The 65,694-nt window shown below is 18.6% G+C and overlaps 13 protein-coding genes across 13 annotated transcripts in view; 5 read left to right on the forward strand and 8 right to left on the reverse strand.

Moving 5' to 3' along the window:
• Positions 1-395, reverse strand: part of MKS88_000379 (uncharacterized protein) — a gene marked incomplete at both ends in the record, with an annotated part of 825 nt that extends 430 nt beyond the window's left edge. Inside the window, 2 exons of the mRNA XM_067214789.1 lie at positions 1-182; positions 309-395. The exon at positions 1-182 is cut by the window's left edge and continues 430 nt beyond it. Of these exons, the coding sequence (XP_067075619.1) occupies positions 1-182; positions 309-395 (269 nt within the window). The remainder of the gene's footprint in view (positions 183-308) is intronic.
• Positions 396-4,499: 4,104 nt separating this feature from the next.
• On the reverse strand, positions 4,500-5,092 carry MKS88_000380 (uncharacterized protein; the record flags this gene model as incomplete). Its single annotated transcript, XM_067214799.1, has 2 exons — positions 4,500-4,518; positions 4,713-5,092. 2 exons carry the CDS (start codon positions 5,090-5,092, stop codon positions 4,500-4,502), a joined length of 399 nt encoding a protein of 132 aa, XP_067075620.1.
• Positions 5,093-9,045: 3,953 nt separating this feature from the next.
• MKS88_000381 (uncharacterized protein) lies at positions 9,046-9,399 on the reverse strand (the record flags this gene model as incomplete). Its single annotated transcript, XM_067214809.1, has 1 exon — positions 9,046-9,399. One exon carries the CDS (start codon positions 9,397-9,399, stop codon positions 9,046-9,048), a length of 354 nt encoding a protein of 117 aa, XP_067075621.1.
• Positions 9,400-16,244: 6,845 nt separating this feature from the next.
• MKS88_000382 (uncharacterized protein) lies at positions 16,245-17,630 on the forward strand (the record flags this gene model as incomplete). Its single annotated transcript, XM_067214820.1, has 3 exons — positions 16,245-16,265; positions 16,396-17,446; positions 17,608-17,630. The coding sequence occupies 3 exons, from the start codon at positions 16,245-16,247 to the stop codon at positions 17,628-17,630; spliced, it is 1,095 nt and encodes a 364-aa protein (XP_067075622.1).
• A 76-nt stretch (positions 17,631-17,706) lies between these two features.
• On the forward strand, positions 17,707-18,843 carry MKS88_000383 (uncharacterized protein; the record flags this gene model as incomplete). The annotated part of the gene is made up of 1 exon (XM_067214831.1): positions 17,707-18,843. The coding sequence occupies one exon, from the start codon at positions 17,707-17,709 to the stop codon at positions 18,841-18,843; it is 1,137 nt and encodes a 378-aa protein (XP_067075623.1).
• Positions 18,844-22,833: 3,990 nt separating this feature from the next.
• On the forward strand, positions 22,834-24,013 carry MKS88_000384 (uncharacterized protein; the record flags this gene model as incomplete). The annotated part of the gene is made up of 3 exons (XM_067214842.1): positions 22,834-22,860; positions 23,004-23,717; positions 23,840-24,013. The coding sequence occupies 3 exons, from the start codon at positions 22,834-22,836 to the stop codon at positions 24,011-24,013; spliced, it is 915 nt and encodes a 304-aa protein (XP_067075624.1).
• A 2,687-nt stretch (positions 24,014-26,700) lies between these two features.
• MKS88_000385 (uncharacterized protein) lies at positions 26,701-27,600 on the reverse strand (the record flags this gene model as incomplete). Its single annotated transcript, XM_067214853.1, has 2 exons — positions 26,701-27,378; positions 27,514-27,600. 2 exons carry the CDS (start codon positions 27,598-27,600, stop codon positions 26,701-26,703), a joined length of 765 nt encoding a protein of 254 aa, XP_067075625.1.
• A 2,716-nt stretch (positions 27,601-30,316) lies between these two features.
• Positions 30,317-31,338, reverse strand: MKS88_000386 (uncharacterized protein; the record flags this gene model as incomplete). The annotated part of the gene is made up of 2 exons (XM_067214864.1): positions 30,317-31,123; positions 31,252-31,338. 2 exons carry the CDS (start codon positions 31,336-31,338, stop codon positions 30,317-30,319), a joined length of 894 nt encoding a protein of 297 aa, XP_067075626.1.
• Positions 31,339-37,318: 5,980 nt separating this feature from the next.
• MKS88_000387 (uncharacterized protein) lies at positions 37,319-38,214 on the reverse strand (the record flags this gene model as incomplete). Its single annotated transcript, XM_067214874.1, has 2 exons — positions 37,319-37,984; positions 38,119-38,214. The coding sequence occupies 2 exons, from the start codon at positions 38,212-38,214 to the stop codon at positions 37,319-37,321; spliced, it is 762 nt and encodes a 253-aa protein (XP_067075627.1).
• Positions 38,215-44,512: 6,298 nt separating this feature from the next.
• On the forward strand, positions 44,513-47,071 carry MKS88_000388 (uncharacterized protein; the record flags this gene model as incomplete). Its single annotated transcript, XM_067214886.1, has 3 exons — positions 44,513-44,533; positions 44,664-45,672; positions 45,930-47,071. 3 exons carry the CDS (start codon positions 44,513-44,515, stop codon positions 47,069-47,071), a joined length of 2,172 nt encoding a protein of 723 aa, XP_067075628.1.
• A 2,916-nt stretch (positions 47,072-49,987) lies between these two features.
• MKS88_000389 (uncharacterized protein) lies at positions 49,988-50,969 on the forward strand (the record flags this gene model as incomplete). Its single annotated transcript, XM_067214896.1, has 2 exons — positions 49,988-50,077; positions 50,181-50,969. 2 exons carry the CDS (start codon positions 49,988-49,990, stop codon positions 50,967-50,969), a joined length of 879 nt encoding a protein of 292 aa, XP_067075629.1.
• Positions 50,970-54,928: 3,959 nt separating this feature from the next.
• On the reverse strand, positions 54,929-55,603 carry MKS88_000390 (uncharacterized protein; the record flags this gene model as incomplete). Its single annotated transcript, XM_067214907.1, has 1 exon — positions 54,929-55,603. One exon carries the CDS (start codon positions 55,601-55,603, stop codon positions 54,929-54,931), a length of 675 nt encoding a protein of 224 aa, XP_067075630.1.
• Positions 55,604-58,519: 2,916 nt separating this feature from the next.
• On the reverse strand, positions 58,520-59,539 carry MKS88_000391 (uncharacterized protein; the record flags this gene model as incomplete). The annotated part of the gene is made up of 2 exons (XM_067214918.1): positions 58,520-59,320; positions 59,453-59,539. The coding sequence occupies 2 exons, from the start codon at positions 59,537-59,539 to the stop codon at positions 58,520-58,522; spliced, it is 888 nt and encodes a 295-aa protein (XP_067075631.1).
• Between the last annotated feature and the right edge of the window lie 6,155 nt (positions 59,540-65,694).

Consider the following 65,694-nt stretch of genomic DNA (forward strand, 5'->3'; position numbering starts at 1 on the left):
TTGTCCAATTTATCATAGTTTGTTATAATTTTTTCTTCGTTCTCATTGTTTTCATGTATCATTTCTTTTACGTTTGCAGTATTTAAGTCCTTATATTGACTACATTCTTCTAGCAATCTACCACTGCTTAAATCTAATTTTCTCATAAGATTGTACACTCCTACAAACTTACATAACGTACTCTAAAAAAAAAAATAAATATTTACTACTTAAAAAAATAAATAATTTCATTATAAGATATAATATTAATAAAAATTGAATGAGGACAAAATAAAAAATACATATTTCCTTAAAAAATACTGTTATACCAAGTCACTGCAAAAATAACATATCCAAGATAAAACGATAAAAATAGAAGTTTTTATAACAAAGAATGATTTATTTTTTTGTTCCATCATATAGATCAATAAAAGTGCAATATATTCAACAAGAAAATTGTATATAACAATATAATTTCCTGATAATTATAAAAGATACTAAAAATATTTGCTTAATTTTCTAATTATTTTTTCATTATTTTCTCATAAAAATCCAATAAAATTCAAAAATATAATGCGTTTTACGATAGAAACAAAGAAATATAATAATTAAAAAGTATTATAAATTTTTTATCTTAATTTTATTTATAAAAGCACAATTTTATCTACAGTAATATAATTATATAATATTCATGAAAAATCAAAATATATAAATTATTTCTTAGTGGTGTAATTATTAATACTAAATGAATCATTTAAGAAAAACAAAATTGTAATTAAATTTTTCAAAATATGGAGATTTATCTAAAATATACAAAGTATAAAATGTAGGTAGTATATAGTCTATCATTTATTATCACTATAATTACTTATTTAATTTATTTATTCTTATTATCAATATTCCAAGAAATACAGAATATATTTTAAAAAATTTAATTTTTATAATTATTTTTTTTATTTATAAAGTAATTTATAAAATGAATACTTCAAAGAATAATATTTCCATCACATAAATTATACAGTATTTATTATAACTAAAAAAAAATTAAAACAAAAATATATTGAACCTCAAAATATTATAATTTTAGTTTATATTATAATTTATAATAATTTTTATATTTTAAAATTATGATCCACATGAACGTTTTATATTTTTGTATCATAAATATACAATAATATACAAATCGTATATTTTTAAATATATATTATAATTCCTAAATAATAAATTCATAAGTTCATATTTTTTCATATTATTTTTTATGTGAAAAAATTAATATTCATGAAAACCAAAACAAACAATAAATAAAATTGTTAAATATATACTGTATAAAATAGTAATAATTACAGGAAGAGTTGTATTGAAATATATTTAAAAATAAATATTATGGATCATATATTTCTTATATAATGTATTAGAATAAATATAAATGTTGTGAAAATTGTGCATTCATTAATTTTGAGTATGAATTTTTTACAACGTACATATATATATTTTTTTTTTATTTACAAGCATATATTATATATGGCATATGTTTAAAAAATAAAATGGAATATAAAATAAACCCAAATAAGGTACTTTATATAAAAATTATAATTAGCATCAAATATAATATATACTTTAATATCTTAATTATGTTTTGTTTACAACACAGTATTTAACAATGATAAAATTATTATATATACAAAATGTTATTCTAATCATATAAAACACATTTCGTGTTATTTTTTGCAAAATAAAAAAAATATTAATAATAAATTAAAAAAATAAATAAGATTATTAAATATAACACAATTTTTGAATTAAAAGAAATAATTTCACAAAAATTAGCATAATTATATTTTTATTCCATTACTTTATATATAAAGTTATTGTTTCATTTTAAAGGATGCCTATTTAATAATTTTTGATATCCATATTTTTAATAGACTCATATGTCAATAATTTTAACTATTTCTCTCTGAATATTTTATATTTTCATAAAATGAATTAGGCATATATGTAACATTTTATTTTTAAGTATGTTTAATATTTTTCATGTTACTCACCTAAATCATATGTTAATTTGATTTATTATATATATACAAATATTAATCCAATAACATTTATATATTTACCTGTAAATATATTATAATATTAAGTGCAAATATTTTGTTAGTAATATCTTTATATTTTTATGATATTTTTTTTAATTTGTTATATGATCAAAACCATATTAAACTATAGTAATAATTTTTTTCACAGAAACCTTTTTTTAAGTGATAATATAAATCTATTAAATATACTCCACATAAATTCTATTACTTAAATTATTGAGTTTTTAGTATCATTTTAAAATATCTGATACAGCTTATTATATATTTTAACTAAACTGTTACTAATATTTCTAGAAATCCATACATGCAAAATTATGTAAGGTAATTAATCATTTAATTGTATGTCCTTATTGATATGTATTCCTATTTTATTAATAATTTATTTTTCATTTATATATAACCCGTTATCATTTATATATTTTTCAATGATAATTATTACATACATATATCATTGACAATATTCACCATTTATATATGTTTATTTGCACTTATGTGACATAATGCTTAAATATTAATAATATTATAATAATTAAATTCTATTCATTTAATTTACATCAAGTAACCGTAAAATTGTTAATTCCTTACAAAATGTCATTTATTAAAATTTTATTATTAAATTATATTATACTTTTTTATACAGTTCTTTTATATAAGTATTGATACTATATTTATCTACAATAAAACATCCATTTAGTAATATATATATTATGAGTCTCATTGAATGTCAATATGTATTATGTACAACATAACTTTCCCCTCTATAAATAAAATTATTCTAATGCCTCACGTAACATTCTTTATATAAACATATATCTTTAAATAAATTAAAAATGGAAAATTTATACAACTACTTAGTTTATAAAATAAGATATGATTTCCTTTCCATAAAAATTAAGGTACATATTGGATATGTTCTAAAATCAACTCGTATTAAACCACAATTCAGTAATTTTATGCAGTTAATTTTCTCAAATTTTTTTTGCATATATAATATTCCCAAAGTTACAAGTTAAAATACAAAATTTAATACACTGCCATTTCTCAAATATAAATTAATGTCATTAAATTGATTTGTTATAAAAATTCTGTTTACCTTAGTATTAATATACTAATTCATATGTTTTTTTTTTTTATTATTTTTTCATTTTTTATTTTATTTACAAATATTTTTTTTTTGTCTTTATTATATAAACTATTTTTTAAAGTACATAATGTAACACTACTATAAATCGGAAAAGCATTTTAAATTAATGTAGAACTATTATGGATTATTTCAGTGCACTTTAGATAATAAAAAAGCGTGCATACCTCATATATATTATTTTTATTGTTTTCATTATATAATAATAAATGTATTTTAAATCATATGGGAGCAGACGTTAAATTATTCATAAACGTTACCATCATTAACATTTTTATATTACTTAAATTATGTTTAATACACTTAAAAATATTTCAATAAACTTGAAATAACATATATTCAATATTTCCACCGTGCAAAATATATATATATATAACAGTACTTTATAATAAATATTTAGGTTATTTTTATAAAATTAAATTAAGAATACATTTCTTGTAAGAACAACAATAAAAGGACCTAGTACAACTTATTTACAAGTATATGTATTCCTCTAAGACAATAATGAACAAATGGTTCATTTTGTAAACAATTTTTTATTATTACTTATTTATATTTTCACACTTAAAACATTCAAAAATTTTAAAATATATTTAATATATGTTTGTGGTAAAAACATATTGTAATACATTTATCATGCTATCTACAATAAAATTTATTTAAAATTATTTTTTACGAAAAGCAAAAAATATATGCACTATTTTTATTATATAGAATACATCAAAAAACGTTTACCATTAATTTAAAGAAAGTAATACTTCTTTTTAATTAAGTCACCGATTAATCATTTTGGACTAAAAAGGTAAGAGAGATGAAAACAAATTACATTCATGTTTTGCTATTAACAACACGAAATATCCTATTAATTTAATGAGACAATGCTATATGCGCACTTATAAATGAATTTTATACAACATATATTATATATATATATATATATATATATATATATATATCATTGAACAAAAATATACATATACATAAATATATTATTCCAAAATATCAAATAACATTAAATCAATTCTCTATATAGCAGATTTTAAAAATACAACAATGAAAATCACTAAGGATTAAAAAAAGTATTTTTATATTTAATATCAAATAGTTATATATATGTATGTGTTAATATAAAAATTTTGTATGCACATCTCTTATTTATATATTATTTTTAAGGATACTATCATCATTTTATTCCATATAGAATGTCTTTCTTATTAGTAGAATTAAAAATATTATTATATATTTTTAAACTACCTCCATGTTTTATTTTAAAATTTTCAGTCTTATTAGAAGTATAATGAATACCTGATAAAATTGAAAGATTCATAAATACTAAAAGCACATAAATTGCTGATAATGTTGGAATTAATATAAAAGTGTTCCTTTATGAGCTACCTTCATACCCTTAAATCAATTTGCCACAACATAAACAAACAAAAACATATGACAAACACAAAAATATGAAAATTATCAAAAGAATTAAAAAAATCCGAATATACCCAAAAGATGTCTTCCTTCGATTCATTAATCTTGCAGTCTGTATATCAATTTTCTTATTATTATTAATTTTATATACGGAATCTAATTCGTTGAATATATCCTTTTCAAGAAATAAATCTAATATATTAAACGAAGAATATTTCCTTTTCTTAAATAAGTTATTCCTTTCCTCTGCTTTTAATAAAATTTCTTTTATTATATTCTTTCGTGACTTAGAGTCCTTGTCAATTTTATATGTATCCGCCTTTTCATCCATTAATTTGTAATAACCTTTGTGACCTGATCGATATCCGGTAGATATAACATCCAATGAACTCTCTGATAGTAGTCTATTAGTTCTTAAACTTGAATAGCTATCTAGTTTATTCTTTTTATCCATAGATTTTCCACATATACACTAAAAAAAACAATGTTAACATTTATTATTTACAAGTATTTATATATCTATACCAAGATAATAAAATTTTTAAAAATAAAAGGTAGAACACAAAAAAAAGTAAAATAAGAAATATTATTATAATATTACATTATTTTTATAAAGATATATCCAAATTAAAAGGGTAAATACGAATATTTTAATAAAAAAAAAGGGCTTAAAATTTTCATTCATTGTACTGTTCATTAATGCTAATATATATTAACTAATAAATATGTTAGTTATATTTTAGTTCCTGCATATAATAAAACATACTTATATTGTTTTGGATTTATTTTATTTTAAGAGTAATTAATTGAATTTATATAGGCATAACTTATATTAAATTTTTCTAACGTAATATAACATACAATTTGATTTGGTATAATATATATATATAGAGATATTTTACGTACTACTAATAATAAAATAAAATAATATGAAAAAGAATAATATTAGATAAGATGAAAAAAATATGAAAATTATTCATTCGGCGATAAAAATTTTTTTTTAACACAAAATAATGTATAACATGTAGAAAATATATACTTGCTATATTCAGAGGGTACTTGTGAACTTTTGCATGCTTCCTAAGAAAAAATTATAATTTTATATATTTTTATGCAGAATTATCTTCTACAATTAAACAATATTAATTATTTTGATAGTAAAACTAACAGAAAAAGTAAATGAAATTATGAAAAATATTTTTAATTATATAAAGTATAGATTAGTATTTGTCCAAAAAAAATACATGTTCTTTTATAAGCCATTCTATATTAATAAAGTAAAATATATTTTACATGGAAATCTAAGTAAATATGTATATTTATTAAAGTAATAAATAACGATATTTATATTTCTGTATATTGAATTTACAAATTTATAAATTATTTGTAAATCTTAATACGATTCATTATTATTCAATAGATTATTAATAAATTATTTACTTCTACACCTGTTCTTTTGAAAATTGTAAATAAACATATATAGAGAAAAATATTAAAATAATAAAAAAAAAAAATGGTAAAAATGTATTTAGTGTAAAAGTATTCTTTGCAGTAAAATAATATCAATGTCATTTATACCAATATGATTTTTCATATAATAGAAACAAAAATAATATATATATATATATATATACATACTATATATAACAGTATGATAAAATATATGTAGTAATGTAAATAAATTATTAAATTTTTTTATTAAATAATTAAGTAAAAATTAAAATATTGTTTAATACATACTATAAAAAACATTTTTTTAGGAGGAAATATAAATAATTATTATTTTCATAAATACAGTTACTACATATAACAAGGATATTATTATATAAATTAGTAATTTTTCTCATTGTATATTTACAATACAGATTATAATTATAATAAATTTATATATTCGAAAATATATTATTAGTGATCAAAAAAACAAAATAAATTATTTCAAGTTTAATCAGTTTTGAATTAAAAAAAACAAATTAATATATTTAAAAAGAGGAAAAAATAATAATTATAGTTAAAATATATTTTTTTATTAATAAATCAAGTTGAAAATATTGACATAATAATAATTTATTTTACTATATTATATGTAAATTCTGTAATATTAATAAAGATGCAATTTTAGTATATTTTATACAATTTTATAATTTCGAAAACATATATATTAAATAACTAGACAAAAATTATTACATAAAAATTGGTAAAAACATAAGCTTTTAATATTTATATTAAAAAATAAGTTTCAAAAATATATAAAATATATATAATACAAAGATATTAATAAAATAATTTCTTCATCTTCTCAATAATTCTATGCCATATGCTTTTTTCTTAAATCTTTTTTCATTTTCTCTTTTATATTTATAAAAATATATAATTATTTATTTTTTTAATTATATAAAAAATAAAAATAAAAGTTCTTATTTGTCATTAGATTATTTTATTATAAATATTAAAATATATTTTTATAAAATAAAGTTAAATTAAAATTATATATGTATAATAATAAAATAAAGAACATAATAAACCCCTTATTCATTTGAACAACCTCCAAATTCATCAAAATAATAATAATCCTCCACAAAAAATTTCGTCTAAAAATTAAATAACACAAAAAATTTTCATTATTTCATAGAAGTAAACTGAACCATAAACTTTGAAATATTTAATTTATTCTTGATTAAATGTATAATACACAAATTAGTAGAATTATTAAATATACACATATATTAAAATTTTTTTACTTCAACTAGATATAATATCACGTATATTACTCATTAATCATTAATACGTTTTCTAAAATAATTGGTTATACTTCTTCCGAACAGTAATGTTATTAATTTTATATAATTTTAGGAAATAAAACTATTTTTGTTTCAGTGTATTTTTTTAAAATATATGATAGTAAATTACATATATTTTCAGATAAAGTTTCATTTTCCTATTGTTTCATTAATTAATCTTTTTACAATAATGAATACTATAGAGCTACTATATCTTTTCAATGGTACTATTACAACTAATAGAATAGCAAAAATATATCACCAGAAACATATACAAATTAATTAAACACGAAATTAAAGAAATTTATATTTTTATGAAATGTTTATTTACAGTATCAATTTTTTTTATCTCACCATAATAATTTATTAATGTTAATTCTTTTTAATTAATCTAGTACATTCAAAATTTATTTAACATATTCTTATAGTATATAGGTCTACTTAAATTTCATTAATATTATTTTAACCATAATAAAAAAAAAATAAGGTATAATTAATTAATGCACCTATTATAAAACGTATAATTCAAAAAATTACAGAGAACAAAGAATAGAACAAACATAAACAAAATAACGAATTTTATTCATTAAATGCTTATTCCTTTTCTTATATATAAATATTAATAAGAAAACCCACGCATATATAACTAAAAATAAAATAAAACTGACATTCTATGTTAAATTAAACAGTGGAAACTAATATCAACCATAATTGTAAAGTATAATACTACGTAAATATAATAATCTTTATAATTTAATAAGAGAATATATTGTAATAAAATTATTAAAATAAACGAAAATTTTCTTTATCTTTCATCTTCTATTATTTGAAATGTCATGTATATTCTACTCCTTCTTCCGACTTATAAAAAAATAACATTATTGATTAAACAAAATATTATATAATAATAAAAAGACAAAAAGGAAAAGTAAATGAAAATTAATTATTATATATTTTATATGAAATTATATATGTGATCTACTTCATTATGTTTCATTAGTTTACTTTTTTTTAAATTTAATCTCAGAACTTATAAAACAAATTTATCTTTTAAGTATACAAAAAAAATGTATTGTGATGCGAATGATTCAACTCATAGTTTGTTTGTTATTTATGTGCAAAAAAACAATTTTTTAAAAAGGAAAAATATATAAACATAAAATTATATTAATTCACTACATTTCTTCATAATAAATAAAGATACATTTATTCATAATTAAAAGGATTAATCATACATTTTTTAATTACTTCATAAAATAGTAAATAAGACTAAAATAACATAAAAAAGAGTCTAGACTATTTTTTTTGAAATTAAAAATATACGTTGATACATATATCATTAAAATTATATATGATGGGCTTTTATATGCTTGTATCAAGTTACATATATTTTTCAAAAATTGCTGTTATATATAGAAATATATATATTACAATATATCATTAAACTAAAAAAATATTTTTAAATAAAATATGAATAACATTAAAACATTCAAATTTAGAAAAAATATAAAAGTCTAACTTTTTACTCTTCAGAATCAAAAAAGCCTGACAGATGTATATTTACCCATTAAATATATGGTATTAGAGATATGCTTGTTATTTTGATTTACAAATTATGAAATGATAAATATTAGTTCTTATAATGGACTACTTTGCCAACAAAAGGATATGCTGTATTATGTAAATCACTTTTTATATGTATTAACTTTTCATATTTTGCTGTTTTTCTTTCGATACGAAAAAGCCATACTAAAACTATAAGCCATAATATAAATAATGGTGCAAGTGCTTTAAATAAAAATGCATCAGTTACAGTTAACTTCTTAAGAATAACATATAACGCAGCTCCTGCTACTCCAACTATTACATGGAAGATAACTAAAGCAAAAAATATATCACCTTTTCTTTGTATACATTTTCTTAAATACTTAAAATCTGCATTTGCAGCTTTCCTAACTTCCTTTACATAATTATTTTTTCTCATTATACTTTTATGAAAATATGTGTTTTCTGCACTGTTTTCATGCTATTTATTCTTCTTAGGTTTCCCATAACCTAAGATAATATTTAATGAACTTTTAATTGGTTTTTTATTTTTTTCTATGGTCTCCTTTTTATTATTAGACGTATCTGTTTTTTCATATGTTCTAATATTTGATTTATCTCCTTTCATGCATACAATATTAGAACGCCTCTTGTTTTTACGTTCTAATAGTAATCGATAAATTCTAGTATCTAATGTTCTATAAACTTTGCGATTATGATCCAAATAATTATAAAAGGTTCACTAAAAAAACAAATATTCATGATTTAAAGAAATAAATAATTCCTTTATAATAAAAAATATTAATAAAAATAATAAAAAAAAAAACTGAATAATAAAGTTATCTTTAATTAATAATATAATACCTCTTCATTTTTAAAATGATATATCCAAGTTAAAAGGATAAAAGTCACAATATTGATAAAAAAGAATAATATAGTCTTTTGTTTCATGATGTAGATTTTTGATATAGTAATATAACTTGATAAAACAAAATTAATAATAATATAATATTCTTTTAATTACAAGGATACTGTATCTTTTATTTTTATTTTTTCCTAAAAATTTAATAATATATATATAAGAATAATGTGTTTTACAAAATATAAAATGTTAGAAAACTCTAATATTTTATTATTAAATTTTAACCTTAATGTAACTTTTAAAAAATTGTTATTCATCAGAATTACTTTATTTGAATTCATTTATAAATATATAAAATATATAATTTAATAATTTCATATTATACAATAATTAAATAATTATTTTATTAACCCTTTTCAAAAATAAAATAAAAAAAATATACATATGGTTTCTTCATATTTGAAAATATTCAGATAAAATTAATATGTAATGTACAAAATGTAGATAATACTATTATTATATATAGTGAGAAAACGATTTCCAATTTAAAATGAGTGTTCCTACTAATAACTCCTTTTTGATAAATATTGTGTTTCCGAACAAATAATTACTATTGTTAAAAAAATATAAATTATCATAACAACAAAATAATAGTAATAAAAAGCAAAAGAAAAATCATTTTTTCGAATTTTGTGTTATATTAATTATACAAATTGCACATTTAATTATTTATTATCTATATAAGAAATCATATTTAAAGGATAATGCATGACATTAAAAAAAAATAAATATTTTGAAGGAAAATAAAATATAGCTTTTTTATTTGTGTTGTAAATTTTAATATTACAATTTCTAATTAATTTTTATTTACATCATTATTGCTAAGCGAGAAATGCTAAAATTCATCTATTATATATATTGTTTTTAATAAAATTTATTTAGTAGAGTTAACAAAATAAAAAAAAATGATATATAAAATTAAAATTCGCATAAAAACCTTGCATAACATAGTATCATATTATAGTTATTTCGAATTAAATATATTTATATTGTATACATGCTATTATATGTACATAACATATAAAAAAAATAACAATATTACTCTATAAAATATATGATTTAGTAATTTTAATACTAATAAATTTTGAAAACAAAAGTCATATTTTGTTTTTTTATTTACGAATACATTGTATTATTGATATGTTTTAGAAATTGTAGCTTAATAAATTTTAAATAATATTTTGATAAAAATATCTTTAAGGGTAATATTATTCTCCGTATACATATTTATATTACCTATAATTATATAAGAGACAAAAAATAATAAGTTAAAAAAATATTAAGTCCAACGTTAATACTATAATTTAACGTTGAATACTCTGGTTTTTTCCCCCTTAAAATATTATATTTCTAAAGAAAAATCTTAAAAATAAAAAAAAGGCAGAATTTTGAAGAAAATAACATTATTGTATTTTTATTGATTTAAGAAAATATCAATGTCAGCCTGATATTTCTAATATTGCTTGTTTAGTTAATTTTAATTTTTCGTACATTTTTTTCATATCACTTTTTTTCGCTCATTTAATACTTCTGTATATGTTATAGTTTAATGTATTTAAAATTTTATAAAAATCAACGCATATAAATTATTATATAAATTATGAAAAATAAATATACTATGTGATAAAATAATACTGACTATTTTCTTATAAATAGAATTTTTTGTTTCAGCAACATTCACTGTTTGTAAACATTTTTTTGTTCTACTTTTTCAAAAAATTATTATTTATTTCTCAAGATTATTAATGTTTTTTCTAAATTAAGACATCTTACACAAATAGTATAATTTCCTTGGAATATGTTTAATTATTTTCTCATTAATTATATATATAAGTGCGTTATGTTCTTATATAAATATATATTAATAAACTTTACATTATTCTCTTGTTATATAGTAAATATGTTTAATTAATTATGTTATTCATACTTAATACTTAAAAATAAAAAATGTTAAATATAAAATAATATTATATTTCAATTTTTTTATATATTTTCATATTTATACTAGCAGTATATTATTTTATGTAAAAAATATAAAATATTCATTCAAATGTTGAACATTTTTTGGAATATAAAACATTGTTTCTATGTTATCAATATAATTTACATAAAGAAATTTATGTTTTTTCTCCTTTGAATAAGAACAAAAAAGTTTAAAATTTTTTCCTTTCTACAAGTTAACTTATAAATGTTTTTTTTTTTGCTATATTTAGAAAATCTACACTATTGAATTAATATATAATACCTTTTTATATATACATAAATATGTAACTAATTGTATAAGAGACGTATAAATAATGTTTTGTACAAAATGGCAATAATTCTTGTTCGAAGTTGTAAAATATGAAAAAAGTATATGGTACTTATAAATTTTATAAACATGTACAAAAGTGTAAAGTTCTTACGTATGTTATGGTGTCATGTAAAACTAATAAATCTCAGTGTAATTTTCTTCATAAAAAAACATCAGTATATTATTTACTAATACAAATAGAAAAGGCTTCGAATTCCTCTATATATACCTTTATCTCTTTATTTCCAATATTAATTTTACTATTTAGTGCATTACTTTATATATTTTTTCTATTTAACACTATAAATTATTATACCCAAGAACATAAATGATCTTATAAAATTTCTGTAATCTATCATAATAATGAATTTCTATAGTAATGCCGTTTCATTTATAAACAGTTAATATTTTTTATACTAGTTTATTTCATTTAAACATATACTTTTGTTCCCAACAAAAAAATATAAAAAGATGATAAAAAATTATATAAAATATCAGTTATTTTGATGGTAGCAGACTCTATACAACATATAATACTTTACAAAATTCCAATTCAAAAAAGTTCTAAAAAAAATATGTTTGAACATATAATAAACATTCATAAGCAACTTAATTTTAGTATATTTTAAAAAAATATAAAAAAATAAAAATTATAGAATAATTTTATTTAATAATAATATTGTAATTATAATAGAATATAAGTGACTATGATTCTTAAAGAACTGTTAAAAGTTTAAATATAAAGACTTGAGTTAACTAGTTTAATAAAGTAAAAAAAAATTATAAAATTAAAACACAAGAATTTTATGCAAAATTATTAATTGAAAAGTTGACACACAGAAAATATAAGAAGAGTTAATTTTAATTTGATGTCCAACTTTAATATTATTGTTAAACACACATATATTTGGAATACGTAGAAATTCTTATGAAAGGAAAACTAATATAATATCTATAAATGGAAATGTAAAAGAAAGGAACACTCAATAATTGAATAATGGTAATGATATCAGCAGATGTAAAGGATAAACAGAATTACCATTAGATTAACAAAAACTTTGTAATAATAAAAATATTTTATCACTTAATATATGCATAAACTTACATAATAGAAAACGTAGTTTTATGAATAATAAGTATGATATGGAAAAACTTATGGAACACGTATTTTGAAACATTAATGCTATAATCATAGAATTTGGTATTAAATGAATTAAAGACTCATCCATTATTTTAGTATAACGATTAAATTATATTAATTAAAAATGAAAAATATTGTCACGTTATGCAATAAGTTAATGTAAATAAATACAATTTAATTCATTAATAGTGAAATCAAATATAATGTCAAATTCCCATTATACTATTATGATACTATATATTTATTAGCATAACTAATAAAATACTCATAAAATTAAAACATATTTATAAGATAAAATATTTATTTATTAGTTTTCTAATATAGGACATTACTTTAAGCTTTCCTCCGCTCTTGTAAATGAGGATTATTATAAACATTAGTAATAAATATTATGAACTATAAATTTAAATACGTAAGTTCCTTTTTATAATAACATATATCACAAATACTAAATTGTTCCTTTGTGCTTATTAAAAAAGATAAAATTATAATTTCCTTCTTAAAGAAATTAAATAAGTTAATTAGAATTAATAATACACATTTTTTTTGTTGCATCATGTAGTATTTTTTAAATATATATATTTCAGTTCTATTTGGTTCATTTAGTATGAAATATTCATATATTCATCATATCTATATAAATAATAAATATTATTTTTTAAAATCAAAAATTTAATAGTATTTTCATAGTACTATGAACTAATATTCAATTACCCATATGATTATTTATTAATTTTTTACTACTTTTAATCGCATTAATAAATTTCAGTAACGCACGTAAATTTCATTATATATTAAAACAAAATAATGAGAAATGCAACAACAGAAAAAACAAAAAGAAAATATTCATATATTTAATAAACAGTTAAAAAAATAATATTCATATATATATTATACAATATAAAAACAAAAATATTCATATATTTATAAAACAATAAAAAAAAAGGGAAAGAAAATAAATGTATGATCATATAAATATTTTAATGTAATTAAAGTTAAGTTATTTTAATATTGTTTTAAATATTTAAAAAGATCATTTTTTGTTTTATGCTAATGCGTACGTACCCACTATTATATGGTATTTATATTGTATTCTTATAATATATATAACATATTTGAATACAAGAATTTAAATATATAATATATCAAAAAAGGATAAATTATTTTTATGTACGTTTTACGCATATATAATTATTTATCAAAATATATTTTAAAAATATAGTATACAATATAACGGATTAAAGGGAAAAGAAATGAGAGATTAAAAAACCAAAAAATTATACTAAAATAAATTAAAAAGTTACAAATAAATAAAAACAATATCTTCCTAATACAATAGATATATTAAGTATAAATTTAAGAACACAATTACTTAGGTGAATTAATTATGTACAACAATTTATTATTAATATATATATATATATATATATATTTTTTTAGTTTATTCATTATTCCCCAACTCTTAACTACTTATTTCAAATAAACAATTAATATTAGTAATAATATATTTAAATTATAATAGAATTACATATTCTATTGGTGGACCGTTTAAAATGTTCTGTAATATTATTTACTGATTCTTGTATCATAAATCATTTAAAATAATACATTAACTTTTTTATTTTTAACTGCAAAATGACATTTATTAATATTTTCAAAAAGGCATATTAATATAGTTATTAAATTCATAATTATTTAATAAAATACATAACATATATTTAATCTATATATTAGAATATATCTCTGAATAATTAAGGAAAAATTTTTATGAAGCTTCAATAATTCTTGTATAATTTAATGAACTACTTTATTAAATATACTTCAAGTTATAATAATGATATGTCTTATAACAAAATTATAATTTATTTTCCTTTTTCTTAAACTTATAGTATAATTAAATTTTATTTAAGTATATCTTCTTATTCTTTCATTTTTTCAATGATTGGACAAACATATATATATTTATTAATATAACAATAGTAAATTTTATTAATTGAAATTTAGTCTAAAAAAAATGATTAACATAAAAAATTTATAATAGGCATATACGAAATTATATTTACATATATAAAATAAATTAAGTTAATTAAAAAGTAAACCATGACGTTAATTATAAAATAATTAGTTAACTATTAGAATATTCATATATATATATATATATTATATATATATATATATATCTTTAGGTCTCATAGTTATATTTAATACCAAGTACATTACATAAGTATGGAATAAATTATTATACTATATATATTTCTAATTGTGCTCTATACTACAGCGTACTAACTATAAAAAACTATTGCAACATATTCCGTAAAGCTATAGTCGTTTATAGAAAAAGAAATTTAATGAAAGTAACAAAATAAAAAGGCAAAATATTAGCCTTAATAATAATGACATATTTTATAGATTATCTATTTTCCTAAAAACAAAAGAATAACAAGAGTAACTTATATTAGTATTGGTCATTTTAATTACATATTTACGTCTTTATAAATAGAAAAAAAAAAGAAAAAATGCAATACATTATTTAATGATATATTTTCAGATTAACTTTAACATCACTTGTTGATATAACATATATGTAACTTTTTATTGTTAGTTATTTGGCTTTTTCTTTATAAATAGTATAGTAATTCTATACACTAGTATGTAATTAGTCGCGATTTAGTATAACTAAAGGGTTCATATATATTTCTAGTTCTGATATATTTAAGTTAAAAAAATATAAGAAGCATATGATATAAATAGTAACGTATTCAATAATTTTTTAGTTCACAGAAAAATTTTTATATACTTGATAAATGTATAATTCTTTTTTAATAATATACATTAATTTAAAATGACCCTATTCATAAAAGCTACAATTGAATAATTTCCTTTTATATTGTTATTTACAGCAAATTAAAGTATTAATATAAAGTTACCATGGAAGAATGTTTATCACTGGTAATATTGTTCGTTTTTTAATATGATTAAATTTATTCATAAATTATTGATTTATGACAGAAAATATGGTAATAAAATTAACATAAATAATTAATGCTTAAATTATTTTTGATAATTCTTTTGAATGTAGCCACTGAATATCCTAGGTATAAGTTTTTTCAGGTACAAAAGCGACCCTGATTTTAGAAGGATTACGCGACATATAATAAGTAAAACGAGTTCTTTAGTTGATCAGAAAGTAAAAAGCAAATTTAGAGAAGGATGCAAAGATTTGGCTAATTATCTAATTCAGAATAAAACTGCACCACGATATCATGATAAAGTAATTTGGGAAAGAGCATTATTCAGTTGGGCAAAACCTCACTATTCAAAGCTAAATAAGCATGGAGGATGCCCTGTGATTATCGAAAAAAAAGATTTAGAACTTCTAAATTTAAAATATGAAGTAGAAGATTTCTGTGAAGAACAAAAAATTAAAGAGCAAAAAATACCGTGCTTAAAAAAAGGACGTATCAATGGAAATAATTGCAATGAAGAATGTGCAAGTAAAATTAAAGAATATAATTCATGGATTAATAACAAAAAGATGCATTTTAATGATAAAAGAAATCTTATCTTGAAAAATTGCAAAAATCAACCAACTTATTTTCCAACAAAACAATGCAACATACTAGACACTACTATATTTAAAACACTTCCTGAATGCAAAATTATGCATTTAATCGCACCGTTAGAATCAGAATCTAAAGAAAAAACAAATGATATACAAGAAGAAAATCAAAATACAGTTAGTGTTCCATCTACTGAGGAAAATACAATAAAAGAAATTGTACAAAATGCTCCAGTAGATCAACCTCAATCTGAACAAAGAACTACAGTAGATCAGGATGTTCAGCGGGTATCACACTCTGAACTTCAAGAACCGTTATCAACAGGACTTTCACATACACAACAAAACACTAGAGAAGCACATGACGTACAAACTGAACAAGATGCAAATTCAAAAACACCATCACAACCTGAATCTAAAAGTCCAATATCACCAGGTTCTGATACATTGCAACATCTAATTCCTCAAGTGTCAGGAGCAACTGATTCTGTCAAAACTGGTCCTTTATATTCTGAAGCATTAGTTCCTTCCTCATCTTCTGTTAAATATAATGGACACCCTAAACTTCGAGGTACCGTTAATGCTACTTATTCTTCTATTTTTCAAATAACTACGTGTAACATATATATTTAAAATACAATTACAGATCCAGAAGGACATATAATAATCTCATATATAACTCCTGTTCTAATAAGCATTCTATGCATTATTGTATTTTCCCTTTTTATTAAGGCAAAATTAAAAATAAACACTAAAAACAATATAAACATTTTATTACTTTAGTAATTTATTAAATAAAAAAATTTTTTTTTACAGTATGCTTTAATAAAAATGTTTAAAAAAAAAAAAAAGATAAGAAGGAGGCATATAAAATTTCTAAGACTACAAGTACCTTCATTTTCTAGCAATAAAAGTGAACTTTTTACAGATGATCGTTTAGAACACCCAATATATGATGATGAAGAAATCATAAAAAAAATTAAAATAAATGAACTTACAAAAAATGTATACTTATCAAAACGAAAAAAAGACAGATCCAGAACCATAATAGAAGTACATATGGAAGTACTCGAAGAATGCAGAAATGAAGAATGGGAAAAAAACAAAGAAGAATTCTTAAAAATATGCATAGATGTGTTCACAAAAAAGGAATATAAAGCATATACTAATTTAACCGATGATGATTTAATAATAGAAAATATTAAAAGTAGCTATGATATTACAAAACAAAACATTCTATGGAATAAATGGGTAGAAAGACATAGATATCTTTTTGCAAAATTGAAAAAAGAAGACTGGTATAATAATTTGAAAAATGAATGGAAAAAAGAACTAGCTTATATGCATGAAATGGAAGTATTAAATATAAAATCTTCTAATGAAAATCACAAAGTTCGATTTTTAAAAAGAGAAAAAGATATATGGAAGCAATGGATATCAAAAAAGGGTCCTACTATAGAACAGTATTTGGAACAGGACTTGTATAAAGAATTGGAAGCTGATTTGAATAAAAAGTCAGAATGTGTAAATGAAGATACCAAAAATTATGTATCACTAATAAATGTAGAAGAATTACAGTATAATGAAAATTATGAAAAATTATGTGAATATATAAAAAAAAAATTATTAACAAAGCTTTGCATCCTTGCGCTTATGACAGTATTAGAAGAATGTAAAAAAGAAGTGAACTTTGAAAATAGGGAATCATATTTGGATAGTTCCATAAATGAATCGAAGATGGAAGAATATTCAGATAAAAAACAAGAAATTATAGAAAATACAATAGAATATAACAGACATAATTTAGAAAATACACGAAATGAAGAATTCCATAGTAATATAGGGAATGACAGTTTCAGGAATGAGATAATAGACTGGATAAGAGAAGATGACATATATGCAAATTCTATAGTTTATGATGGGACAGTGGAAAAATCCGATGAAATAGCAGAAAAACAGTTTTTATAAATTAACACGTATGCATGCATAATTTATTTAAGAGAAAAATATTTTTGCCAAGAAAATATATTATTTAAATTTTGTAAGGTCTGAAGGAAAAAAAGAGTAATAATGTAAATTAATGAATAATATAACAGAGAAAATCAAGAGGAAAATATGAAATTAGAAATCCAGGTGTTTAAAATATATTATATCTATATATTTTTTTTTTATTTCTGCAATAATATCCATTAGAGTTTTATATTAATACTCTATTAAGCAAAACTAGTCATATTTTATTATATATTAAAAAAAAGGAAATTAAAAAAATAAAGTTAAAATTTCCAGAAATATTAAACTTGTAAGAATGAAAAATTCTCAATAATAAAAAACACTAAATAAAATAAATTCCGATACCGTCTTTGAATTAATATACTATTAACACATAAATTTATATAATTATATTTTATTCTATTAAAAATTATTGTACAATTTTTTTCACATTTCAAAAGATACTTATTTGTATTTTTTTAAACATTTACATTATTTGATATATTCAAGTTGTAATTAATATAAAAGATTGCATAATAAGATAAACATAATACTTTGAAAGATAGAAACCATAATGAAAATGTATACATAATTTATATAATTATATATACTATAGAACAAATATACTTTATACCTAGTGAAATTATGCTGGACTGTTATGAGTTAATAGATTCTCTCACATTAAGAGTGTTTGTTTATTATGTATTTGTAACTATTTATCTCCTATATAGATCAGTAATTCTTTTTAATAATTTATGTCTACTTAAAATGAAATTTATTTTTAAAAATTCTCTCTCTTAATAAAGAATTTAAATTTCTTTTAAACCAAATATTGTAACGTAAATGAAATATCCTCACACATATTTATATATACTGATAACAATATGTAGTTTTTCTTGGTTTATAAAAATTTTATTAAAATAAATTTAAAAAATCAATGAAATTATTAAAATAACCAAAACAGGATAATAATGAAATTATGCTGAATATATCCATTTTTACATTAATCTGTATTTATTAATCACTTTTAAAAAAAGATATAAACCTATAAATAAAAAAAATTCTTATAGTTTTTCTATTTATTTTTTTTTTCTATATTACAATTTATTAATATTTTCATGAAATCAAAGAAATAATGCATATATAGAGAAAAATATATAAATTAAAGAGTTCTGAATCCATATGTTTCAATATTACCTTAAAATAAGGTGCAAATGAAACAGAATAAAATTATTTTATAGGAATTACAAAAGATATCATAAATTTTTATTTTTTTCCTTTCAATTAAATATCTATTTTTATTATGTTATATTAATAAAAAATTGTTTAACCCTTTCTTTTTGAGTATTCAATAGAATTTACAAATTTTGACCTTGAATTCTTTTTTTTTTTAGTTTTTTTGTACTTACAGAATAATATATTTTTTTAATAGTTAGTTAATAAGATTATTATTTTTTTTTATTTTTTGTATTATTTTACAAATTATATGTATTATATATATATTTATAAAATAAACCAATAATATATCTATTTGTTTATATATTAAATCCACTTTAATACATAACTATTTTTTATTTCTTCCATGTGTGATGAAAATAGATAAATTCCAAAATTTTACTTACTGTTTTGTATTAAGTAAAAATTAAAATAACTACACTCTTTGTATTGTTTGGATAATAACTTTAATGAGTAATAATATAAATTAATAAAATAAAAAATATCTTTTTTCTGATTTAATTATATTAAGTACAAGTAAGTAATACAATGCTAAAAGAAATATAAATTTATCTTTGTAATATAATATCCTTATGACATATAAAACAAATATATTATGATATATTAATAATATTTTATTAAGAAAATAATTATTTTTATTTACTATCAATACTAACATTATCCATGTTTTAATAATTCTTAATGAATTCAATGGAAATTAAATATTCTTATTTTATATTACAAATAATAAAGATATAGTTCTCCTAAGTATATCAGTTTAATATAATTAAGGCGCTTTTCAAAAAATACTTTTATGTTTTATGATACGAGATATTTATCACTTATTTAAATAATGTTGAATATACATTACAGGAATATTAATATGTACGTTGTCTTTTATTTTATTTATTTGTTATGTAAACTTAATTTTTTAACTATAATATTATAAACATGTTCTAAGATTATAAAATATATATTAAATATGAGATATTATAAAAGCATATTAATATACATAAACTCATGAACATATTTATAATTTAATATAAAACTTAAATAAGAAAAATTTAATGTAGTAAAATATGCAACGCTTATTAATAACTATTTTACTTTATTAAGTGTATCATTTATGTAAAAATAGAAAAAAAGTATATTAATATAATAAATAAAAAAAATAAAACAAGAACCAAAGAATATCCTTCGTAAAATAATTTTAATATATAATTATTTTAACGATTATAATAATTGTGCCCCTATATTAACTGTACATTGTTCATGAAGAATAAGACAATTAATTCCATATATTAAATGATAATAAAAAAAAAAAATTGTTTTTTTTCATTTTTTAATTTTTTTAAAACACATTTGATTATATGTTAAATATATTAATAAAATTAATAAATAAATTATAATTAATATATTATAATAAATATATATAATAGTAAACTTTTTAGAACAATAAATTATATAAAAAAAAGAATAAATAATTTAATAATATTTTCTAAGTACCTTGAATTAAATGTTATTGTGATGTTGAACACATCTCATTTATAATATTGATAAATAAAATAGCAGTGGCATATACATAACTGGAAAATATTACTATATTAAACTTCAAAACTATTTAATTATATATTGAAATAAAAACTCGTGTCGTAAAAAAGATTACTAATATTATGTATACTCTATAGATTATAATAATAAATTTTGATTGACATATTTATCTATATTTTTGTTATGCTACATGTACAAATGAATTCAATAATAAATTTTACTAAAGCAATTAAGATAAATATTATATTATTTTGCTTTTTATTTTTAATACATAATAATAATTATTCTATAGTATAAACATATTTACTTTTTCTGCATACATTTATATATCGAATATAAATATATATATTATCCCATTATGATAGTTCTAAAGAAGAAAGTAAAACTTTAACTTCTGTATATAATACAATGAAGAGAATTAGAAGATTATTTTAAAATTATACGATATATTGCATTCATAGTATATTATATTTATAATTAAAATAAATTTTTTGAGGATGTATATTTTTCATTTAACAAATAAATGCCTATTTTCATATACTATACTTCTTTTTAGCTAAATTTCTTCTTTTATTTAGTTAAATTTAAATTTTAGTAATATTCGTGAAGTTCAGTTTATTGACTAATATATATATTATTAAATCCTATTACAAATATTAATTTAAATAATATGAAAGGTATTAACTTAACAATAAAAAAAAAAATAATAAAATAAATGAGAAAATACTATATCTTATAAATAGTTAATATTTATCTATTTATAATATTTTAAAAGGCAAAAAAGAATTTCTGAAAAAATATTCAATTATAATAGGAAATTTATTTGAGAATATACTAAAATTAATTTATTTTTTTGTATAATATATCAGTACAATTATATAAGTCTCATATGAATAAAAAAATGGAAAAGCGAATTTTTCTCTATATTTGTTTTTATTTACAATAAAATAACCCTGTTTTTACAATGATTATTTTATCAATTAAAAGCGTTTATCTTATATTTTACTAACTATTCTATTTATTTTAATGTTAATAAAAAGTAAAGAGGAAATTTTTCCTAAGTAATTCTTGTTTTTAAAATTTATATATGCAAAAAAGGAAAATACTACATATTAACATATTATATATATTTTTTCATTTATATAAATATTAAAATGATACTAATTTAATTTTTGTTCCCTAATTCACGTATATCTATGTACAATGACAAGTGACACTACAGAAGAAAACGTAAAATTTATTTTTCTTTTTTAATTATTATATATATTATTTTATCCAAGGTTTTGTTGTTCGATAAATGATAGATAAATCTATTTAATGAAAATTTTTTTTTGTGCATTTATATATTATTATTTTATATTTTTTATTTTTAGGAGAATACCGTGGCATTATATGTTAAATATAAAAGTGAATTTGAAAATGTTATCCTTGATACTCAGAATATAGGGGGTGGAGAAAATCCTGGAATGACATGTGGTCGAATGTTTAAAACATATTCTGATTTTACTACACCATGCCAAGAGGTTGGTAGATATTTAATTGAAATAAAGGAAAAGTATAAATCCGATAGCTTGAAACGTTGTAAATACGTAAATTACCTAATCAATTCAGATGAAAGATACAACAATAATTCAAATTGGTTTCAGGGATATAGAGAATTTTCGTCCAAAACAGAAAATATATGCATTAACGAAATTAAAATTATTCATCAAGATGTTTTAAATAAACTTAAACAATTATACAGTTATTATGAGAATTTTAATGAATATAAAGGTAAAGAAAGTGATTCTGATGGTAGAATTTGCAATAATATTAAAAAATGTTATACCTTTTATAATGCTAATTACAAAGCATGTCAAGGAAATAATGAAAGTCTATTTTGTGAGGAGCTAAACAATTTTAAGGAAGCATATGATGATAAAATGGATAAATTATCTCCATGCAGTGGTTTACCAAAAACATTACCACAAATAGAACAAACTTCAACAATAATATTACCAACTACAAAAGAAGATGACGTATTTGTTCCCATTTTAACAACAGCTATCGTATTACTAATGTCTTTCACTATATTTTTTTTATATAAGGTTAATAAGAATTATATTTAAAATTAATAATAATTTACCACATATAGAATAATTTATTTTCACAAAAATTATAACAATATAAAAATTATAATTTAACTAAATATACATATATTTTGATGCAGTTTAGTCCACTGAAATCGTGGATATATAATCGTTTACAAAGGAAAAAATTTATTGAACTTAACAAATTTCAAGAAAAATCCAGTGAATCCTTAGAAAACCTTAATAAAGAAGTAAATAGAAGTTATGAAAAAAGTTATCATAATATAACCTATCAACCTCAAGGAGACACTTGATGTAAAATTAACCTTTTATATTATTTTCAATAGAAAATAGAATACATAGTGATATATATGTTACACTTACGTACAAATTCATTCAAAAGCAATGTAAACAACAAATAAAGAAATGAATATATGTCTATAAAAATTATTCAAAAATAAAGATAAAATAAATACGTTGCTATTCTTAAAATTAGTAGTAGAAAATTCCATTTAAACGAGATTCCCCTTAGAATGAAATATAAATAATTTTAAAACTTAAGCATATAACACAAGATGATAAAGCAAAAGTGGATATGTTTATATAACAATATGAGGTAGCGTTTATTTTCTTAGTATTAAAGAAGAAAAAACAACACCAATAATAATATTATATAAATAAAAAATGTAAAATCTTAGAATAAAATCATTAATCAAAATATATAGTATATATCTACTTTTTCTTTATAACTTTATTCAAAATTTTTATTATTTGTCTACTTTCAATTTAATATAACTAAAAATGTTACACATTATGTAACAGTTTTAACGTTTTTTTTCTTCTATTGATATATATTATATGTCATATTGTTGACAGGGTATTTATGATTGGCGCTAAAGTAGATGAATTCTAATTTTAATTGAATTCAAATGGGAAAAATCCTAACCATTATTTTATAATTCATAAATATGTCTGCTCTAGCATTATTCTTATTGTTTTTTTACTTCATTAATACCTTATTCTATACATAACATACATATGATTAAAAAAATTGATATTTGATAAATAATAAAAATAGTGTAACTACATTATAAATTTTTTGATAAAGTAAATTTTAATAATAACAAATAGTATTTAAATGCCTATGTTTCGTTTTTATTTTCTCCTTATAAAAAGAAAAATACAACAAATATTCCCATAAATATAATAGCAAGTAACATGTTTATGTTTATAGAATGTGAGAAATAGAAATGTAATTCTTATTTTATTGAGTTTCCAGATAGAATCCATTTCTATATTAGCTACACAACTTATTATCTATACATTCAAGTAAGAATAATAATTTATAAAAGGAGGATTTCATTTATCATTACATGAACTTTTTAGGCACCACGGTAATTTGTTAATTGTAAACTTCATATACGCACTCATTTTTTTTATTGTACATAGTTACATATGTCTTTGGATTTTATTATAAATGTGAATTTTAGTTATTAACAATATGTAATATATTTTGCTCTATACTTAATATTGCGTTCAAAATAATAAACAAAAAGATATGTAATATTGAATTTATAGAAAATTAATCAAACACTGAAATATTCATTTAGAAAGGATAAATGAAATAATTTTAATGATAATGATGTTCCAAATTTTATTTTTAATTATCATTTCTTTACAGTAAGCATAAATTTAGTAAAAACGAAGTTCGGAGAACATGATGCACAAATACAATTAAAATAAAAGCAAAATTTAGTCTGTTATAATTGTTAATTATTGTTTTTATTTAAACAGTAATTATTTATTAAAATATATATTTACATACATTGTCAACCACATACTGTGACACATAACAAAAATAAAATATAAAAGTAATAAAGTAATATTATCTTACAACTTCATTTATTTACTATCGAATTAATATATTTTAACCAGAATTAATCTATAAAAATTATTTGCTTAGTTCTAAAAATTCAATATATACTTAATTTTATTTTTATAAAGAAATAATTTTAGTACTGCAAAGGTTCCTTTCATTTATATATTAAATATATAAGATTTAAACAGGAAAACATTAACAATTATAAAAATGTTTTTAAAATTCGAAATGTATTTCTTTTAACTTTTTTTTAATTTTATATGTAAAAAAATATTTTATTTTCTTAAAACTATGAAGTATATTTTTTTCTTTTTAAATAATAATTGATTGCATATTTAATAATATTTATAAACTTAGAAAATAAAATAAGAATATAAATGAAATTAAAATATAATCCATACGTTCTTAACTAAGAACCCTATATAAATGGATACTACTTAATTATGTGTTTATAATTTTACTTTTATTCGATGTAAGGAAAATTAAAATTCTAATAAAAGGATTTTTACAATTGATATAATTTATAACACATTTCACTTAAAACATATTATATATAATAAATATTAAGTTCTTTCTTAAGTAAAATAACTTATATATATACATCAATACATCGAAATATATTTACTATCGTACTTTTATTATAATCCAAGATATACTTATTGTTAATTTTAAAATAATACACTTTCTTATTTACCCGAACAAATAATAATTTTAGATTACAATTCACAATATAGAAAGAAAAATATTTTATTACAAACATTAACTTCTAGAGTTCTAAATAATTATCTGTATCGTACTATAATACTTAAACTTTTGAGAATAAACCCGTATTTTTTATAGAAATGTATTTAAAAATATAAATAAATACTTTATGCAATAGTATTTATTAAGATACAATAATAATGTCTATTCAAATTCAAAAGCATTAAAATATTTAAATTCAAAAATAGCAATGAAAATATATTTATGTTGTGCTTTAAAAACACCAGTTATACACATATGCATTTATAATATTTTAGAAATTATATATATTCTCATTAATCAAATCATAAAATATATTACGCTTATTACGTTATATTAAAATTTTCATTACATAAACATATGAATTTTTTATTATTCATTTTACTCCTTTATTACCTTAATTTTGTTATATTTTTCATTATTTCTTAAAATCTTGTAGAACCCTACTATAAGCATAATAGCTAACATAACCATAAGTACGCTAAATAATGCTATAATAAGATAGGAAAGTACGTTTTCTCCCCATCGTTCTACAATTTCTTTCAATGTTTTCAATATTCCATCGTTTGTAATGCTTTCCCATGCCTCTTTCAAGGACGGTAAACTTGATAATATGGGTATTCCTATTCCCAGCAAGAGAAAAATAAAAAACATAGCAACTCCATATCTGTACTTTCTAAGTTTTATTTTTCTTAAAGATATATCACAAACTCTCCTGTTTCTTTCAAGAAAATTATCGTAATCTTTTTTTTTAATCCATTTTTTTTCAAAATGGAAATGTTTTCCATCAAACATTCCATTATTATAATCTATAACTTCGGTATAGTATTGTGCCTTATGTAATGAACTTTTATTAGATTTCTTGTTTTTATCTTTGTCCCCTTTTTCATTAATAGCTATATCCTTTTTTTTGTACTTTGTATTGTTTTGCATATTCTGTTTTAACCCTAAAATATTTGAATCCTTATCCTGCCTACATTTTGCCAGTAATCGAAAAGTTTTTATATCTAATTTTCTGCCAAGTGTGTAGTCTTCATTTATGGATTTATTAAACGTGTTCTATGAATAAACAAATATATAAAGTATGTATTTGTTATTTAATAGATAAATAATTAATTATATGAAACATTATTAATAATAATAGAACCCTTAAAATATGAATAATGTAAATACCCTTAAATGATAATATCATACCACATCATTTTTAAAATGACATATCCCATTTAAAAGGATAAACGCAGAAATTTTAATAAATAACATTGACTTAACTATTTGCTCCATTATAAATATATTTAATGCTCTAATATACTAAGGAAGCAATTAATAATAATATAATATACTTCTAATGATAATGGATGCTATATTTATTTTACAAATATTTTTTTGTTATTGATTTGTAAAAAATTAATAAAAATTATATAACTATAACTCCTGTTACAAAATATACAGTAAAAAAATTATAAATACATATTATAAAATTTTAGTTTTAATTTTATTTATAAAAAATTAACTCTCGTCAATATAAGATAATATAATTTTATTCATAAATATTCAAATACTATAGTTTTATTATTTAATGTAGTGCACTAATTAAGTAATTCTTTTTATTAATTTTTTCCAAAAGGAAATAGAAAACAAAGATATATATGATTTTGAAATATATCTAAATGTTGAGTTTATATAGAATATATAGCGTAGAGAATATAGATAATAGAATGCTCTATATATGAATACTATAAGTACAATTTTTATGGATGCTATAATAATAATAATACTAAGAGTATAAACATTTTATTTTAGAAGGACCCATCATTGCTCTTAAAAAACATATATTATTTTAACAGTATATTTATGGTAATAATATAATGATAGAATTATATTTTGTTTTATAATAATAAATACAGAAGCTTTAGATAATACCTCAACCCATACAATCCTTTATAGTAATAAATATATAAACTGCAACTACATATATGCAGAAACATATATTATAAATAGAAATAAAAATTGATTTTTTAATATTCTACCATAATTTTTGAATATTATTTTTAATTATGTTTAATATATACCACTATTAATTAAAGAAAAATCTTTATATTCAACTACTTAATTTTTTATATATTTTTTTAATTAATTTTTTCTTATATAGAATATACGTTAAATACGAAGAAAAAAAATAAATAAAATAAACAGTGTCAAAATAGTAGTATTTGTCTTTTCTGAGCATATATTTATTATTTAAATGGACTAAAATAGTTTAATAAAATTTAGTAATATTAATTAATAAAAAAAAAATATATATGTACTTCTTATAAAAATTTTTATTATCTATATTTTCATTTTCAACATACAATATTCCCATACATATTAGCCTAATATTATATAGGTCCTATGTATACTATTACAAAGAAAAATATGTACATTGGTCAATATATTGACAAAAAAATACTTTTCAAATATTATATAAATGATATAATTAAAATATATATTAATATTTTCATATTATTTTCATTTAAATCTGTAAATAATCATATATAAAAAGTAAAATTTAATCATGTAAATTACTTTTAGAAAATATTGCACGATAATTTTTATTCATTAGTATTATTTAGGCAAAACTTTATAACAAAAATTGTGTCTTCATTTTGATAAAATTTAATAATATTTATAAAAAGAATAATAAAATATTATCTATTTATAAACCATTTATAAAAAAATAATTTTTTTTTCATTTTTATTTTGTTTATAAAATTTTTATTATTAATATAAAAAAATTACTAGAGGTTAATAGAGACTATGAAAACATATGTATATCTATGAAATTATATTAATTTTTAAATAAATATATTTAAATAAAAGAATAAGAAATAAAATTTATATATAAATATCTATCTTTATGTGATTATTTTACTAAAAAGAAAAATGCATTTTTTTTCCTTACCCTTAATAGAAATTTTTATTCTCATATATATATAGTATATTCTTAGATGTCTACAATTATGGAAGAACAATATTAAAAAGAAAACTATTTCAATGTACTATTTATTGATATATAATTACATTTAATTCAGTAATGTTGTCCTTTAACGTTGTAAAATATAATGAAATTTATGCAGTATATTTATTTATAAATTTTCAATATAAATTAAATTTAATTATTTTTTGAAAAATTGAATTAACTCCTAAATTATGAACAATAATAAAATAACAAATGGTTTTAGCAGTTCACATAAATAAAAAAAATCACAAATTCAAAGATTTTAAGCAAATAATTGATAACCCATACACAATAAAGTTATTATTTTTTTATATATTTATTTTTTCCCTTTCAAACTAGGAACAAATAGTTAAACAATTAATAAAAGCACTATTAAAATATGTATTATTTATAACACATGTCTCATAAAACCTAATTTATAGAATAATTAATATGTATTTTAAGTAAATATATATATATATTCCAATGCAACGAAATGCATGAACTTCATGTAATTACTCACAAAGTAAGTCCCGTTAATTTTTTATTTTAAAGTAGTGAAGCATATTTTTTAAATTATATCAACATATAATAATTTTAAATTAGAAAAAGTAAAAAAATAAAAAATACTTTTTCATATAGTTCAAATATAAAATAACATACGGCTTAAATGAAACAATAAAAATTTTACTATAATAAATTCATTTTAAGACGCATATATATTTTTCTATGAAAGTATATATAAATACACAAATATATATTTTATGTCATAATATGTAATGAAATAAAATAATAATTTAAAATACATTTTGAAGGAAGATAATACGTTCAAATTCAAAAATATCTAAGAATATATTTTTCTATTGTTGTATATCAAAAATTCCTTGTTCATGTAGGTGCACTTAAATAAAAGTAATCAATTATAAGAATGTTTAATAGATATATAACTAAATATAGAAATTTTATTACATCACATTAATCATTTCATTATAGAATAGTTCGTATTTCTTATTGTTCATTTTACCTTTTTTTGAACTTAATTTTTTCATATTTTTTAACTTTTTTATGGTAGTAAAAAACCCTTAATATACATGTGACACCTATTATAAAGAGGGGTATAAAATATATCAGAAAACCAAAGAAACCGGTTATATAAGAATGTTTATCTATATTAGAACTTCCTGAATTCCCTGTTACATTAACAGCATATTCGAAGAAAGAACTAAAATGAGATTGTTTCAACCTTTCATGTAGAGGTTGCAACATTACTTGTACTGCTTTCACATTTCCTTTATCCGCGTACCCCAAAGGTTTAGAGATAATATTCAAAATCTTAAACAATCCTCTTATTAATCCGAAACCCACGTATAAATCTAGTAAAAGCAATATGGATAACAACAAAACAAAAAATATAGGTAAACCAAATCGAAATCCATACTTTTTACGTATTATTTTTTGATAAATCCTATTACTAATCCCCCTGTTGTTTTTAAGAAAGTTAGCATAATCAAGTTCTTTGAATATCTTTTTTTCGAAACGGGAATATTGTTCTGTTTCAAATATACAAGAATTATTTTTCTTATCTTTTTTGTGCCTTTCCATGTTCCTTGATAAACTTCTATTTGATTGTCTATTTAATTGTTCAAATATGTTTTCATTATTAGATATATCTTTTCTTTTTGTCATATCAATATTTGGTATCCCTTCTTTTAACCCCATAGTACATGAATCCTTATTATGTTTACATTTTGCTAATAATCGATAATTCTTTTTATTTAATTTTTTGTCATTTTTATAGTTTTCACCCAAAGATTCATAAAATGTCCTCTAAAACAATAAAGTAAATATTTATAATTAAAAAGAATCAGTGATATTATGCTAAAGAAAAGTATTAATAAATATAAAGCACAAGAAAAAGAAATATTTGCAAATATCTTTAGATAATATTATCATACATTTTCATTGCTAAAATGGCATATCCATGTTAATGGTATAAACGTAGCAATATTAATAAATAAGAGTAACTTAATTTTTTTTTCCATTATATAAAATTTATATATTGTAGTATATTCAATTAAAAAAAAATTATATTCATGTAATATACATTTAATAATGACACTACATCTATTTTTTTAATTTTTTATTATTCTGTTCTCATAAAAAAATTATGTAACAAAAATATCAATAATACATTTTATAAAACAGAAAGAAAAAAATAAATGATATAAATTATGTTAAAATTTATATTTTAATTTTATTCTCTAAAATATAATATAATTAAAATAATTATAATTTATTTTAATTCATACATATTTAGAATATATAATTTTGTTACCTAGAATAGTAAATTAACAAATGTTATTATTAATTCTTTTCAAAAAAAAATATATATATATTTTTTTTTTGCTATTTGTAAATATTCAATTTATCTGCAGTATAGAATACAGAGAATATAGATATAATCTATTTTTATAATTATTGATACATTAATTACAGATATTACCAAATTTACTATTTTACTATATATATTATTATAATTCCATAAACATCATATATTCCAAAAATTGAATATATTTGATATAAAATAATAATTGTTCGAACAATATTATAATAGTAAGAATAAATTAAAAGAGTAATAATTTGTAAAAAGGTTTCATTCAATGTTTGATACATACTTTAGTTACTCTTTAAATCTATACATTCTTTTATATATTATAACATATTTAAAAAAATTAACAACGTCCTACATAACATATGAACATTTTACATTTAAATGTAAACAGAGGATTATTTTTTATTCGAGTACTGCAATTTTTTAAAATTCTAATTATTAACTTCATTTTATATCATAATTCTTTATGTTATTTTTTAGCTTCATTTATATAATATATTTTGTTTTTCTTAAATATATATATTTAGAAGAAATTTTAATATAGCAAAAACAAAAAAAAAAAAAATGAAAATTGTTTTGTAATTTTTATTAGAATTTTATCAAATTTTAATGTGCATCCTTCCAAATATTAATATTTATTCGTCTATTTGCAACTACACTTATGCAATAAAAATCAAATGCTTTGTACTCTTCATGATTTAATAAATATATTTTAAAAAGTACATGCCTTGTGATTAAAAAACAAATATTAATCTTAATTGGACGGTTCAAATGTAAATTAAAAAATAGTATTTTTAAAAAATATAAAACTTAATCACTTGTAAGGCACTTAAATAAAACCTATTAAAAAATAGTATAATTTATAATTAATAATTTCATTAGCATTATAATTAATACTTAAAGTAAAATACATAAGAAATTATATTTTTTTATAAAAGCAATATAACATTTATATGAGTTGACTTATACATATATGCTGATTCTCTTTTATTTAATATTATATAATTAAAATAAAGATGAAAAAAAATTTCGAAAAAATTTAAAGATATTAATAAAAACTCTTTACACTTATAGACGTATTTAATGTCATATTATTACTTTGGAAATCGCATGTATAGACAAAAAATGAAAAGTAACACAAATTCATAATTTTTATTTATATGTACTTTTGTTATGGAAAAATATATATTTAACTTTAAAAGTTAAATATATATTATTTAATTGTTAAATGAATTTCATTGAAAATATAATAATAACATTTATTATGCATTAATTCTTTAAGACTTAACCAAAACAATCATTTTTTTATTGTTATAATATAACGCCAAATTAACAGAGATACAAAAATATAATCTCTTAATGTATTTCCAAAAAAAAAAATATATTTCTTTTTTATCCACATTTTTTTTATTATAGAAATTTAAATAATTATTATGAGTTTTAATTCTAACAATTAATTAAATTCAAAAATAATACGACAAAAGTATCATAATTTAATTAATTATAAAGCATTATAAATTTTAAAATTAATAAAGTTCTATTAATAATTTGTTCTTAAAATCAAAATAATATTAGTGTACTTTGACAATATCATAAATAGGATAAATATATAAGAATTTAATAAAAGCATTCTTATATTAAGTTTTAAAATATATATTTCTCAAGTTTTTTTACATAAATTATCTATTATATGTATATTTAAGTAAGAAATACATGGTAATTAAATAAAACACAAACGTTTAGTTTTATTAAATGAAGAATAAAGTGAAACATCTAAATTAAAACTAATATACATTATGTTTCTTTGAAAAATTTTTAATATACTTAAATTCTTAAAATAGAAAAAAGAAAATATATGATTGTTAAATATATAAACTACCTCACTAGCTCGAGTGACATATTGAATGTTACTATATATATCAAATTTAATGAATACATAATTCTTATTATAAAAATTTAGATTAAACATATATACACATATTTTCTTCCTATAAAAAACTCACATTGCTATGAATACTCAGAAATATCAATTTCTTAGTTTTATTAAACACAATATTACATATATATATATAATGTTAAGACATGTTAATAAATAAATTCAAAATAATACATCACAATAGGAAAAAATATATAAAAACATCTACTTTTATAAATATTTAGTACATATACTTTTATCCTTATTTATAAATATATATGCATATATTATATATTTACCTAGATAAAATCTACATGAATCTAATAAAGAAATATGTTGAAAACATTATATCATACAAAATATTATATACTTTTTTTAGTTGCAAGATAAACATTTTCCCTCATAGCAATATTTTTACACATATTCTTTAACTAAATTTCCTTTAACTTCAAATGCCTATAATAAGAGTTTAACCAATACTTGAATAACCATAGAAATACCTAATATAACTAGGAATAACGAAAAACATGTAAATTTATCATAGATTTCTAAGAATAAAAGTAATAAAATTCTTATTATCAAAAGTTTTACTGGTGCAAAAAATGTTAAAAAGATTCTTTCACAAACTACATATATTAAAATTTTTTTCCAAGTAGAACAGGTACATTTTTTGTATTATATATAAAGGAATAAATTCCTTATAGAGTAGCTTTTTAAAAAATATTTTACTGTTGAAAAAGATTTATATATAACAAAAGGGTACTTCTTGACTAAATCTTTTTGATTCAGAACTTAAATTATCTTTATTTGACAATTAACTTTTCCTATCATACTCTGATTCTCAATTAACGTATTAATTTCTTTAATGATTGTATCTCTTTTTATGTAACATTTTTTAAAGCCACAATTTTCGTTTCAATCGAATTTTCTGGTAATAATATACTTGTTCTTGAATTGAATATTCCATCTTCACAGTTTTTATTATCTAAATATTAATTACATATACTTTACAAATAAAAGAATATATTTTTAATATTCATAATTTGATAAATTTATTTAAGCATTAGGTAGAACTTTTTTATTATCATATATATATATATATATTTATATTATTCACCCTTTTTGTGTGCTTAAAATAAGGATAGTGTTCAAATATTTTTTTTTCATAGAGATGTTAAAATATTTTCTTTATTAAATATATTTTGTTTATAATTTTATAATTTTAAAAAATAATTATTGCATTTAAATTATTACAGGAATTAAAAACATATAAAGTTCATAACATAAATAAACTAATTCTATTAAGGAGTAAAATTTATATAAATTCATAGAAGACATTAATAGTTAACATATAAAATAATTTTAAAATAATTAATTATTATAGCTATATATCAGATTTATTATCATATGTTTTTCCATTTTATCAATATTTTATTTTTCATTATACCATAAATAAGTAATAATCGAAAGATACATATATATATACTATTTTCCTTTATTAGAAAAAAAAAAAGTATATTTTTTTCGATATTCAATTATTGTTATAATTGAATGTATATTACAATAAAAAATTACATAAATTTATATATGAAGTTGTAAAAATAAAATAAATTATTATTGATATAAAAACCATTTTTAAAAGAGTAATACTTAATTTTTTTTTAATATATTATAATATATGAAAGTGATATGTTTATACTACTAATATCATATAAAAATATTGTTGAATCTTAATTTTATTATGATTTAATATGATTTATTTTATTTATTTAAAATTCCAAAAAATACAATTGTTACAAAATTTATACATCTAATGAGTACTAAAATATATGTATATAATAGTTTTATCAGTACAAAAATATTCAATATATATGAGTATTGTAATATTTTAATTATAGCCTTTCTAGTTAGAAAAAATTATGGTAAATAATAACATTTCATTTTGAAAATATATTAAATGGAAAAGAATGATTCTTATAATTTAATTTTAATATATTTTAATAAAAAAATTTTGTAAATCCTCTAGATTTCAATATTATATAATATAAAATGATTATAATATTATTATATTTAACAAAAATAATTATTTAAAATTCTTAGATAAATATATTTGATAACAATGTTGTAAATTAAAAGAACAAATATGCTATGATTATAAATTTCTATTTACACAGCATGTTCGTGTTCTTATGTAATTTGTTCATAACAAAAAACAAATTTTAAAATTTTTTTTTGTCTTATATGCAAATAAGTTATTATCTCATATATACCAAGCAACATGAATAAGACATATATATATAAATCTAAATAATGGGTTTACTTTTACTTATTTCTTACTATTTTTTTATTTCTATGTTCTTTTAAATTATTTTTTTTTTTAAGCATATATAATATATTAGTAAATTTACATTTACCCTATCGATATAATTAATAAGAGAATTATAAAATTCCGTTCTTTTTTATTATTAAGCCTAATTTCATTTTGTGTCACTCAAAATAATATAAATATTGTACATTATTGTCAAATATTAGAAATATCAATAAATTATCTAAAACTTTTGTTGATATTAATAAAATGATATAACAATAATAATTTCATGATATTTTCTACATTGTATACATCCATGAAGATTAAATATATTCATTAATTACTAAGACATCTGCGCATAATTTCATGATATTACTTTATATAAAAATAATGTTACAAATAAAATAGAATATTAATAATTCAGCGCAAAAAAAAGGAAAAAGTAAAAAAAATAATTTATCATATTATGTATTAGTATTTGATTAAAATTAATTCACTAATATACCATTTTTAAAAATTTTAAAAATTATAAAATCGTATATTGTACATATATATATATATTTCCTTATGGTAATATATTTTAGTCAATTTTAAAAAATTTCACTATATCTTCAACGAATGATAATAATAAAAAAATAAATGATTTTAACCTTCCATATAATTTTAAAGAATTAGAATCCCCATGTTAGTAAAAAATAATAAATAATCCTCATTTCAAAAATATATTATTTTATTGTATATTCATAACATCCAATTTATATCATAAAAAAAAAAGAAAAACATCTATTAAAAAGTATTAAGTAATAAATATATTTCATAATATATTTCTAATAAAAATTATTTTATACAATAAATTCTATGTTTTTTTTCTTAAGTTAAATATATACAATGCAACATAATACTCTCTATTTTTTCCAATAAATACAAAAATGTACACTTATTTTTTATAAAAAGCTAATCATATATTTCTCATATTACGTACACAAATAATCATCTTACATTACAAAAATACAAAATATTGGAAACGAGCATTTTTCATTTAAAATATAAACTCTAACAGGACATCAATTAACATACATTAAGTTTTTATTATATATTAATTTTAACTCCAATACATATATTCCACATAAGTATCTATTTTAATGAACAAATATATATATTAAGCAATAATATTTAATTATTCTGAAAAAACAATTTATAATACAAAATGAATATATTTAAAACTTTCGTATTCACAAATATATTAAGAACATAATTTCTTATTTTTCGTAATAACCTTATACGATGTACACCTGTGCTTCTATGAAATTATTTCAATTATAACTATGTTTACAATAAATATATATCTAAAAAAATTATAATTATTACTTCATATAAATAATTTCCTTAAAGAAAAATTCATTCTACTCATTGTTCTTTTTGTACATTCATTAACTTAAATTTTTTATATTCTTCATTATTTATTAAGATCTTAGGTATAGTTGTTATAATTACGATAGCTAAAATAATAATAAGTACTCCATAAAATATTGAACAAATATAGTCTTGTACTGCAGTAGGATTGAAAGAAAAAATAGTTAGTAGCCCTAAAAGCTGCGTCTGTAGAGGCTTCAGCAGCTCCAAACCTTGTAATATAGGGAATCCTATTCCAAACAAGAAAAAAAGAAAAAAAACAGCAACTGCAAATCCGTAACTTCTAAATTTTATTTTTTTTAAATTTTTATCACTAATTCTTTTATTCTGTTCTTGGAAGATCTCATAATCATTTTTTCTAATCCATTTTTTTTCAAAATTTAAATATTTTTTATCATACATTCCATCATTATAATCCGTAAGTTTTATATAGAATCTCTTCTTACTTAATGATTTATTGGGTTTCCCATTTTTCAGTATTCCCCCTTTTTTATTATTAGATTTATCTTTATTTTTACACTCTTTATAATTTGGCATATCTTTTAATACTACAATATTTGAGCCCTTACCCTCTTTATATTCAGCTAGTAATCTATAGGTTCTTTTTTTTAAAACTCTACCAAGAGTGTAACTCTCATCCGAAGACTTGATAAACCCATTCTAGAAAAAAGAAAAATGTAAATATTTTTTATTTAATAGAATAAATAATTCCATTATAAAAAGTAGTATTTATAAAAAAAAAAAACACTAACAAAATATATACCCAACAATTTCCTTATATAATATTATCATACCATGTCATTTATAAAATGGCATAACCAAGTAAAAAGAATAAGCATAGAAATTTTAATTAAAAACAGAGTTTTGATATTTTGTTCCTTGATATACATCTTTGATATTATTAATATATTTGGAAAAAAAAAAAAATTAATAATAATATAATATATTAATAATGGTGTACGTTAGTTTATTTAAAAAAAAAAAAAAAAGAATTTATTATTTCTTCGTAATTACTCAATGAAATGTATATAACTGTAATGAATTTTACAACATATATAAAAAAAAATATATACATTTAAAAAGGTATTATAAAATGTTTACCTTAACAATATTCATAAAAAATAAACTTTCATTAAAATAAAATGATTTAAATTTATTAGTAATTATTCTAATACATTATTTTATTATTTCATTTAGTGTACTAATTAAATAATATTTTTGTAAATCCTTTTCATGATAAATGAAGAGAAAAAAATTTCATTTCCTATTATTTGAAAATATTTAACTTTCGATATAATATAGAATGTATACAGTATATTTGTAATAATGTATTACTATAAAGGTTAAAACAATTTTTAATTTTAATTATTTTTTCATGTTGATAATTTTTATTTTATAAACATTATATTCTTGATAAATAATCATTTTTAGTAAAATACTAATTATCGTAACTATATAATAAAAGTAATAATAATCGAAAAAAACAACATTCTGTGTTATGTAAATTATAAAAAAATTGTTAGTTACACTTTTGATACATTCCCACTTTAGTAATCAATAACACAATTAAAAATTCTTTTTTATAGTTTACCATCTTTTGTATGAATAAATAAATATTTTAAAATCACTTATATATTTATTTTTTTATTTTTCTATCATATTATTTCAAAAATATAATTTTAATTTAAGTTTAATTTATAACATTATTTAAAAAAAAAAAAATATATATTTAGTTAAGTAGTAATTTTATATATTTTTAATTAATTATTTATATTTAGAAGAAATATTATTGAAGTAAAAAAAAAAAAAAATTAGAGAGAGAGGGAATGGAAAATAATGTTAAAAAAATATTTCATACTTTTTCATTATATAAAAATATATTAAATGGTAACAAATTTATTAATAATATACAGGATATAACATTCATATAACCAATTAAAACAAATAACAATATAATATACTACTATATGTGATACATTACTTTTTCTATTAAAAATTTTAAGAAGAAATTATTATTTTTTATTTATTTTTATAAAGGTGCTAGGTGTGAGGAACATATTTTACTGCTACTCTATAATAAACCTACATAAATATATAAATAATATTCTATTAAACAAACTTTTAACAACGATAATATATTGTGCTAAAATTTTTCTAAACCTTATACGTTATTGAAAAGAGAACATTAATTGTAATAATATGATGAGCACCAAAAAATATTGTAAACATCTGAAATATAACTTTATACTACTGTTCTGAAGAAGTACTATATTCTAAGCGTATATATAAAAAATTAAAAAAGAGTAAAAATAGATAAATTTATATCCCCATTTTAGAACTAAAAAAAATTAACATTATTATATTTTTATTATTTTATTGTATATATATGTATATATATCATATTTATGAACACACTTATTTCGTTACTTGTTCCTTTTCTCACACTTTTCAGTTTTCGTTCTTTTATTACAGATAATGTTACTATATAATATATACAATAAACTATTTTTTATATATACAAAAACATAAATATATAACATAAAATCACTATAAAACGTAAGTGCAGTATATTATAAAATTATGTTAAATTAGATATAAATGGACTTTTGCATTTTTGGTAACACCTAAGATTTATAAATATTTTTTTTTGTCCTTTTTAAACAGTATATCTTTATTTATCTAAATTATTTATATTTTATTTTTAATTTAAATTTCATTAGAAAATATATTAATTTTCTTGTAAAATATTAAAATATCTACTTATTATGTGTATATAAAATAGCTTATATATGTAACCATATGTATATATATATATATATATATTTTAATAAAATTTACGTGCTTTTCATATTATGCCTTTTATATATATAATACATTAAAATAAAAATAGTTATATAATAAATAATATTAAATTTCATATTATCATAATAATATTTATAAAAGTTATATAGTAAAATATTTACTAATTATGAAATATTCACTTCAATATTCAATTTATATAGAATTTAATATATCATTTGTAAGGTTACAGATATAATTAGGTTATCTATATTTATATTTTTTATTTTAAAATAAGAAAAACTTCATAACCACCCCCTTTTTTTTTTTAATATATATGTTATACTGTTTCCGAAAAGTTCATAATATTCAATAAATACATAGACTTTTTGTGAATTTTGAAAAATCAAACCTGCGATATAATAATATATATATATTGTACAAGAGATAAATAATTTTTGCTTGAAATTGCAAATTTTCAAATATTAATATGGAACTTGTAAAAATTATATAACTAACAGCAATAGGTTACTACTTATAAAATTTATTAATGAAGTGTATGAAGCTTCTATGTTTTAATGAATTGCTGTTCTTATAAGGCATTCAGTCTAGCGGTCAAACGCATGAGAATAAACATATTACAATAATATGTAGTACGAATTTGTCTAAAATTTCCAATAATTTCATTAACATTTACACTATTATTTTTCATATTTATTTTTTTTTGTTGAACTACACATTATTCCTACGAAAAATAATAATTCTACTCTTCAATCCACATAATCTATTACAACAAATTATTGTTGTATTGATATCTTACAAATAACTATATTTTTTAATATTATTTAACTTCATTTAAAAAATGATACTGCTATCAATAAAAAAATAAAATAAAATATTGAAATATTTAGATGAACAAAATGATTAAAGAACTAATCACTGTTCTGAAAATTATTATACATATGTAACTCACAGTACATACTATATAGAACACTATTGTGTAAATAACTCTAATTTATAAAAGTTCAATAATAATAACTTTTGTAGTTACAAAACAAATTATTGAACAAGTAAATTGAAAGGTGTTTTAAAAAAACACCAAAAAGAAAAAAGGCTCTAATAACTTTTTTTAAAATAATTACCAGAAATATAATATTTTAAGAGAATTATTCTAACAAAACTATAAAAATTTCATATATAAAGATCTTTGTTAATAAGTTTTAAAAAGATACAAAATATTAATGTACCAATATTTTATGACAAAATATAAGTTATAAGATATAAATATTGAAAATATGAAGAATTATAGATTTTAAATGCATAACCAATATCCATATTATTGTTTAAGATATACGTTTTTAGGATACACTCTGCTTCTTGTAGGAAACAATCCACATTATATATAAATGTAAAATTAATAGACAGGATAAAATAATAATTTGTTAATCATTACTTTATCTATAGATGTGATGATAAAGAGAATTATCATTATATTGCATAAATATTTGTAATAGTAAGAATATATTATCATTTAATGTATAAATAGACATACATAATAATATTTTATTCTTATAATAAAATAATAAGAAGCATAATAAATTATAGAACTCTAATTTTAAAAAATCCTTGCTAAATCCATACAATATGATGTTATATAAATTGCCCATAAAACAGTAATATATAATACATTAAGATTAAAATGTATTAATTAAAACGTTACTATAATATCATATATTTTACATTAAAATAATGTAAATAAATAAAACTCATTAAATTATGGATAAAATTATATATAAAAACACGTGTTTTGTATAATATGATGCGACTATATATTTACATATATAACTAAAAGATTATACTTAAAATCAAAAGATGTTTATCAGAAAATAATTCTTTTAATAATATTTTTCATTTATATTTTTTTTAATGCTGTATTCACTATTATAATATATATATTATGAAAACTTTTTTTATGAAATAATATAAATTATAAATTTAAATTGTTAAAGGCTTTTAATAATATCATACATGTCAGCTAGGGTACTCGGTAATTATATATATTAAATAAGAAAAAATTATAATATATTGATTAAATTCACTTAATAAACTTAAATTGGATTAATCATATATATACATCCATTTACTTCCTGCTCTACGTCATTAATATATATATATATATATATATATATATATATATATGTAATGGAATTCCAATAGCCTATTTGATATGAAAAATTTAATTTTTCCATATATCTTATTTAATATTAAAAAATGCTTTACAAATATATAAATAAATAAAACAATCGTAGTGGTATAACAAAATATTCAATAATTCATATAAATATATATTATTTTAATTTTTCATTAATCTAAATTAATTATGACGCACAAAATGTATGATTATATGATATAATCAATAATATATTTAAAAAAATATATTTAAAAATATATTAAAAAAAAAATATTTTAATATACTTATAAAAGAGTAAAACAAACAAAAAAAAAAGAAAAAAATTGTTGTATACTTTTGTAAACTATTAGGCACTTCTTTGAGCATATTTTCTTACATTTTAATAAGCTATATTTTCTTTTATGTTTCTATATATCACCACAATTTATATTTATTTTATGTATTATTTTTATCAGATTTATAATGTATTCAAATAAAATAATTTAAATATACCATTCTAAAAAACGATAAATTTTATTTATATATATTCCCATATATATCGTTATAAATCAATATATTTAAAAAAAAAATAGGAGAGGATATTAGGGATTAAAATAAAAAGAAAGAATAAATCAAACAATTTTCATAAATATATGTTCAAAAAATAAAAAAAATTAAACCAATAATACATTAAATAAAGAATTGTTTAATCATAAATATAAAAGCTGAATTTTTTATCTTATGTAATTATTTACAAAAATTTATATTAAAATATATATATTTTATTTTGTTCGTTTATTTTCCACACCATTATTTATCGTTATATTTTTATTTCAAATGAAACATTATAAAATGTAATAGTTTATTTATATTATGATAGAATAATCAATGAATTTCGTGTTATGTTTAAATTGTTCTGTAATTTTATTTACCAACTAATTTTTTTAAACGCATTATGATTTAACATATTATATTATTTATTTTACCTGCCAAATAAACATTTTTATATAGTGTTAAAAATATATTTTCATATATCTCTCAAATGAAGAATAAAAACTAAAACTAAAAAGCATTATTTTAATATGCATATTAAAATATACCTATGAATATTTACAAAAAAATAATCGTGAAATATCACTGTACGTTTATCAAATAATGTAAGTTATTATTCTATTTACACGGAATTATATTATTATTACTCATTAAAAGGTTATCATTTGTTTTACCTTTTTTAATTATATGATTTAATTAATTGCGCTATAGAGTGTACTAATAATTTTTCATATTATGTATAAGTATTCAAAATAATTTTAATTATTTAATATAACTAATGCATTTTATTAATTAAAATTTAGATAATATTAAATAATTTATATCCAAAAGTGACAACAGGCATATCGAGAAGTATCTATGTATATAATGAAGTATATTTTTAAAACTACCTTATAGAATAACCTATATACCATAAATCATTTATTTTTAGGTGTCTCATATGTACATAATATGAAATGTTATATGTATATTATAATAATGTATACTTTTCACAACTATAGAAACAATGTGATTTAATTTATATATTTTTAATTCTCAAATCCAAATATAATGTAGAAAATATAAAAAAATATTAACATAATAATTATAACACCATAATATTTTATACAAAACGTAAGTATAAAATTAACACAATAAAAAGAAAACGATCAGTACGAACAATTATTTGTACTATAAATAATATATTTTCGGAAATATAGAATAAAAAGTGTAATTTATATTAATAAATGTAATAAAATTTATATATACATATATCTGTGTTAATAAAAAATAAATTAAAACTTCATTACGTATATTAATAACATTTTTATACAGTAAATATTATGTTAATGATATTACTTGTACGTAATTTTATTTAGGTGGCTATTTAACGTTTTCTCAATACAAGAATTATGAAGTTTTTTTATAAGAATATATACTTAACTGTGATTTAATATAATAATATTACTAGAATATATCAACAGTTGTGATATATATAAGGTAAAAAAAAAAAAAAATCCATAAAATAAATATTAATGTATTCAACTACATTATACTTCTCGTATGAATTACTATGAATTGATCATTTAAGAGTTTCTTTTAATTAATATATATAAGTTTTAAAAATACTAAATTGATAAAAGATATAAATTTGTATTTCTCTTTTATATTTTTATTTACAACAAACTAGAGTATAATATAGAATCATTATGGACAATTGTATAACATCGGTAATATTTACTGCTTTTTAATATGATTAAATTTTTGCATATATTATTTATTTATGATAAAAAAAAATGATAGTACAATTACGATATAAATTAATCCTTAAATAATTTTTAATAATTCTTTTAAATTTAGTATTCGACTTTCCACGGTTTGACGGTATGGAGTTACGTTGTAAAACCCACATTTAAAGCTATTCAAGACTATATACAAAATAAAACTTCTACCTTAAAAAATGAGAAAAATAAACAAACATTTAGGCAAGAATGCTTAGGATTGGCTGATTACCTAATTAATAAAAAGGTTGCACCAAGATATGAGAATCAAACAATGTGGGAACTAGCATTAAAGCATTGGTTGAAACGTTACTATAATAATCTAACTAATCATCATGGAGGATGTCCTATGATTTTAGAGCAAAAAGATAAAGAAATTTTACAATTAAAATATCAAGAAGAAGATTTCTGTGATAAAAGAAGGACAGATCTGAATCAAATAAAAGCGTTAAAAAAAAATTACCCAAGTAATTGTACTAATGAATATTTAATGAAATGTAGAGAATATAAGGAATGGCTTGAGGATAGGAAGTTTTACTTTGAAAAAAATAAAAATCTCTTTAAACATTGTTATAAAACAAAAAAAAAATCCACGTGTAACATAATGGATGAAGAAACTTTTAAAGAACCTCCTGAATGCTCATCCTCCTACATAGATAAAAATTGTAATTTTGTATCTGAGAAAAAGGTTAGCGATACACAAATGGAAGCTCCAGTTAAAGATCAAGATTTATCAACACCTCATGCAGAAAACGAAGGCACACATGCTCCAGATGAAACTGATAATGAGACTAAACAGCAGATTTATCATGATTCACAAACTCAACTTCAAGAATCGTCGTCATTCGAGCTTTTAGATGAGCAACGTGTAGCTGAAGAAATTCCAGGCCCATCATCTGCACAAGAAGAAACGTCAATACCTAATACAGGAACTAAAAATAAATATCAAGTAACACAAGTAGATCCTGCATTACCAAAAATAGTTCCCGAAAGCGAAGAATCTCCTCCTGATAATGCTCCGTCATCTCCTACCTTATCAGTTCTTCCATCAAGATTTCCTCTTAGTTCTAAACTCTCTAAAATTCCAGGTACAAAGAATTTTACATAAAATACTTTTGATATAACTGCTAAAAGTAATACACATTTTTAAAATGTTCTTATAGGTTCAGCAGAAAACATGAGTAACACAAATATATCGTCAATTTTAATAAACTCAATAGTTATTATTTTATTATGCCTGTTTATTAAAGTAAAATAAAAATTAAAATTTTAAAATAATATAAAAATTTTATTACTGTAATAATTTATTATATAATAAATTTTTTTTTATAGTACGCTTTAATAGGAATAATTAAAAAAAAAAATAAAATAAAACGAAGGCACGTGAAATTCTTGAGATTACTAGTACCTTCATTTTCTAAACACAAAAGTAAGTTTTTAACAGATGATCTTTTAGAACACCCAATATTTGATGAAAAAGAAATCGTAAAAAAAATTAAAATAAATGAATTTAAAAAAAATATAAACTTGTCAAATCGAAAAAAAGACAGATCCAAAACCATAATAGAAGTACATATGGAAGTACTCGAAGAATGCAGAAATGAAGAATGGGAAAACAACAAAGAAGAATTCTTAAAAATATGCATAGATGAGATCACAAAAAAGGAATATAATGTCTATTCTAATTTAACAAATGATGATTTAATAACACAAAATATTAAAAGTAGCAATGATATTCCAAAACAAAATATTCTATGGAATAAATGGATAGAAAGACATAGATATATTTCTGAAAAATTGAAAAAAATGGATTGGTTTAATAATTTAAAAAATGAATGGAAAGAAGAACTAGCTTATATGAAAGAAATGGTAAAATTAAAAATAAAATCTTCTAATGAAAATCACAAAGTTCTATTTTTAGAAAGAGAAAAAGATATATGGAAACAATGGATATCAAAAAAGGGTACTATTATAGAGCAATATTTGGAACAAGAATGCTTCAATGAATTCTCAGAGGATTTTCACAATATATCAGATGAATATCTAAATGAAGATACTAAAAATTATGTATCATTAATGAATATAGAAGAATTCCAAATCAAGGAAAATTATGAAGAATTCTATAAATATGTAAAACGAAAATTAGTAAGAAAGCTATTTATTCTAGTTTTTATGACTATATTAGAAGAATGTAAAAACGAGGTGAACTTTGAAAATAGCGAATCATATTTCGATAGTTCCTTAAATGAATTGAAAAAAAGATTAAGTTCAGATAAAATACCAGAAATTACAGAAAATATAATTGAATATAGCAGCAATGATTTAGGATATAGACAAAATAAAGAAATCCATGCTCATATAGGAAATGATAGTTTCAGGAATGAGATAGAAAACTTGATAAGAGAAGATAACAAATATGGAAATTATGTAGTTAACTATGGGGCACTAGACAAATATGATGAAATAGAAGAAAAACAGATATTATAAATTTATAGGTATACATCCAAAATACATCTAGATCATATATAAGAAAAATGTCTGTTAATGAAATATATTATTTAAATTTTGTAATGTCTCTAAAAAATAAAGAAAATGAATATAAAGTAATAAGTAATAAAAAAAAAAAAAAAATCATTAAATATGAAGTTTGAAATTGAAGCACTTCAAATATATTACAATTATATATACGTTCTTTATTTCTGTAATATTATCCATTAAAACAATATATTAAAACTTGCTTCAATAAAAGTAATAAGATATTAATATACCTATACAAAAATGCAGTTAATATTAATATTTTAGAAAAAGTTAAACTTGGAAAAAATTATAATTTGGAATAAGGAAACAAAATAAAATAAATATACTGTAACACTATTCTTGAATTAATACAATATTATTACAAAAATTTCTATAATTCTATTTTATCCTATTACTTCATAATATTTAGTTATTTTCACATTTATAAATATATTTATTTGTATCTTTTTTACATTCCCATAGTTCGACCGTTTCATATTTTAATTTATATAAAGATTTTGTTAATAAAAAAAAAAAAAAAGGAAAAAAACTACTTATGAAAACAAAATGATAATTTACGGAAAATTTATATTATAAGTTACATTATAGAAAAATGTATACTATGTACTTAATGAAAACATCTTAATCTGTTATGAGTTAATTGATGTTTGCATATTAATAGCGTTCATTTATTGTATATCTTTAAACATTTATCTATTAGATATATTTGTGTTCTTTTAAATTATTTATTTTTTCTCCAAATTAAAAAATTATATTTAAAAATTTTATTTCTTAATAACGAAATTCATTTTATCCATAATATATATGGCATTATAAACGAAACACATTTACATATATATATATATATATATATTGATAAAAATAATGTTTTTCCATTCATAGGAAAATAGGAAAAAGATAGCACAAATCATTTTGCTTTATATTTTACTACAACTGTGGGAGCCATTCTCAATTAGGAAGTGTTATATAATAATATTTCTAAAGGATTGTATTATTTATTGTATTAGTTATAAATTGCTAAAATGTAAAATAATAATTATTAATGATTTATAAAATATTATTAAAAATAACAACTTTATAGTAAATCATGGAAATAATATATCAAATCCGTTTTGCAATATTATTATTCATTTGTCATGCTATGCTATATAAATATATTTTATGATATTATCATTTTATGTCCTCACTAAAACATGATATTAATTTTTAACTAAATATTCACTTTCACATTTAATAAGTTAATTTTTCCTTTTAAAATATAAACCTCTTTTTACCTTTTTGCGCATATTTCAACAACCATAAAAAGTTTGATACACATATTTTTTATAATATTTTACTTCCTATTAGAAAAATTTTTTTTTTAAATATTTTTTAAAAATATTCTAAAAATATTAATTAAAATTTTTTAATATTACAATTCTTACAATATATTAATAAATAAAAAAAGTTTTCATTATAAAATTTTATTTATATAACAAATAATATTCCTGTTATTAACGTATAATAGTAAAAAATTATACAAGCAAATTGTTATTCCGTTTTCATTAGAATTATTAAAATTCATACCAAACAAAAAGATATATAATAATTTTTTCTTAGGATATTTCATTATATTTATTCTTATATTTTAATATAAGAAATATTCAATCAGTAAAAAAATTAAATAATAAAAATATGTAAATAATGTTTCTTTTAATTAAACAAATTGTGTCAAAAATAATAGCAAGCATCATAATTTATTTTACAGAACTTCGTTTATTAATAAAAAAAAATTGTACAAAAAATATAAAATATGAAGCAAAAAATAAAATAAAAAAATGAAACAATAATTAACACAAAAAAAAGAAAAAATAATTAAAAAAGTTTAAAAAATTAAGATATAAAGTAAAAAGAGAATAAAAATAAAAAACTAAGAAGAATATATATAATACATAAAATAAATTCAGGAAATAATAGAACGATTAGAAAAATAAAAAACAAAATTAAAAAAACTCCTAAAATTTTGAAAAAAAGTGTAAAAAAACCTAAGGAAAATACTATCCATTTTAAATATTAAAAAGTTTTTTTTTAATTCCTTATTATTATTCTCTGTATAATTGTCAATTATGTTTAAACAAAATTTAAGTATAAATTCAATATTGTAATTTTTAGTTTTTTGTATTTTTTTCTAATTTAATTTTTATATTCATTTCTAAATTATTATATTTATTATATTCACATAATTACGCAGAATAATATTTTCATAAAAAAAAAAAATTATAATAACAAGAATGTTAATAAAGAGATAAGGTATTTATTAATAAAACATATGTCGATAATATTGATGATATACTTATGTGTTAAAAAGTAACGAATTGGATTACTTATATAACGCTTGAAATTTTATCTTTCTATCTATATATATATATATACATATATATATATACATATATATATATACATATACATGTTTAGTTTAAGTTTTACAATAATCCTATATTTTATTATTATTTATATTTTAAAATTAAATATTTAAAAAAAAAATAATAAAAAAAATAATTAAATATTATTAAAATATTGTAAGTTGACACAGGTACATAAATAAATATTTAATTACATTTAAGTAAATATAGGTGTTTCTCTATAGAATTATTTTAACCTTATTATAAAAATTATAATTCTTAATTTTTTGGATCCATATTTTTTTCATTGAAAAATTTTTATTTTATTATTTTTTTTTAAATAGTAATTTAAATACTTTTTGTAAACCATTTTCTCATGTTCCGCGTTATTTTTATACTTATTATTTTAAAGTTCATGCTTTTGTAATTTAATATATTTTATTGAAAAATAAATAATATAAAATAAAACTATAAAATATTTAATATGAAATCATTAATCTTTATTGTATCAGCTTCCGCTATTGTATTTAAATTATCTTCTACCTCTGAAAATGTTAATGGTTGCTGTAGTGGGGTAATATAAAATATTTCAAATAAATATATTTAAATTTTAGCTAATTCTATTTAAAAATTATGTTAATATAAAAAACATATATTCTTTTTTATATTTTATTTAGATATGTACTGGAAAAACAAAACCTCTACTTTGTAAATCTTATACTACTTCTGAAGATATGCCAATAGCATATTTAAGACAAACGACAGAGAAAAACATTCTATCAGAATCACGTAAAACATTTGATTTGGAATTATGGTTGAGGAAACAGGAAAAAGAAATGATAGAAGATTTTGAAAAGGAACATGCTGCTTGGTTAAAAAACAAAAATGAAGCATTTAATAATTTTTTGTACAGATTAGAGGAAAAATGGTCGCATTATAATCCCAGAATGCACGAAGAATATCAGTCAGATCTTTATGATGTATGTTCTAACTGGAGTGACGATGAATGGATAGAGTGGTTCCGAACACGTGGATTAGATTATATAATATCAGATTTTGAAAGTTGGTTCAACGAAAATATATCCTCCTACAATAAAATTATGACATCCAAATTGATTAACTGGAGTAAAACGAAGAAATATAAATGGAATTCAGATCCATATAGATTTTACGAAGAGCGTTATTGGGTACATTCGAATGAAAAAGCATTACATGAAGATCCAGATATTTATATAAAAGTTTCATCCTTTTTATATTGGGTAAAAAGAAGAAAAAATGAAAAGAAACAGTGGGACCTTTTAATTAAGCGTATTGATAAAAATTATGTAGATAACAATAACCCAAAGTTGACACAGTGGTGCATAAAAACTATGGGGGCTTATAATAATTGGTTAATATCCTTTTATATAAATTGGATAGAAAATAAATACTGGAATGGGTGGATTAAAGAAAAAAAGATGAAATAGACTTGTGAATAAAAATAATAAATATTATATAAAAATGAACGGAATGTAATTACAAAATTTTCTTCTATTTAATTTCCAAGGTGGATATTTCATCATGCAAAAATGAAGGCTAGGAGACAGAAAAATATGCATAATGAAAAATATATAAAATAGAGATTTATAAGTTAACTATTTTTCATAATAGAGTCATGTGAAGTAAATATCTTATATTTTTCTTAAAGGAAGAAGATGGCTATTCTAAAAAAAAAAAAAGTATAATAAAAATAAAGCTGGATCACTGAAAACAAAAATTGAAGAGGGTAGTGTTTACATTTGAAAAATTACATTAACTCAAAACATAGAATACTTATATAATGGTAAATGTAATTTTAGAAACCTAAATAAAAAATCACTATTTATTTTTAAATTTATTAGCATTTATTGTATTTGTGTTTATATAGTGTTTATTTTTTTACATTTTTTTTTTGTTATTGAATTTATTTAGTATATGTAAAATATAATATTTTAAAAAAGTACTTTTGTTTTTTTCTTGTAAGTTATAAAAATAATTTAATATTTATAATAATATATAACATTATGTGTTTTTATTACACAGATAATTCTTAGTTATTACAATATTTATTTCCATATATCATAATCATACTTCTATAATTAGTATATATCATATAATTAAACACTTTTCCTTAGATTTAAATTTATTAGTGCGAATATAAACATTTCATTCTACAGTTAAAATTAAAAAAAAAAGTATATAAATCCTCATTTGAATAAATTTTTTTATCTCTTTAATATTAAAAAAAAATTGAATAAAAAAAAAATGTACTTTGCACTATATAACATGAGCTGTGTTTGTTTAATTTGTAAAAGGATATATATAAATTACCCTGAATTTATTGACTTTAAGGTTATTATATTTTTATTAGATAAATAAGAGTTAAGAATCATTTTTAATTATAATGTTGCACATTATGACATTTAATAATATTATTCAAAATTATGTGTATGAAGTTTTTGTATTATTTTATATAATATAAATTGAAAGGATTACACGCTATATATTTAACTATTATTATAAAGGATTAAAATATTTAAATATTTTCTAGTACATTTTTATATTTATTTTATTTATTATACTTCTGGAAGATGGTTTTCAATTGAATATTTCTTTTTTCTACAGTTGCAGAGTTAATATATTATCTAAAATTTTATTATTTCCTTTTTTCTTCATTTCTTGTAATAAAGTATCCCTTTAAAAATATTTTTCATTGTATTACCTCTTTACATACAAATATATATACTTTTTTTTTGTTTAATTTTTAATAACAAAAAATAAAAGGCAATATTTTTCCCTTTTTTCCTCATTTTCCAATATATATTGTAATGCAATATTCCATATTAATGAAAAATAAAAAAATTGCATAATTTAATATATAAAGAAGTATGTTCTTAGACAAAACATATATATCATGAATTAACTCATACATAAACCAAATATAACGGATATAAAAGGTGGAAAAGTTGGTTTGTTATGGGAATGGCACGTAATGATGAATTTGTATATTCATGCAGAAAAAGTGACTGATAAGTGGGGAAAGGATTCACAAAGAAGCGAAGCAGTAGAAAATATTGGTAAATAATTTACAAAAATCATATTTAATTAAATATTTTAAAGGTAGAGAAAAAACATAAAATGGATAAACTCCTTTTTTTAATTAATGGAAGTATTCTTTTGTTAAGAAAATTGGTAATAATAAACAAGGAATTTGTAACCCATTTAACAAAAGGCTATAAATTAGAAAGAAAATACGGATAAAACAAACAAAAGTATATCTAACAATAAATATTAAAACACTTATAAAATTTTCCAATATTTAACTACTAAAGTTAATACATTTCATTAGTATATTATTAATGTTCTATTCTTACGATACTGTGATTATGTTTCAGATTTTATAATATAATAACATACAGAGAAGAGGAAATGAAATGGAACCCTTAAAAATATGTTAGTCATTTTTTAATTAGATATTTGTTATAAATGTTTCATATATTAAAACAAGTTAGTATAATTTTAAAAAAAATTTTAAATAATTGTATTTTTAATAGCACATAATCTGTAAAATCAGAATTCATTATTGTAATGTTTAGATGATACTAAAACAAGCACATAATTCTTACTATAGTAGGATAATAAAATAAAGTTTTACAAAAATTTATCCAAAAAAAAATTGATAAAATTACATAAAATAACAAAACTTGTAACATTTATTATTAATAAAAATAAGGATTTTACTGTTATTAATTCAATATTTGTGTCACATTAAATATATCAAGAATTCGGTACATATAATGTAATTATTATTGATTTGTGAAAGTAATTGCAAGGATATTATCAGAAAATGAAATTAGAAGCTTTGATATATTTAAGCCAAATTAAATTAAAAATATTTATATTAATATAAAAATATATTTAAGCTATATAGTTTATATATACTTATTATATAACTATCATTTCAAATGATTCAACATATATTTTGTTCCGTAAATATTCAATCATGGATATAATAAGTAATATGAAATAATATATAAATAAAATATAAATTATAAAATATTTTTTGGGCATTGAACTCAAATGTGTTTAATATAAACATCCAATAAAATATATTATACTAGTCAAATAATTATAAAAAAATTTTATAAAAAATGTTATATCATTGATAATTTGAAAACTTCATATGTTCTCATAATATTCTCGCTAATTAAAAATAAGAAATACTATTATATTAAAAGATTAAAAAAGTAAACATACAACAATGTTACATTTTTTTAACAAAATGCTCAGAATGTTTTAGAAAATATAGATAAAATTAAACAAAATTACTTTTATATAAATTTTCAAAAACAAACATGAATATATATATTATATATTCCGTTTCAACATATTAATAGAAATATTCTAATTCTTTTAATAGAGATTTTAATGTTAAGTGTTACAATCTAAATAAGTAAAAATTTTACCTATTCATATCTGATTAAATATTATTCACAAATACCATTTTTCAATGAGATAGAAAATAAAAACATTATTTAATATATTTTCAATATAATATACATTAAAAAATTTATTAAGAATAGATTCAACACTATAATTAGGAACAATATCAATATAATAATTCGTTTTTTCCCTTCAATTAATTATGAAGTTTCATAATACACAAAATATTAAAAACTTATTAATTTTCCATATTCAAAACGATATTAATTTATTATATATTTATATTTTCAGAATTATTCAATAAGAACAAAACCAAAGGATTTTCAAGAATATTTTTTCATTAAATATATTCTGGTACATACATATCATAAAAAATATTATATAAAGTAAATATTAATGGTTTTTTAATGTAAAAATATATATTTATATATATGACAGTTAAGCACGATGTGCTCACATAGTTTTATTAAATACTAAACAAGAAATGTGTATTGTTAATACAAAACAAACAATATTTTTTCCTTCAATTACCATAACAAATAGTAATTTTAGAATAAAGCAGCGTACAGAATAGGAAACACTAATTATTAGTTAAAATATAATTTAACTGAGTTCTATAAAATTATATGAATAACTATTATTTATTCACTTCAAAGCACAGATATATGTTATTCATAGAAATCTATTTATATGTAAAAATATAATTAATATAATATGTATATTTAGTTAAGCTTACATTATTCATTATAGTAGAAATTGTAAATCATTTAAGCGTTCAAAATTCACAAAAATCGAGAAACATATATTTATATTTTTGTGTATCAAAAAGACTAATATAAATATGAATTTATAATATTTTAGAAATTATATTCATATATATTAAGCATATCAATAAAAATATTATAAATATTACTTAATGTTATTGAATTAATTGGAGAAAAATGTATATTTATTATTATTTACTTTACTCAGTTATCAACTTAATTTTATTATATTTTTCATTATTTCTTAAGATTTTACAAATTCCTTTTACAAGCACAATAATCAATGTAAGCATTAGTACACTAAATAATGTAAAATAAATATAGGAATTTACGGTTTGATCCCACTTTTTTACGGCATCATATAAAATTTTCAATATATTTTTATCGTCCAGCCCTTTCCATGCTGTATCCAAAGAATCCAAGTTAGATAATACTGGTACTCCTATTCCAAAGAAGAAAAAAATAACAAACATAGCAACTATATATCCGTAATTTTTAAATTTTATTTTTTTTAAAGCTATATTACAAATTCTCCTTTTTTTCTCAAGAAAATCATCATAATCTTTTTTCTTAATCCATTTTTTTTCAAAATGGAAATGTTTTCCATCAAACATTCCATTATTATAATCTATTACTTCTGTATAGTATTGTGCCTTATTTAATAAACTTCTATTTGATTGTTTGTTTCTTCCATTAGACCCTTTTGCATTATTATATATATTTTTATATTTAATATCTTCATTATTTGGAATCTTTTCTTTTAAGCATACAACATTTGGATGCATATCGTGTTTACTTTTTTCTAGTATTCTATAATTTCTTTTATCTAATATTATACCGGAGATATATTTTCTTTCCGTGGATTCAATAAACATATTCTAAAAACATAAATATTAATTTTTAATTTGAATAAATTAACTAATAATAAAATACTATGTTAACAAAAATAAAATGCGAAAAATATAAATAATAAAAAATATACATATATGATGTTATTATACCATATAATGGTTAAGATTGCATATCCATGTAAGAACGATAAACGCAAACATTTCAATAAATATTTTTGTCCTCATTTCTTTATTTATTAAGTAAATATTTAATATTTTAATTTATTTAAAAAAAAAATAATAATAATAATATAATATGGTTCTAATGAAAAATGGAGCTAGATTTATTTAGAAATTTATTTATATTATATCTTTATAAATCAACAATAAAATTTATATAACTATAATTGATTTTACAATATATAAAATGTAAAATAAATTTAAATGTATATAATATAACTTTTATCATTATGTTATTTGAAGATTGAAATAACATACATAAATGTAAAACAATTTGATTTTATTCATAAATATTTAAATATATATTTATTTTATTGTAATATATTAAATTAATAATATTTTTCTATTAATTCATTTCAAAATATAATACTAGAAAAAATATATATTATTTCTTATAATTTCATAAAATAATCAGTTTACATAGAATACAGATCATAGAGAATATAGATCATATACAGTTCAATATATTTATACAATAAGTACAAATCATAAGGATATTTCTTACTAAAAATTCTAAAGGTATAAACAATATATTGTAGGAACTATTTTTTATACTTATAAATAATAATTATTATAATAATAGTAATAATATATTAAAGAATTAATATTTTGCATCATGTTAAATATAAAAGATTCTTTAGATAATTCCGATGAACATAAAATATTTTATAATGTATCATATATTAAAACAATTGAAAATATTTGCTATTACACGATATATCAAGTAATATATATTTTAAAGGAAAATAGAAACATATATTATACATCTGTACAATAATTTTTAATTAAATTCAGTTTATACGATTATTTCTATATGAAAAATCTATATATGCATCTACATAATTTTTTTAATTTTTTTTTTTTTTGATATAAAGATTTGGAAAAAATATTAATATATTTCCATAAAAGAAAAAAAAAAAACATACTGTCACGGTAGAATTATTTCTCTTATCTTTACATATAACATATTCCACACATGAAATAAATATTTTAAAAAATTATAGAAATACATAATATTAAAAAAAAAAAAAATAAAATAAATAATAAAAATAATTCATTCTTTTGTTAAATTACTCATTATCAATATTTTCAATATTTCAATTCTCAAATGCTTACAGATTCTATTCTCATGTTTTGTAGGTTTTAAGAATTCTTTAAAAAAAAATTGTTTATGGGTTCTTTAATTGAATAAACAGTAATTCGTAATATTTATATGTTACAACTAAAAAATTTGTTAATATTATAGTATAGATTTTAATTCAATTTGTAAAAAATTAAATTTTATAGATTTAAATTATTTACAAAACAGCTGCATGGGAAACATCGTAGATAATACTTATTTAATTAAACATTTAAAAGAAAAATAAAAAAACGTAACTTAAATATTATTTATTAAATAATATCTATCAAAAAAACTATATTTTATATTTATGAATTATGTACTAAAAAACGTACTTTTTTTTAATTAAATATTACTTAAAAAATTAACTTTAAAAATAAAATGAATTAGATATTATCAACATTAACTACGTATGTTCTTATATATATTTAAATCAATATTATCCTTTAATATATTTATAGTTAAGCATAAATAATAAAACAAAATAAAAAACATTTTCATACATAGTTATATCTTTACAGAAAACAATACATTTATTTCCACTATATCTAAGGAATAATTTGATTCTTGCAAGTGTATGAACAAATATATATGGGCATATTATTGTGAAAAGATAAATAATAACTAACGAAAACAAATTTAACATATTATCTATTATAATATTATTAACCATATTTTATTAATTTAATACTTTAACCAAGGAAAAAATAAAAATATATATGGTATATTCATTTATATATTTTTAATATAATAAATATTTAATTAATTTTAAAAAATTGTATTAAAACTACATATGCAAGGAATAATAAAAATTTAAATATTTTGAACTCTTAATTTAATTTTTAATGTTTAGAAAAAAAGTTTTTAAACAATTATAAATAAATAATATTTAATAAATATTATATTTTATTATATACTTAGAATATCATATTTAAATCATGAAAAAAGTACTAATCCTTTGATAATAAAAACTACTAAAAAATAGTTCTATAAAATTTGTCTCATAATGCATATTTTATAATATAAATATTAAGTTCATTTGTTGATAAAATTAACATATATATATCATCGCAAAAGAATGTGTTAACTTCTATATATAAAACACCAAAATAAAAAACACAATTATTTGCAGTTTAATGTAATTATAGAATTCTCTAATTACTAAAACATATAATCCTTTTAAAACACAAAGAATTTATAAAATATAAATCTATATTCTTTACAGACAAAATATAAACTAGCAACGCTTATTAACAAAATTATACCTACTGCGATATTATATGTTAATTTTAACGTAAAAATATTTTTCTTTCATAACAGATTCTTGAAATATAAAATTATACATATTAAAGAATAATATTCAATTAAGCTGAAAAAAAAATTTATAATAAGAATTGAATAACATTAAAACTTATAATTCACAAAAATCAAAGAACATATGCATTTACTGTTGTATATCAAAAGAAACAAGTTTATTTATGGTGCTTATAAAATTTTAAGCAGTTATTATCATGTTTATTGAGCGCATGACTATAAATATTACTAGTATTATCTCATATTCAAGATATCTCTACAAAAAAAAATATTTCTTGTTAGGTAACTTACCTTTTACTGAATTTTATTTTTTCATATTTTTTAACTTTTTTATGGTAAAAAATTATTCCTGATATTAGAGTTATACTTAATATAATAAAAGGTAAAAAATATATTAGAATACGAAAAAATTGTCCTAAAATACAGATATCACTAACTTCTTTTGCAGTTTCACACAGTTGACATACCCTAGATGCTCCAGATGCACTTGGTGTACTGTGTTTAAAGAATCCTCCTAACTTTTTCATCAATTCTATAATTAATGTCCATGGTTCTTCTGTGGACAAAGATGTTAAATATTTATTGTTTAAACCCAGTACATACAATAAACTAGTTTTTCCTAAAGATCCCATTGCACATTCTAGTATAAATATTATTAATAAAAACAAGAAAAATAATACAGGTAAAACAATTCGTAATCCGTATTTTTTGCTTATTATTTTTTTGTAAACCTTTGTACTAATTGTCTTGTTATTTTTAAGAAAATCCGTGTAATCAAGTTCCTTGAATATTTTTTTTTCTAAATGGGAATATTTTTTTGTTTCAAATGTACAACTTTTATCCTTTAATGCTTGTCTAAGACCTCCTGCAAATTCTAAAGGAAATTTATTTGGTTGTTTCTTTTTTTCTGAAATATTCTTCTCATTAATTGTATCCTTTTTTTTAGGAAATCCATTCATTGGCATTTCCTCTTTTAAACATAAAGCACTTGAATAATCCTTCTTGTATTGTGCTAGTAAACGATAATTTCTTTCATAACAATTTCTACAATCATTGCAGTTTTCTTCTAAAGATTTCTTAATCGTACTCTTAAAAACAAAACAATGTAAATATTATTTATATTATATAATAAAATATCTAATGGTAGAAAAACAGTATTAATAAAAATAGAGCACGAAATATAGGAATAATATGAATATCACTAAATAATATTATTATACCTTATAAATGTAAAAATGGCATATCCAACATAAAAAGAAAAAAATAGTAATTTTATTGAATAATGAAATATTAATCTTATTTTCCATAATATAGATATTTAAAACTGTAATATTCCTAACAACAATATAATAATATAGTATTCCTTTAATTATAGAGGACAAAAATATTATTTTATTATTTTTTATTTTTTCATAAAAACTTACTAAGTATATAACTTTAAATTTTTTACGAAAGAAAGAAAATTAACTTTAAAAATAAACTATAAATTTTTTTCTTAATATTACTTATAATGAAATAAATTTAATTAAAATAATATGAGGTAAATTCATTAATAAATATTTAAAATATATAAATTATTTATTTAACAAAGTAATTAAATAGTTTTCTTTTAGTTCCTTTCAATATAAAATAAAAAAATATATATATGATTCTTTAACATTTAGAAACATTAAGTATATATAGAATACAGAATGTAGAGAATATAGATATTACATTTTTCTATATTTTAAAAAAAGCTTCACTATTTTCAATAATTCTTTCCTATGAATTATACAATTTTTGTTAAAATTATATTTGGAAATAAGAGGTTATTCCTAAATTAATATAAATTTTTATACCAGTATTATAACAGTAATTATATATTAAGTAAAAAATAATTTGCGCTACATTATACTTTATATTAGCTATAGTATTACCATTAGACACTACATAAACTTATGCAATATTTATAACTTATATTATATACACAAAATAATATTTATAAAAATTCAAATAATATATTATAAAAGTATATATTTCAATGTAAATATATATTGAACTTTTATTTTTGTGACATAAATTTTGAAGGATATATTATTTAATTATATATATTCTATGCCATCTTGCATAAATTAAAAGTTTTTAAAATCATAGACTTTTATTTATCATTAGTCATTTAATATGTATATTTAAAAGACATGTATTACAAATGTAATAAGTAATATATAGAATAATGTTTGTAACATTTATTTTAACATATGAGTAATCCTTCCAAAATAATGTACTTTAATTAGATTAAAGCGAAGAATGAATATAATTTGTTTTTATGCACATATTTTATCAACAATATTTTATATAATAAAGAATTGACTTCAACAATTACGTAAGTAAAAAGTAAAATGAAATATGTACATTAAGTTCCTTATTTAAATATAAAGTTTCACAAATTCTTAAATTCATTAGGTTTTATTAATATTTTGTTTTTTAAAAGAGAATTATACTATTGTTCATTTATAATTTCATTCTTGAATTATAAGAAATATATAACAATCTTATAAAAATATTTTTACGTCAAATAATTTATGAAAAATTTATATCTTATAATATGTTTATTAAAAAGCTGTTTTGTCGTGTTTATTTTAAATAAAAAATATATACCACTACAAAAAAACTAATAATTTAAATTTAATAAATTGAAAAACGATGTAATACATTAATATTTAAAGTCAGATATGATAAAATGTTTATAATGATAATTTAAACGATCACTTACAATAATTAGATGAAAAAAAATTATTTCATTATTTGAGCGACGTTATATTAATTGCGATTTTATATATTAAATTAATCAATCACATATTTATTATAATACAGTTCTAGTTAAAACATTTGCACATATAATTTTTAAATATATTTCACATATTTTTATATATAATATATAGTAATGAACATATCACATTTTTATAAATCAAGAAAAATATATTATATATATTTATATATTAAGTCAAAATATTAAACTATTTCAAAACAATTAATTTTAATACTAAATAAAATATAGAAACAAGATAACTGTTAAAAATATTATATATATTTCTTTTTAATTTTTTGTATGAATAAAGCTTTTTATACTATCTAGGTTGCGTAAAAAAAAATTTATAAGTATAAAAGGAATAATTTTTTTTAAGAACAATTCCATTAAGAATAAAAAAAATATTTATTAGATACATAACGAATATTATATATGATAACTCTATATTAATTTTAATCTGTATTTAACTTTATTTCCTTCTACTTTATTGGCATATATAGTTCTATGTTTTTTAACAGCATATAAATAATCACTAAAATATATAATTAAATAACTAACAATAATACAGATTTACACCCTTTCACATAATTATATAATCGTATTAGTATTCTTTCTCTAATTTATAATAAATTTTCTAATAGGATATGAAATAAAAAAAGTAATAAATGTACATTAATGGAAAATATTTCTACGCAGCCAATTATAGAACAGTACTTATAAATAAGTAATATTCTAAACTTCTATCTTTTAGAAGTATTAGTACAATTTATTTTCATACACATAGAAATGAGACACACATATAATAGTTTTTTAACAATAAATATATGTATCACGGAAAAAGGATTATATAAAACATTAGTCGATATCTTAATAAATTTACTGATTACAGCTTTTGAATTATTTTATCTATATACTAAAACTTTTTATCATATTCTTTATCGACATTATAACAGTCATCTATTTAAACATCATATCCATTTTCAAATAACATATCATAAATCGTATATTATTTGTTCCCTTCTTATTTTCTGATAATAATATATAAGCTCTTCTATCTAATATTCCAAGTGTATGGTTCTAACAAACTAATAATTCTTTAAAGGTACACTAGAACGAAAATAAAAAGTTTTCATTATTTATAATATACTAAACATGCTTACTCAAATGAATTTTCCACATAAATAGATATAAATTTTTATATAACATGAAGAACAAATAAATACACATCAAATTTTCTCCCATGTTATTGTAACACATTACTGAAATTATAAAATATCCATATAAAAAGTACAAGAAAAATTATTTTAGCTAAAAAAATGTCATTTTTTAATTTATGTATGAACTAATGAATTTTATAATATATATAAAAGTAACTAAAAAATTCACTGTAAATTAACATGACTTCGACAAAAAGGTAAATTTATTCTCGCTGCTATATTATTTTTAAAAAAGGTGCTAATTTGTATTAGTATAATACAATTAAAAGTAGAAATAAAAAAAGAATACTTTAAAAATAATTTTGAAAAATTTTGCAATAAAGTTTATTATCAAAAAAGAAATATCAAAATATATTTTTTTTTAATAATAATTATTTTAATAAATCCTTAATATATATATATATACATTAGTAATATAAGAGCACAATTCTGAATTTTAGTTATCAGTGCTTTTCAAAAAAGCAAAATAACTTTTCCATTAAGAATAACCATTTTATTTTAAAATTAGAATAAAAAAAATATATATATTTTGAGACCTGTTACACAGGCATATATTATGAATATAGCTATTAATTTTTTTGTCAGATTACTAATAATAAGCTTAATTATTTGTAGATGTTATACCTATAAATACTATTATATAATTAAAAAACATAAATTATATTATAGAATATAATAATATCCATGGTACGAAAAAAAAATTTATAATAAAAGAAATTTTTTTTTCTAGAACAAGTTATAATCTAATATATTCCATATACTTAGAACATAAAGAACATTTATACAAGAATATTTTGGATATTCCTCTTTAGTAAATAATTAGTGTGCAAAATACTTATACGTCAAAAAGTACTATCCAATTTAACTTTTTTATATATACGTATAATATTATTAAATGTTTAATACTATTACTTCATATAACTTGAAATAATACAGTATGTGCATTATGTCTAAAAATAAATTAATTAAATTTAAGAATTAAATAATTTCTAATTTCTTTTTTTTTTTTTGGTTTAACATATAAATTTGTAAGTTATAGAAAAATTATAATATGATAAATTAAAAAAAAATATGTAAAAAGGAATGTACTAAAAAAAAATTTCAAAAGAAACTAATATCTTCGGGAAATACAGAACAATATATATAATAAAATATAAAAAAAATTTGAAAAAATATTTAATGCGTTATTTTTCTATTTGATATTATAAATGAAGAGATAAGTGCGTATATTTTTTATTGATGTATAAATAAATATTACAAAACAACGTGTAGTATATTACAACTTTCTTGTAATTTAGAAAAATAAAATAAACTATATATTTTTTTAAATACAGCTACAAAGAATAAATATTTATATTCCATAATGTTTTTTCAATATAGTGAATGTAGACAATTACAAAAATATAAAATAATAGCTATACTATTTCAATTGTATAATAATTTATCGATATTAATTTGTATAATCAAATTACTTTTCTAAAAAATAATTAAAAGAGAATATAAAAAATCTTTAAAATTAGGTTATAAAATATATATTACCTTATAGAATAGCTCAAGAATAAAATAATAATTTTCTTATTCGAAGTTTTCATACATATATATTATATATATACATATAAACATAGTTAAAAATCTTCTGGATCTTAGATCTTTAAATGTTTTTTTTATTTGCATTTTAATTATTATGTATAAATTTAAAATTTATTTTTATATAAAAAACTATAAGAGCGCAACTTAGGAAATAATATCATATATTATTAAGAACACATAATGATAAAAATTATATAAACATACTAGATTATAATTATATATTATTTTCTAAAATTTGGCATAATTAATTTAGCTGGTAATTATTAGATAATTAACTTTTTCCTATATTTATTTATTCATGTTATAATTTTTAAAAATATTCATGCAAATTTAAATTAATTATGCATATTCAGTAAAATGAAAAAATGAACTATAAATAATTTTTATTTTTCTTGAAATATTTAACCAAGTCCCAAATGAGTGAATGCAATATCAACAAATAACATTACTAAGTATATATATTTATTTTATATACTCATACCTGTTAATTCATACATATATATTTGTAGTAATCCCTTAAATATCTCTTAAAATATTGTAGATACAAAATCTCTGGTAATATTCATTTCTAATAAATATATTTTTTTCAATTTTAGATTAAGTCTCTTTTAATTTGTTCTTACAGTTATAATAATAATAATGAGTTATACTACTTTTTTATTTTAATTTTTTTTTTAAAATTAATTAACGTGTATTATTCATATTTCCAATGAAATTATTATTTACCTATTGCTTTATTAAGTAATATTTTTACAACCATCATTATTATAGAACTATTAAATTTCTTCTATAATACTAATACTATTATGAGCGCTATTGAAATATGTTAACAAAAGCATAAATATGTTAATATTATCATTAAATTGAGGATATTTAGGAGCTTTATCAAAGTGTCTTTCACTTTAGACTAAAATTTTACTGACATATTTATTCTAATTAATTTATTCTTGTAAACCATATATAATAGTTTCATATTACAAATAAGTTTACATATATTAATTATTATTATGTTTAAATAAAAAAAAAAATAACAAAAAATATGGTATAATTTTTTTTTTTTATTTACAAATGAATTAATACTTTATATGCAAAATATGCATATTCATATTGTTTGTGCATCAATTTCATTAGTACGTGGATATATATCCTTACATGCTTGTTTATGCGTGGTGAGTAACAGAAAAATGTGTATGTACTCATAAGTATGCCTTACCTGTATATATATGTGTATTCATAAACTTTGTCCTATAGCACAGCAACGCATTAATATCTTTTATTTTTTCTCTTTGTGCTTTTTCACGTTATACATTTCTATTAAAATAGTGTTTTATTTTTCTTAATGTATAGAATGAATAAATGAGTTAAGACCCAGTAAAGTAATACTTGATAAAGTTAATAAAAAGTACGATTGCAATTTTGACGTAATATAATATGGTGCATAGTTAAAACAGTATACTGCACAAATAATTAATTTAATCTCCGTCCTCTTTAGGTGGCTTATATTTTTGTTCATACTCCTTTTCTTTATTAATATCTTAAGAAAAATAACTATTTCAGAGATCATTATACATTGATCATAGTCTTCCTAGATATGTATCAGAATTTTAACATTTTCATCATGTATCTTATATATATAAACTTTTATTATATGCACATCTACAGTGTTGATGCATAAGATGGTAACACAAGAAGATTCCTTTAACTAAATGCCTATATGTAAATGTTTGTATACACATAAGCATGTACGCGAATTTAGTATTTTTTAATGCGAATATTCTAACAAATAAAAGGAATGAAAGATCACGAAAAAAAAAGAAAAATTATACACATACACATGAATTTTACATGCATAAAAAAATTTATAAAT

Source organism: Plasmodium brasilianum, chromosome 1 (assembly GCF_023973825.1).
Source record: "Plasmodium brasilianum strain Bolivian I chromosome 1, whole genome shotgun sequence".
In the NCBI taxonomy this organism is placed as follows: Eukaryota; Apicomplexa; class Aconoidasida; order Haemosporida; family Plasmodiidae; genus Plasmodium; species Plasmodium brasilianum.